Consider the following 72,089-nt stretch of genomic DNA (forward strand, 5'->3'; position numbering starts at 1 on the left):
GGATCTAAAACATGATGCTTTTAAGTAGAGCCAGATTAAAAATGAAGGTTCAGGTAAAATTTTTTAGAAGATATGGTAGAATATAACTTCTTTTTGAGTAAAAGTGAATAAAATAAATTTGATTAAAATGTTCCTATAGTGTGCACATTGTACTTAACTTCATAATCCATCTCACAGAAGACATTTTTATAAAGATTTTCAGTGTACCTCGTATGTGGATTTTCAGAGGGGTTTTTCCACAAATTCTGCATTCTGCCAATCAGTTCTCTGAACTGAGACCCAAGATTTACAGCATACATGGGTCCTTGGAAGGAATTTTTGCTTAACTAGTGGTTCTTACCACTGGCATAGCTCACAGATTTGGTGCAATGTTGTGTACCTTGAAGAAAGTACTTTGCTACTTTACAGTTTTTGCATGAGCTACCTTTAGGAAGATTTATTCCATCACAACCTGTGTCAGTTTTTTTCTGAAATCTCTTTCATAGTTTTTGTCTTTGACTAGCCCACAAAAGCATTATTTTTTATACTTAATTTCAAAATGTTAAGGTGCTTATTACTTATTAAACTTATTTTCACTTGTTTTCATTGAATTTTTGAAATATGGGCTCTGGCAGGTCTGGGCCAAATCTTTAGAGCTGGACGGTGATAATTTGATGTCTGAATTCAATGTGGTTACATAGCAATTGCCTACTACTTGCTGTGAGTTGTTGGTTTGGTTTTTTTTTGTGATAGTGCTATGCAATATTTGCCATGGAAGGCAAACCCCAAGGAAATTTACTGTAGACAGTTCAGTGGTACCTGGAATTGATTCTAGGATGAACAGTGTTATTTGTATCCCTCTGAAGTAAGTGCTGTGCAGACTATCCGCAGAGCTATCAGATGATGGGTCCTTAGTGCTGTGATGGCAGGGGGCACTGATATGAAGCCCCTCAAGATCTGAGCACCTCAAGACTTAAACCAAACTAGTAAATTTATTTTTTTTAGTTGTTAATAGCTAGAGCTGGACAGTTATGATTAGGCAATGTCATTGTTAATCTTGCATGCTTGAGTAATCTTTTATTTTAAGGAAAAGGGCAGATAATCCTAGAATGAATGGCGCATCAGGACAAGAGACGCCAGGAGTGAAGTCAGCAGAACTGAGCAGTAACTGGAGGAAAGGTAATTCTGGCAGTGGGAGTTCATGACAACCAACTCATTGACTGCCTACCCAGCACAGACCCCAGACTCAAATGGAGGTAAGAACAGTATTCATGGACTAAGAACCATGAGAGGCAAAAGGGACAGCTAGCAAGTAGGGGTTGACTACTAATTAACAAAAAAGTTATGCCATTTATAACCAGTGTATGCAATATCTTTCTTTCTTGAAATGTATTAACTCCGTAAAGTTCTGATGATTAGGCAGCTGGTCCTTTGTGGGTTACCATATAGCTCATTACCTTGTGCAAGCTAGAATTAAAAAATATAAATACTTCATACGTGTGAATTGGTGTTTGCACACCAGGTAGTGAACCTGAATTTGGGACAGCAGCACTTCCTGTCCTGTGGCAACAAGTTGCTACACAGCAGGTGAGAAGGAAAACCTTGCTTGTCAAGTAATGCAAAAATTCAAGAGGTTTATTTTTATGAGCAAATGACCACTCTAATGCTCTTTGGTGTAGTGTTCTGGGGAGAAGGAAAGGTGGTATAGTTTTAAGTTGTTGAGCAAGACTTATAATAATCTCCTGTACTGAGATATAAACTTGAACGTTGGGGCAGGCATTTTGTTTTGCAAAGATTTGTTACAATCTTGTCATACTTTAGAAGCATCTGTGCTTACAATATTTTTTGCTCAAAATACCTCAAGAAATTGAGGAAATACATCAAAACAACGTTATAGTAGGAAAGCTAGGGTTCTGCTTCAAGAACCTAGGGCCCAAGGTGTAAAATCATGTTTCCTCCAAAATTACATAGGCTTGCCCTGCCTAAGCATGCCTAGGAAATGTCTAGCTAGCAACAATGTTCATCACTACACAAACTGAGGGAGCAGAGCAGTAGAGGCATTTGGTAACTGAATGAAATTACAACAGGCTGAATTTTGATCAGGGGACAGGCAACTATATATGAATAGATTGTTTCTTTCTGTTATTTTTGGCTAAAGAATTTCTACTGCCCTGTTTTGAAGCGGGGCATTTTTTAAGATTGATTAAACACCTGAGTGTAGTTACATGCACTGCTATCTCACTTCAGTCTTTTCCACTAAGTCAGCTGTGACTGACCCCTGTAACAGAATACTCGGTGGAGCTGAGCAGGTACAGTGTGCCCATGGAGTTCAGGGAAAAATGCAGAATGTTGCTGACTAGAGCTGTTGCAAAGAAAGCTTATTTTAGCTCAGCTCAAAGTAGACTGAGTGTAGCTATCAACATTTGAGAGGATGAACTTATGGTATAAATGTTTACACCTGACATACACCAGTGTGAATGTCCTCCTGACTTGGCCTGATCAGCTTGAGGGGCGTGAATACCTGTCTAAGCCCTACATAGATTATAAATACTAAAAAGGTAGCAAAGTAATTGGAAAAAAGCAAATGGCTTGAGCTGACTTAAACCCCTAAATTCCTTCCCTATGATGCCCAGCCCTGCAGCAGAGAGCATGTAATGAAAGGCAGTAGTGCAGATCTCATCCATATTACATCTGTGTTGTTTTCAGTACATTTTGTATTAGTCCTTTAGAAAAGTCTGTGTAAAATTATTTAACTTGATATTATACTTTACAGCTTCTATGAATGAAATCTCTGAAAGAACCTAGTGAGAGAGTACTAGACTCTGACATCAGAATGACCAGTTTTGAGTCTATGGCCATTTCTGTTTTACTTTTCAACATCTTTTGCTTCCCTAAACTCTGGAATGCGTAGGAAAATTACCAGTATGATCTCATGATCTTCTGCACGTCTTAAGATGGTTCACTACAGGGATGAACAGAAATTGCTCTTTGTGGCAAAGTTAAATCTACAGAAGTGAAAATTGCATTGTGGTTGTCTTGGTGATGTCAGAAGAAGAGTTTATGCACACTGAATATCGTTTCTTTAAATACAATGCTTTCCAACCCACACAAGTAAAACAAATTATGACAAAATAAAAGAAATCCTTCTGTAAGTTGAGAAAAGGAGGGACATTTTTGGACTGCTTAACATTCTTACTATGAGAACCTTATCCTAATTTCATATATAACATCAATGGAAGTATTTTTATTGATTTCAGGGAGCTTTGGTTCCTTCCCTTAGTGAGCAAAGGCTGGGGTGAATTGCCTACCAACTCTCTATTCAATCTAATAATACTATAATTATTTTCAAATAAAGAAATTAACAGGAATTTCCCCAATAAAAATTGAAAATAAGTAAACATTATCAAGCAACCATTAGTCTTAGTAATGTGGGATTGAGTGATAAAGAAACTTGCTCTGGGTGTCAACTTGTTCTGTGAACACTGCAGATAAAAACAAGTGGTTCCCTCCCCCACCCCTGATTCTTTTGTCTGTTTTTCTACTTATTTACAGTTAATTTCCTCTCCTTGTTTCGTCTACATTCACAAGCCATGGGGTCCTTTCTGAGACAACCACTGGCTGAGTAAAATATGGTTTGTCCATGACTGAGTCCAAAGTTTGGATGTATAATTTGGTTAATGCTAGGCTAATGGAATAAATGACTGTTGAGTTTCAACTGCTGTATTTTTTTGACTGGTAGTAGAATTTGGTTCCCTCACCCCCACTGAACAGTTTCGTGTTTTCACGAAACTTCAATAGAGATTGCATTCCTTGACTAATATGATTGAAATTCACAATAAAGTTCAAAGTTACTGCTAGGAATAGGTGGATTGACAAATACGCACAAATAGAGCCAAATTTTCTGAAGAAAATGGGGGAGATGTCTGGTTTAGTCACTGAAAGTATATGAAGAATCCCACAATTTAATTTTGGTATCTGGATTCTAGCATCCCTCATGACATATTCATCACTTTAGTGGAGCTCTCATTGAGAGCTTAGGATTCAGCATGGCAGACTTTTCTGCATTACAAAGAAAATGCCTTCAAAAAGCATCAGAGGAAAGTAATTTCTAAGAGCAATTTGGCCTTTTTGTGCGTTGGTTTAGACAAACTGCTCTATGTGAATATGGAAAAATGGTTTTCATACTGTCTTTCCTCTGCAGCATCCTAGTGAAGGGGATATCTGTTTTTCAGAAGGAAAAAATAAAAAATATTTTGCTTTTTCTCTCACAAACTCAAAGCACTTAAAGATAAGGCCAGTAAATCTCCAGAGGTGATTCAGTGATTTTTGACATTAAGCTATTTGTTCTTTCTGCTCTCAAGATACCCTCATGTTCAAAATCACAGATCTGTCTCCACAGAGGTGGCCCAGGTGAGCACTTATATATATTTTTCTGTGTTTCCACATGTTCTTCTAACTCTTCTGTAAGGAACTGATTCCAAAATAAGTTAGCAGACAGAAGAGGTTTATGTGGTGTTGGTGGAATGAATTAAAACAATGAAAAAAATTGGAAAGGGATTGAAATATTTATAATGGTTCTGGGAAGTGATACTTGGAATTTACCTTCCTTCTGTGCAAGAGCAAGAAAGTAACAGCTTTTTCTGACCGAAGTCACAAGCAGTTCAACAAAGGTATCAGTAAAAGGTGAGGCTGCTTTTATCAAATTATGATGTGTAAACTTCAGGCAATTCAGTCTTGTGATGGAAAAAGCATTCTGAAGTATGAACAACCTTCTAATAGTATTTGTTCAGTAAGTAATTCTGCTGATAACAAACAATTGAAGTCAAACTCCTTAGTCTGAATATTTCCCATAGGGAATATTTACTAAAATAAAATGCTTTCTTTATTAGCTAACCACATGCTATGAGCTAGCTATACTTTTGCAAAGATATCCTTTGTGTGCAACTTTATTAAATAAAAATTTCATGAGTATTATGGTTTGCTGTGAGTTTACTGTATGTGTTACATTTAATTTCAATAATATATGATATGGTAGTGGAAGAGATACTTCTAAATATAGAAAATTCTTTCTCCAAAGCCTTCAGTCTCTCCCTGTGTATGTATTTCAGAGAGGTCATAGATGTAATTTTGCCTAATTTCTGGTAGTTTTACCTGTGCTTTATGTGTGGTTCTTGTTAGGGAACCATTTTCGTATGTAATGTCTGATATGCCTGGCATTGCTGAATCTGGCAGGGCCGCTGCTGTTAACAGTTTGTACATCTCGATTTTGAGGGACTCCATCCTATCTGATTGTTCGCAGATAATGTATGTAATTACTAATATGGGTAGCATAGAATATAAAGAAGATCATCTTAAAGAACAAGCACATTTTGAAAGTAATACTGATTTTTTTTTTCATTTTTCACTTTTCTTATGCTTCTGAATTAATGGTATATTCAATGTTCTGGGATTCCTTGAAAAATATTTCTTAAGTCCAAAAAGTACTGCTAAGATTTTTTCTCAATCTAGAATTGTGTTTAAGAAGAGTAGAGAAGAAATTAATGTGCCAGTGTCACCATTCTGTCCTGTACAAACCCTGTTTTCTTGACTGAGATTTGCTAGAATGATTTTTCTGCTATTTTGTTGCTGAGTCTCTTCAGAGAAAACTGCCACTGCTCCATGACTAACTTTATGTAGAAATACCAGCAGCATCCAGGGGAGAATGTTTACATGCTGCTCTGCCTTACATGTCCCTATTCTGTCTGGATGCCTCGGCAGGTAATTCTGTTCCTAGGATCCAGTGATCTAGTTCATAAAAATACCTATATTCTCACCCCTTCTATTCCTTAACACATGAAAATTGGAATAAATATTTAAAATTTACCTAACCTGTGAATCCATCCCAATACTTGAGAAAGACTGTAATCAAGTTTTCCTGTCTTTCCTGGGACTAATGTGCTTCCCATTGTCTAAGGTTGCTTCTATGCGCGCTTGTTTCTGTGATGATGAAAAACTAAAGGGTTTATCAGTATGCCTTTTTATATTTAGAAGAAGAGGGAATAAAGAGATCGTTTTTAAACCATTTATTTTGGGTTATTTTGATGTAATTCAGTGTATCAGAATTAGAAACTTGTGTTCTCTTTGCTCAAGTAGTTCATCAGGCTGACTAATATGCAATAGTTAAGTATTATTTAAGCCTACATACAGTTCTAAACATCTTCTACAGTTAAAAATTGTCTTATCTATTAGATTTTCTTTATAATTCTCTCAAAATACTACATTATTATTGCAAATATCATAATTGCCAATTGTAATGACTTTAAAGAATTTCTTCTGTAATTTATTTTTTAAGGTACTACCATTAATATCAGACAACATACTATATGCAGATGCAGTGTCAATTATTTAAATATAATTGGCTGCAATAAATCAATAGAAGAAAAGAAACTGTATTTCTTGACTTCTCCAAATGAAACAGATTTACTGCTTTCTTAAGTTATTCTTTCTGTCTCCCCTAAATTATCAGGAATACATTACAGAATGACTGTAACTAAAAGAGAAAAAAAGAAACTAAGAAGAATATCTCTTTTAAGTTCTTAACTGTCTAGTAAAGGATGCAAGATCTCAAATTGCAGAAAACCAAATATACTAATCCTATACTAATAGCAATCACTTTAGAAAAGCAAATATATGCAATATAATTTTATCAGAAGAAATACTTTACTGGCAAGATTGGAATAATTAGCCAATTATACTTCCTATTAAAATAAGAAAGAGAAAAATATTTATCCTTTAGAAAATTCCATATTGGTTTGTAAGTTTGTTGGGAATGTGCCTTGTAAAAAGCCTTTGAAAGGAACAAATCATCATTCATACCAATAATAATTGAAAGAAATCCTTAGAGAACATAATGATCAGTATGCCAGGTACAGAGAGAAATTTCATATTTTTTGGTCATGAAATAGTAACTCCAATAGTTTCCAGAATAGAGATCTAAAATTTCACTTTAAACGTTTTTTCTCAAAGAGCACTAGTGAAGCCATTTAATCTATTGTATAGCTTTTTGATGGGGAACAATAATGAATAATTTTTTGTGGGTTGTGGCTCTTGTAGAGGTAGCATTTTTTTTCTTTAAAATATTTTTCACACTATGAACAAAACCAAACATTTATAAATGATAAAGCTATTCAGTTACTTTTTGTAGCTACAGATGGTCTTGTCAAATTATAGTGCCAAAAATAGTGCCAGAAAACAGGTATCTTCTGAAAAATGCACATTTTTTTTCTTTAATACGGTTAGGTGATAGTACGTAATTTAGTTTCTTGTTTAGCAGCAAAGTGCAACTATAGAAAACCCACCTAAAGGATCTCACAAGGAAGTTTGAGGTTTTTTTCTTGAAAGATCTAAAATTATGAGACAGGAACTGGTAATTCTTTATATCCCAGTCTTCGTTTCAGACATGGAAATATATATACACATATGTATATTGATATATGTAATAAGTAACACCAGGATTGTGATATATATATAATAATTAACACCAGGATTAGACGCAAATCACAAATAAATTATCTTCATCTAAGATTAATTTCTACCAGTGGAGCAAAATGGATCTCAACACATGTGATGAGAACTCAAGAGAATGAAAAGTTTTGGAAGATTTCAGAGAACAAATAATTATACTCACATAATCTCCACAATACATTTTGATATGAGTCTTCAAGTTGTGTTGAGATGGAATAGTAGCTTTCCTAGACTAAAAGAAAAGTAAATACAATTTTTATAGTTAAACCTTGCTCTATTTTGGAGATTTGTGAGAAGCCATCCAGTCAAACTGATACCAACCAAAGTAACAATGAAGCAGAACACCTCTTGGTACCTTTTGTCCTTGGGCTTTATAGATTTACTGTGGGCTTAGTCATTAACCATGTATTGAATAAGTGTGATTATAATGTAAGTAAACAGAGTCATTAGCACGACACCCTCTATGTTGATTTTAAGAATCAGAATTCAGTTAGTCACAGAATGAAACACCTACCAAAAATGCCTCTGTTAATGATTTACTTTTCACACTGGATCTGGTCTAGTACCTTTATTTCTTTCTTGTGCTGAAATCACTCAGCTCATCACTTGCTCTGATAACTATTTGTAGCTGGCATGCACAGGAAGATGCTTTATAGCCCTTATATGTCACCCAGAGTAATCAGGTAGCCTTAGTGAAACTCTGTAATGGAGGATCTTTTCATGCAAGTTACAACTTGAAAAATCCTGCAAAGAGCTTGATCAAAAATCCTGTGCTATTGCTCTATTCAAGGAATTATACAGAGTCCTAACTATCTGACTGACAGTAAACTCAAACTTTTCATAGCTAATGCCATATCTTTCTGCTCGTTATAACTATTAATGTAATAAACCATTGATAAAACACAAATTTTCTCACACACACACATAAAAAGGAATATAAAATAGAGGAACATAAAAATAGATGTGTAGAATCACCTGTATATCCTCTATTACACTTGCATGGAAGGCATAGGCTACTGTTATCCTGATTGAGTCCATTTTCGAGGGGTAATATTTCCCAATAATTGTACAGTGATAGTAGCTCAAAATATTAATTAAATTACTCAAAATTTTATTGGTTTTCTTAATGTATCCATCACAGACTTTGGAGAACTTATTAAAACGTGTGTGAGGTTTTTTTTCCTTACAATTTAGGAAGATTTTGGAAAGAATAAAAAAAGCCACCTTTTTCGGTAGTTGTGATTTAAAACTATCTCTGGACTTGTATAAACACAGCAGTATTGATTTGAGTGTACGCTTTTTCATGTCAGCCTATGTTATGTGTAAAGGCTACAGGTGCATGCTTAGAAACAGCTGGAAGAGTTTCACAAAGAAACACAGGAAACATAGGCTTCACAATGGCATGCCTTTACTTTCTCGTTTTTCAATTAGGGCTGTGGTAGGTATTTTACTTTATTGTCATTGTAGCAAGTACATACTTTATCTCTGTATCTCAGGTGCTCTTTGAGGGTGGCTGGGGAATACAGTTCCACTGCACAGGTAAGAAAAATGATCCATAAAGAATCTGGTCTGGCTGGTTAGAGGTGCTGAAGGTGGTACCTAGAGTAGGATTCAGCCTCCTGATGATACATATTTTAAAGCAGTAATAAGAATAAAAGAATAATTTAAGCCTATGTTTTTTTTACAGACTTTTCATTTTATGTCTATTTTCTTGCTGTAATTAAAATGTAATATAGTTAATCTTCAGTACAGCAGAAAACAGATTAAGTTTACAGGATTATGTTTTAGTCCGCATGTGTCTAAATCATCAAGAACAATAGGGTGCAAATAAATAGTCAAAAACTGTTGTTCTATGAAATATTTATACCTAGCATATAATGTGATGAAAGCACTTAATTGATTACAAAACTAGATTCTGTTTTTAATGAAACTTTCAGAGAAAATTTGTGAGAGAGTCTAAAGAAAACAGGAGAAAGGTTTCAACCACCCTATCCCCTTTGAATGTCCTTTGGCTGTGCTTTCCTGCCATCTCTCCCCCAAGGTGAGGCAGGGCTTACCAACAAGGAAATGAATAACATATTTGTCCATGTAATGCTCGGCAAAATGGATCCACTGTTTGTGTACCAGAGTGAGGCACACCTTGACATTTTCTTCAAGACTCAGTAGGTCAGAGGTGTGAGTCATTTCTAGGAGAAAGCAAAAGAAGCCGTGTTCCCAGGGGTTTTGGCAAACTCAATTTTCGAAAAAAAAAAAAAAAAAAAAGACTACTTTGAAATACTGCAGAGGAGAGCAGCAATAATTACTTACGTGGAAAAACAGGAAAACTTGGTTTTTTAGACTAAAGAACAGTGAAGGAGATGTTAAAAGTTGAAGAAAATAAAAGAGGTTGAAAGGGCAAGGGAAAAAAAAAAGTCTCCCAATTCACAATGAACTGGATGGATTAAAGCCTATTTTTCTATTTCACCTCTATTTAATCTTTGCAATTCTCTCACAGTTACTGTGTGAGATTTTCATTACTGTTCTGGGTACTTGCTTGCTTTCCTTCCTTTTTTTCCTGCTAAAAATTCTTCTGTATCTATTCTTAGTTAATTTTCCCTTCCCTCACTTTGTTACCTGTTCTTTGTTTTAAACAGTCTTAATTATTTTCTGTTGAAGAAAGAAAGGGGCTGGTTCCTCTTATTCAAGTCCCTACAACCAATGGAATTTCTCACCTGTGCTAAACATTCTTCCTCAAACTTCCCCTATCCTGCTCATTAATATGCTTAGGCTTAGACATTGCAATGGCTTAGACCATTTCCATGTTATTTTAATGGAATCCTTGAGTAAAAATAATGAAATATAATAAATTTTTATTAGGAATCCACCTAAAAATGATTATTTATTTAAAGTGAGAAGTAAATATTATTAAATATAGAATTATTCTATTTGTTTTCCCTGAAAATTAGCTTCCAGTGCATCAGTTGCATATAAATTAAAAACAAAATTCACATTATTGGTATAATAATCTTCAGGTATTGCTCTGGAGTAGTCAAATAATTGAAATGTCTGTCCAGTATTACTGCAGCTGCAAGCAGTAAAATATGGTACTTTGTGCTGCTGAGTATGTGGTTTCTCTGGTGGAAAGAAAATCTGAATATAACTGGAGCTGGTATAATTTCTAGCTCTCACCAGAATACAGAGTGCATGAGCATGGTACTGAGGTCAAGAAGAAGGAGTGGAAAGGTAATCTCTAGCTCTAGTGTAGTAGTAACAGCCTTTGAAAAATATGTCTTTGGGAGCTTGTGTAGAATGTTACTCACCATGATTACTTGAAGTATTTGATGTCAAATACTTTAACGCAGTGAATCACTGTAGGACCTATGACTCAAATTTTAACTTTTGCAACTCCCTAGTCTTCATTTATATTACTAAAAGAACTTGGATGTTTATCTACCTGTCAATTCCCCTTAGGGTTGCAAGGGCCAAGTTCTTTCTGAGAAGAGCTCTGAGCACGGTATGTGTACACAGGAGGCAACTTGAGATACTCTGTGGCCGTGGTGCTGGTACTCTGTGCCTTGGGAAGGCGACTGCCAGTTCCCATTTGGGATATAGCCTTTGACAGCAGGCTGACCACATGAGGTGATAAGGACTATTGAAGAAAAGGGTTTGAACGAGACAGTGGGTAATGAGAAGTAGTAGGGTGCAGTGATGCGGGCCCTGGCAAACTGCAGCCATCACTGTTCCCAAAGTCGTCTCTGACTTAGGGGTAATCAGGTGAGCAGACAGACAGCAGGCAGGCACTCACACATGTTTGAGATGGAGATATTGAGCCGTCAGGAGAAATAATGGGAAGGGCCTTTGTGTGGTATTCCAATGAGGGTCTTTATTGTTGAAGGGTCCAGGGACAAAGACACTGGATAAAGGTGTGTGGTCACTGCACTAAAAAGAGAGAGAAAGGACAGCAACACACATGGACCTCTTTAGGGAAAAAAGGCCAACTTTATTGTACAGACAGCCCGTATTTAAAGTATGTTACATGGAGCTAGGGCAGGACAGTAGCTCATTGGACAATTGGGAAGAACATCCATGGGACAGTACCTCAGGATGTATTCCACGGGAAAGACACCAGGTGTTAATCTTTATTATGAATTCCACTCTGTTTTTCACCATATTATCACCTTGGGAGACTTCCTCCCTACCTGAAGCTGTAGTCAGCTTACCAGCCTGGGAATGGACCTGACAGTCAGGAGAAATCCAGGCCTGAAAAGAATGTCCAAGCTGTAATTCCCTAGCTCTCTAAATGTGTGTGTCCACAAAGGTGGGAGGGGGTTTAAATATGGGGTGTGAAGGGGCAGAGCATGGGACTAAAGGCTAATAGTGTAAGGGCTCGGGGGTGGTTCTAAGGCAGGGAAAGTGGCAACAACCAACAGGGACGTGGGGGTAGAAAAACGGAAACAGGGAAGCCAATGGGAGAACAGGAAACAACATTCTGGAACTGGGGAGGATTTAAGGGATGACATAACTTGGACTCATCTACATAACAAAGCAAAGGACTCTGGGGGAGAAGCCTTCTAAACATATTTCTTTGCCACAAGTAGCGAGGTGACCCAGGAGCCTAAGGTCCTGATTTCCAAGGTGATTGGTTGCTATACCCCTGCCAGGCTCCTGGGCTTCCATAGTAGTGGGGGTAGCTTTAAAGGAACAGCAGAAGTCATTAGTGAGTGTAAAATTCTGGTTTTACTGTTGTGTCAATATAATTTAAAGTTGCAGTTTCTGGTGGCTCATGAGTGGAAAAAACTGAAAAAATCTTGGGCTGACAGACTGCTTCTCAGTCCTCCTGAGTGTCACTGAATTGGATACTGGGGAATTATGCTAAGCTTGCACTGATGTTTTTGACTTTCTGGAAGTAAACATATTCACCAAATATAAGTATATTTACCATAAAAAGGGAATATTTGTATGAACTAAGACAGACTTCTGCTGACACAGAAAAACTGGCTGTAGTCAAGCACTATATGAGCTATTTCTTTAGTGACTTTTTTAAATGACGGTTAGCTTTTCATAGGTTGGTTGGGCAGGAGAGTTACAATTTTTTTGTGGAGAGAATTATTTTTACCAGAGACAAATGTAAAATTTTAGAATATACAGAATATATCTATGATGTATTCAGGAAGTTATATAGTGAGTGAAAATATAGGTGAGTGGAAATGAGTCTTCCTAAGAGTTTTTTCTTATGCTTAAGCAGAATTGTTCTTAATACTATTTAAAACAGTCTCCTGGATGTTTATCATAGTTTTCAAAAATGCTTTGTTTTATTGAATTTACAGAATTAACTTTTGCTAGAGAACCATAGAAGAAGGTGTTCCTTTGAGAAAAGATACACAAAAAGGAAAAAATAATTAGAAAATTCAATAAACTGAATAATTATCCCAGCAGCAAGGTTCCTAAAGCTGCTGCCTAAAATATAACTGCAAAATGAAAGGGAAACAGATTCCAAATGTCTTCAATGTTAATTTGTGTAGATGGCAGCAGTGTTTCATAGCATTCTTGATACAGTGGTGTTCCAGTTCAGATTTAATATGGTTTTATGAAAATACAAGGATGAACTTTTGGTTCTGATTAACAGAGTGTTTTATTATTAGCTTTATTAATTTTATGTCATATGAATCGTAGACATGTTACTTATCCAATAACAGTTTCAAAAATAAATCAGATAATTATACATATATAATTTACTGAAAGCACTTGGAGGATCTGATGTGTTTATGAAGAACATTTAAGAATTACTTTATATATACAATGAAATGCTCACTGTGCTCCCATAAATTGCATAATACTTTAAAAACGAAATGTATACAAATAAAATACAAGTATTGTGAATTTAGGCAATTTGTTAAGCCGAGATATCTTTGGAAGATATTGCTGTAACTTTCTACATTAATCTTGATTTAAATGTTGTCTTATCATGTGTTGGGAGTTATGCCAAAATCAGCATATACAACAAATTAGTGATTACAGACCACTGATTTACAGGGACACTTGTAGAAATCATAACGAATGTATGATTTCTTGTATGCTGTCAAATTAAAGTACTGTTTCCATTATGCAAGCACTTGATCTTGCAGATGATGGAGCATTTCTCTACTGCATGTTTGTACTGACAATGGATTTTGCTCCTCTCCTATGCAAGCTCTCAGGAAGAAGCAAAGTGGCTGTGTATGTGTATGTGGGATGACTATGATTTAGCTGGAGAGAGGAACTTGTTAGTGAGCTTTTGTTTCTTGTGAGGGACTCTTCTGACATGCTTAATTACATGCTTAAATCCATTAGTATGTCTCTCATCATAAAGATTGAGAAATACAATTAGCAAGTTGTTTACAGCAGAACTGCAACTGCTGTGACTAAAGTTATTGATAGAATGAATGAACGTCTGAGAATTGTTTTCCAAAGATTAGTTTAATAAAGGTTTGATATGATGCTATAGCCTGGGTTAGTTCAATGTAAGGCTTGATATTATTTTTTCACTATCTAATTGCTTCACATAAAAATGACATGATATTTTGCCTACATTATTCCCGATAGTTAAGCCTGTTCTTATCACTTTAATCCTAGCAGTTCTATTAGCCTTGGAGACTGGAAACTGCTTGATGCTAAGTACTGTTGAAGTTTCATTTATTTGGATGCCTGAATCCGAAGGAAGGAATGACAATAACTTCCATACTTAAGCTAGAACAATTTTCTGCTAGGAAGTCAAAAGAATGCAAGTGAAATACAAGTGCATACAGGAGAAGAAAGAGTAAAATTAATGCTGTCTGTTTAATAGCCTAGTGCCAGTCATCTGTTTTTAAATTCTTTGCCTATGCTGATCGTCACAACTCATGCATAAACAGGAGCTGATTTCATCTGGCTCATGCATTTTGTGAGTATGTTCTCCTTGTTGCCCTAGTAACTGGAGTAAGGTTGGCACTAGCATATGTACTTTCCTCTGAAAAAATAATTATTTATGTCTACTATGGCTAAGGAAGAAAACAGACGCATAACCAGTAACATAAGCCCAACTTTTCAAAGAAAAGAAAGAATGAAAAGAAAGAATTGTCTTAAACCACACTCCACTGTTGAGAACATGGCTCTTTTCTGTGATAATTTGAGGTCATGATTTCTATAGTTTAGCCATAATTTTCTGTTTTGTAAGAAAGACAAAAAAGGGGACTTTGGGATACTTGGTTTGTGTTCTTAGGTATGCAACCGATGGGCTGAGGCTCTATAGGAATGTTAACTGCCCTGTCTGTCTCTATCTCCCCTCCATAAGTAGGTAAAACATTAGTCTGAGGGAAAACAAGAGAGACGTTAGGGTCTTGGGACAACTAGATGAGGGATCAGGAGAGCAAATGGTGTCCTCTCCTTCCAGGTGCAGTGGAGGATGGAGAAAACAGGAAGAGCCAGCAGATCAATACCTGGCTCTGAGTCTGTTGTCACAGGCAGAATTTTGGGGCTTTTTATCATGGGTCAGTTTATGCAACACCAAGCCTGCCCACTCCCAAAGGGCACCCAGCTAGCTCCCAGGTGAGCCCGCGCCGAGAGTGGCTCCTTTCCGGAATCTCGCGGAATCCAGAACAGGAGTATAGCTCTGAGTGAGCTATGGCTTCAGCTCCATGTCGTGAGCTGAGTAAAGAGTAGCGGAGGAGACCTTTTGTAGTTCAGGGAACAGGTTTATTGGGAAGGGAACTAGGACCGGGGAGGGAGAACCACAGAGGCACAGAACACGGCTGTGCAGCAACTTAAATAGGGGACCTCCCCCATGGGAGATACAAACCCTACACCCATCAGAACAAACAAGGGGGGCGTAACAATGGGTTGGGCTTTCTATCAGGTAAACCAATAGGGGGAAACATAGGTGGGGATACATACAACTGAGCAGATCATATTACCAGGGTGGGATGATTAACACAGAACATACTAGAACAAGGGCAGGGCAAAGGGAAACTGGCAGCTCCATGGGACGGGTTTAGGGTTACAGACAGGGTAGGTTCTGGAACTTGGGAGGGGTTTAGGGTAACGGACAGGGGCTAGAGGCGGGAAGGGAACAAACCATTCTGTACATAACTTGGGGGTGCAACTTGGGAACAGACCATACAACATAGGAGAAAAACCAAACCAAATGGCGCACCGCAACACAAGCCTGCAGGTGACAGGTGGGGTACTACTGTCTCACTAGCTTAGGAGTTAGCAGAGTTCTTTGGAAGATCTTTAAAAGATATTTGAGGGAGAAAAAGGATAAAACAAGGCTCACTAGAGGAGTGCGTGTGGGCAGCAGGCCAAAGTTTGGGGGACAGTGTGCTAGCAAAGTCCTTGGGTTTGCTGTCTCAGTGGATGGAGATTCATGAGGCAGCAAAGGCACAAGGACCAGAGAACTGCAGGCCTGTACTTGGTGCTGAGGAAGGTCATGGACAAGATAATCTTGAGTGGCATCATGCAGTGCATACGTGGCAAACAGGTGATTTGGCCCAGCATGTGTTTATGGAAGGCAGGTCCTGCTTGATCACCTTCTGTGACAGGGTGACTCAGTGGATGAGGGAAAGCTTGTGGATGTTGTCTACCTGGACATTAGTAAAAGCCATTGACACATTTCCCACAGCATTCTCCCAGAGAAACTGGCTGCTCATGGCTTGGCCATAAATACACATAGGTTTGGTGCTTAGGAAAATGGTTTGGTGGAGATTCCAGTTTGATTTGATGACCTAAAAGGCCTTCTCAAAGGTAAATGATTCTAAGAGTCTATAATTCTCTGATTCAATGATAACAGAAGAGTTATTATGGTTTTCAAAAGCATTTAGGAAGAAGATGCTGAACAATAAATGTGGCATGGACAATTAAAATTTGCTTCATACTTACATGGTAACTGACAAAGGCCTAGCTTCTATCTACAGGGTAGCACATTAGACAGACAAAATGCTTTAAGTTTTGCATTGCTGAACAGCACTTCAGACATAATTTTGTATAATGATATTTCTGAATATTGTTAGATGCTGCCTGGTGAATCCTATAATTTATTAATTTTGGCAAAAAAGGCATTTGAGGACATTGTGGACATTGATAATCCCAAGAGTAAAACATTAGAAAAATTATGTTGATCTTAATTAACAATTTACTATTGGCCTTTACCAATCAACATAATGGATTTGGTATTCCTACAGCTTGTAATAGGCCAATGGCTTCTTACAGCTCCTCCTTCCTCAGAAAAAAAGAACTGAAGAAATTATGTGAAACAAGCCTCTGATTAAAACTCAGGTTTCCTTAAGTCTTTTTATCAGAGGATCCATTAATTTTCCTCTCAGGTGTAAAAATTGCTGACTCTTGTGCTGATTTTTTTTTTTAGGCCAAAATCTGTTCTCTTGATTTTTACTTCGCAGTGGGTATTTGTTCTCAGCACATTCACATTGCTAAATGGCTCATCAGAGAGTCGCTTTTGTTTTTTTTATAATGAAGGCTAAAGGCAGGAGGTAGAGATGGCAGTCCTGTTTCATAGTATTTCTGAAGCCAGGTCATGAAAGAAAAAGTATCTGAGAAATCTTTTTTGTTTCAACAGTGATTCACAGGTTTTTCAAGAAATTAAGTTGAATAGGTATCTTTGTTATATTGGAATTTTTTAATTAAAAAAAAAAAGTTTAAAAAAACACCACTGAAGGTGATCTATAGCCAGAGGTATAATTTGCACCAGCTTGCCTGGGACCACTGAAGTGACTTTTGTCTGCCTGGCACAGTTCTTATCTTGCCTTGGTAGGAGGAATAATTATGTTTGATAATGATTCTGATTGTTAGTAAAGTAAGTGTCCAGAACAATAATGTCGCATTTGCTGGTGTAGTAAGCTTCTCTTGCTCTCCTCTTTTTTCTTGTTAGGAGAACTTTTTTTTCACTTTTGGGTTGGTATATTTGGGCATCTTTAGCTGGTGCACATACAACTCAAAAGTGAAAAGCAGTCTGAGCTAAGATGAGGCAGCTGTGTTTAGTCAAAGGCAGGCCCTGACTTTGTTAGGCAGCTGAGCACCAAGGTTATAGGTGGTGAGGAGCTGATGGCAAGGACTGTAGAAGGATTACAGCACAGACCCTTGCATCCCCTGGGCCTGATCTGGATGTAGGGTGCTGCAATACAACTTCTCTAATGTTGTTTGAGAAGTGCTGTATCGTCTACTAATTAGATCAGTGCAAAGAAATTATGTTATTAGACATGGTTTAACCATGAAAGAATGGTTTTATTTCATGCTATTGATGTGAAGATGAAAACATTTCTGTGATGAAAATGGTTATGAAGCACACAATCACATTTCAGAAAATATTTTGCAAACTTACTTGTTTTCTTTATTTATTTTTAATTGTTCTTTATTTGCTGCAGTGTTTTCCCCTTCAGGAGGATGATGGTTTAAATGCACTTTTGTATCCCAAGGCTGGCATTACTGGTGAAATTCTCCCCACCCTCCCTGCTTCTGTTGCCAAAGTACTTTGTGCTGATCCTCTACTCACTTGGAAGTGTGTGCAAAGAAACAACAGCTTAGTGAATCTTGTTGTTTCTTGGCCAATCTGTGAAACATGAGCTTCGTTTCCAGTCTTCTAAAGGATTTTAATTTTTCTTCCCCCAGCAATGATTAGGCAATAGGAAATTATAGGACAATAGAAGTCTTCTGTCCAGCTGCTAGTTCTGCCCTTCATCAAGAAATCTTTTTAATTAACTCCTCTGTTGTGTCTCAAGTAGTACACATTATTCTGCTTGCCTGGCTGCTTCTGTTACAACTCTCTGAAGATACTATATAGTAAAAGTTCATAATCCCCTTAATTGATTCACTCACAAATACACCACCATGGATAGTTAAAGAAGGAAAGGTGATGTTGACATTCATGTCCAATTATTTTCACTGGAATCTTTTCTGAGGGCTCTGTAGTGGTAACTTAGCCCCATTATTGGAAATTTAGCAATGGACTATGTGCCTTGTGCAGATCACTTGTAGCCAGGATCTTCCTGCTCTCAGGGGACAGATCAAGACTGTGAACCTGGCGACTATTTTTAAGGAGATGAAGCCAGTTCCAGTTGAAAGAAGTTGCTCAGCCTTGTCCAACTGAGGACAGGCACCATTCTCAGCACCTCAATTAGCAGTTGACAGTGTAGAAGATTTGTGCTTTCTGGCACAGGAGGGATCTCCCCTATATTCCAAAATTTTTCAGCTGCTGTGAATTGTCCCAGAAATGCAGTTCAAATTCAGCCCCCAGCAGCATTATTTCATGAGTGTAGAAAGAGCATGGCACTTTAGCATGGCCCAATAGTAAAATTAAATTTCTTTCACGAAGATCTGTTCTTCAGTACTTACTGATGATGTAGTTATCATCAGGGAATGTGCTGCTACCACACTCACTATGAGAGCTCCTTATCTGACCTAATACACAACAACTGACTTAGAAATACAGTTCTGAAATCATATCTACATATTTGTGATGAATAATATTACCACTTAGTCTAGGTCCTTTTGTCAGTTATTCTATGTAGAAACATCTTGAAATAGCTAGTAGGATTTAGAATAGTGAAAGAATTGAGAGACGCAGAATTTTCTTTTAAATTTCATAATTATTGATATTTGGCTTCTACAATGGAATGGGTCTTATAATTTGAGAGGGAAAAGGCCCAGAGACATTATTACTTGATCTTAATTAAGAAGCTCTTGGTCATGCAGGTACTGACACACTGACCATTTAAAAGCAACACTTAAGTATGCTACAGTTCAGGGGAATTTGTATGTTGTCAGATTGTAGGAAAATAAAGTACATTAATATGCTTAAATATTTTTCATGAAACAGAGCTTTCTTGGTAAAAGAATTTCCTTTTAGTTTTAACCAGGTACACTAGTTAGGAAAGTCGCATGTTTAACATAGCCATCCTACAGTTTTACTTTTTTTAAATTTTTTTTTCCTTAAGAATTGTTTTTAGCTCATGCTAATCTAATTCTAAAGAATATGAGTTAAATTTGGTTAGCTGCAGGAAGGATACAACTTTACTGGCTTTGGAACAGAACTGTGGAAAAATAAACACCTGAATAGCAGGTACTTGCAGAGCAGCAGCTTCCAAACCAGTTTACTTGTGAAGCTGTGTAGAAACACATGCTGTATTGTATACAGTTCAGCAGATTGCTAAAAGTACAGTGTTTGGACCTGCTGTTAACGCTGTTAATCTCTGTTAATATTGCTGTAAAAATCTGCCAAAATATTTAGAGTGATACGTACTATATATGAAGTTGAACCAGTTTTATAATAATATGCACTTTGTGATGATCTGGGCAATGTTTTAGAAGAAAATTATCTGAAATGATCCATCAGACTGTTTATTAGATAATTACACACATTTTGCTAGTTAATGTAGAGTAGTTCATTGGAGGTTTTCTGGCAATGCTTGTGTGCTCAGAAAGGGTAAATGGAAGCTGCTGAATCCTTAAACGTTGAAATACGTGACAAATGTCTCTGTCCTCCCACAACTATTTAATTATGAACACTAAGTATCGGAAGGAGGATAAAGCTACTTCACTATTCTGTTAACATCCCACTTCTTAGTATAGGAATAGGGAAAAGTGTAGGCAACTGAAACAAACGTTTCATTATGTATCTTAACGGGAAATGACACTGGGAGCTTGTAATTATGCTCCCATGATTGAGTCCTTGGCTACAGCTATAGGCTGTACTTCCACTATTTCCAGTACTGGAAAGAAGAGAAGGTAAAGAAAAGAAGAAAATTACTCTTAGGGAGCTGGCAGATAGGTTTCTGGGGTTTTTTTCCCTTTCCAGATTTGGGGCATTTCTTTAGTTGTGCAAGTATAGTTGGAAGGTAAGGAAATGAAAAATCCAGCAGAGCAAATGACATTTTCCTTGGGGGTAAGGTAGTGCTTCTATGAGATTTTGGGAGAAAAAATCAAGAATTAGGTCATCAACCAACATGCAAGCAGACCCAAACCTACAGCGCCAACTGTCTCTATTTTTCTTACAATTCCACAGTGTCTGAGTAGGATGAGGAGAAATATTCAAGGATCCAAAATTCTTTCTTGTATTCATAAGCATTTCAAATAGTGTGTGTAGATGAAGAAATAGCAATAAATTTCAACATCCACTGCATATGTATCCTTTCAATGTAGAGAGATGTCACTTGAAACCTTACCTAATAGGCTAAGGCAGAATTCTGAGTATTCGTATCCTAAAACTTTGAAGTGAGAGCAGCTCACATGGGTCTAATCAAAAATTTAAAACTCTGTGGGCTTTTTTTCCCCCACTGCTCTCATTTATGCTTCTCAAAGAAATATTTCTAAAAATCTTAATCTTAACAATGAGCAGAACCTTGATATGAAATTGATTTGATGATATAGCAGTGAATTTTGTTTACAGGATTTCAGAACTGAAATGCATGACATATAGTTCCCAAATCTTATTTTTATGCCTAATTAGGTGTCCTGATTTTCAAAGTTTCTACACTTCTAGCATCTCATTTAGAATCTTGGCAGGAGCATCTATAAAAAATGTAGATGAACCACTTTTCTTTTTAAAAACTTGACTACAACCAATTAATTACTTGGTTAAAACAACCCAAATCAAAACACAACCTTAATCAAAAAACCTTAAAGCATCAAGTAAATGCAGTTTTGAGTCTGTAGCCAACAGGTTTTGAAGCTTAAAATACAGAGGCATGTAGCAGACAGTAATTTTGAAAGAAAAAGCTTTTGTTTCCTATATAAGTAAAAGGTTTGAGCAGAAGTTTTGTAAGATAGAAATATCTTAGAAGTATGATGAGATGCTGTTGAGCTGAGAACCTAATCCTAAGTAGCTAAAATGTTAAGTGGAATTGCTATAAATATAGTAAGGTGGGATTCTAATTGGTCTCTCTCCTATGCAGCAGTGAAGAGGTGATGTAATCTTCTAGCTAATCAGGAGTTTGAACAAAGAGAAGTTAGTAAATACAAAAACAAGTGGATGTTCGGGTTTACTTTAGCTATTCGTAATCTGCATGCTATCTATATTGAGTAATGAGATATATAAATCCCAATGGGCAAATAGATACAATGCCCTGTTTTAATTTGTTTTAATTTGGAGATTGTCAGTCTGAGGAATTTTCTGCATCTGGAATAGAAGAACTGTAAAATGGTGGAGACTCAAACTGGTAGAAAGTTTTGCAAGATAATATAATCAAGAGGCCTGAGATCCTCTATCACAATTTTAATAAATCAACAGCTACTCTTTTTATCTGTGCTCAAACAAAAGAGAAAGATCAAAGCCATTTGTTTTGAGTAAGCACTTACAAAATTGTACATATTGCTTCTTCAGGGATTAATTTAGATACTCAGTTTCATAGAATTCCTTCAGTTTTGGTTTACGTATGTGACATATACGTATATAATACCTGAATAAAAAATTTGCAAGGTCTCCTTGATTTCCATGACAACAATACCTGCACTTGCATAGCCACAGGGGAATGCTTGTGTCTCCCAGCAGCAGCTCTTGTGTCTCCTGGGTGACTGCTGAGTGAGGGAGCAGCCTTCCAGATGGAAGCTTTCCATAAGGCTTCTATAAGGAACCCAGGCAGATGTTTTCCTTATGCTGCCAGGAGGGGCTGGGATAGTGGCTCTTGCTGATGTGGGAGACTGCTTCCCGAAATAGTAGCTAGCTCTGACTACAGCTTGCTAACACTGATCCAGACACTGCTGAAGGACAGAGGCTGTACATGGCACTTAACAGCTAATCCCTATTTCCTTGGTGCACATGAAGAGCTGATCATATGTGTTTGGCTTACATTTACTCAGTATGCCATTCATTTTCTCCAGGAACATAGATGTTTTTAGATTGATCTAAAATCTGAATTAGCAAGCAGTAGTAGCAGAGTAAAAGTGATTACCTTGATAAATCTTTATTTGCAACTGGATAAATTAAAAAAGCTAATTTTAACTGCTGCAAATTTTGGTCATAAGCATGTTGCCCAGAATAAGGTGGGAGTCAAAGGAGTTTAAAATATTTTGCTATATATATATATGTAGTTTTTAATATATTTTTATGAGTCTGTGCATTAGTCAGTATATAATACCAGCTTAATAAGAGACCTAATAGACAATGATAGATTTTAAACAAAGTATATGACCTTTATGAGATCTAAATTGCTGAGTAAGAAGTAAACATTTTGGGATATATTGGCAGAATGGGTTAAGTACATAAGGGTCTCCATTTGCTGCAATTATTTATCTGAGACAAAAGTGGAAATGAGGATAAAAGTATCCTATCTGCCAAGTTCCATGGCAAGCACAGTCTGTGATGCTCACAAAAGATAACAAGAACTGGTTTTTGCAATACGGATCGTGTGTAACCAATGCCCACACAGTTCCCGTGCTGTTATGCTGCATTAAAACACTGTGAAAGTAGGTATCACTAACAAAAATCATATATTGATTAAAATAAAATGACAAACCTTTCAGCCTAATCTTTGCTTACCTTGTAGTAGAAGCCAGTGGATCTACTTGTGTAATATACCAATTTATTGGTACAGTAGCAACATGTAGGAGTTCTAGGAGAGACCATGCAAAATCAAGGAAGTTCACTCACACAGCATTTCCAAAGCAATGGGAAATACTGAATTTGGGTGAAAATCTGTTCTCTTTGTCCTTTTAGTTTCTTTGTATGGACTGAAGTGACCAACCTGAGGCCTCATTAAGTCCTGCTCACCCAATTATTTGGCATTATCTAACCTGCATGTTTCACTGGTTACTTAATGGTCTATAAAATGATGACATTGACATTTCCTGAAGATGATACATGTTGTATTTTTTACTTCTGTAACCCCAGTTTATTATCAATATTCACAGCTTCTGAGTTGCTGAAGTTCTACTCTGTTACTCTCTGTAAGAGCTGCACAGGCATATAATATAATCTGTAACCAGGGAAGTCTTGTTTAGTTTAGGCTTATGAATGTTGTGCTACACTTTTGCTTTCTTGTTGTTAAATATTTGTACTGTGTTTCAGCTGATTCTGGTTCATTAAGTCTCGCTAGCCCATATGCTGCTGCAGTGTCCACTCATGTATGAATTACCCAGGAGCTGGGAGGGAAGATGGTGTTAGTGGTGCAGCCTCAACTGGTTTTGCAGAAGTGGGAGGTCACCTTTGCAGGAGTCCTCTACAGGCCAGGTCTGGTCAGCTGCCTATGCCATCTGGAAAAATGAACTAAACTAAAGACAGCTGGCAAGTAATGCTCTTGTTTCTTGGTTGGAAATGTTGATTATAATTGCTTAGTGGCAGTAGAAATGACTAATTAATGGCGCTGAAGAATGAATAGGGAAAAGGAAACAAATTTTACAAGGATTCATATATATAGTTTGTAACATTGAAGAGCAGTATGCTTTCCTTTGTGTATGTGTGGGGTGGGGGGGGACAAACAAAGTTTGTCATAAAGGTAGCTCCCAAGTACTTTTTCTCTTTGGAAAGACTAGAAAGAGGTATTCCTGATATCTGTAGAATTCTGTGACAGAGTGTGTTTGAAATGCATCATCTGCCCCAAGATAACTAAAAATATTATGCAACTATATTTTGTTTTCTGTGTTTTGACTTTTCAGGCATCTTTTATGGCCAGACCCTGTGCCAGAAGTGAGAGCTTATAGCATTAAGCATCTGACCTAAATACCACTGAAGTTAAACTCCCTGTTCTTCTGGTCTTCTCCTCCGTATCCAGAGAAGACTTTGTGATCAAGTCCTTGTAGCCCTTGAACGGATCCAAACCTATTACATGCTTCCCAAAATTTTCTTTAATTTTTACTGAATTTTGTTTCCTGACATTGACCTTCATTTGCTCTGTTTGTTCAAGACCTAATTTAGTCTGTTTAAGCAATAACAATTGAGGCTCTGGGCAATTTCTGGGGATTAATGACTGATTGAGAGGGTTGATGGCCTGAGGCAATGACTCAGGGCTATTAACTTCATCTACAGAAAATGTACCAGGAAATATTTTAGACTGAAGTTGTTGCTTGGCAGTCTGCAGCTGTTCTTGAATTGAGGGAGGGTCACTCTATGGCAAAAACAATTGCCTATAAAGTCTGAATGGGTTTATTAAAAGATACTATTACAATTTTGTTTTATAGCAGCTCTAAAAGGCCTGAACTAAAATGGAAATAAGACAGGAAAGTGGAAAACCTTGTTCTTCAGTGTGCTATGTAAAAACAAGGTAATGGACAGTTCCTCTCAAGAAACTTTTATAACCTTTTAAAAAAAATGAGAATGTATTGTAGAGCTTCATAAAGCAGGTGATTCCAGTTTCTCATATAATTTTAAATATTGTTCTATTCAAAGGTATTCCAAAATGGATCTCTAAATCAAAATTGTCTTACAGAAGTATTTGATATCTGTGACCTTTTCAAATTATGTTTTCAAGTTCTGAAATATTAGTAGAGAGATATTCAAATGCATGAGAATTAGACACATTGATTATGTGTGTATGTAGATCTAATCTATGTATATGTCATAGGTACTGAATTTTTCCTGTAAAATTGTTTGAAGTAAGATTGTGTCCTTACTCCAGTTTACAGATGGTCGTCAGATTGTTTGAATTACCTGCCAGAGGTGAAAGAAGTTACCTGCAGAGCATGCAGAATACTCACTCTTGGAGCTTCCAAAATCTTGGCTGGATAAGATCCTGAGTAACCTGCTCTAACTTCAGAAGTGACTCTGCTTTGAACAAGGGCTTGGGTGGGATGATTCCAAAAGTATCTTCCAACCTGCATTGTTACATGATTCTTTGCTTCTATATATTTGTGATGAAGCCAAGACTGGAAATATAATCCTGTAGGTCCAACAGGACTTTTAACAAAACACTATATAAATATCATAATAATCTTCCTTAAATCTCTGATTTCAATTGGTATATGGGGTTCTACAATTTTTAGCACATTTTGAAATCCTTCCCTTAGGTACTTTGCTTCTTTCAAAAGCTAAGCAGATGCATGCAAAACTAAAGTTAGTGGTTGTGTTGATGTTTTTGCTTCTGCTGGTTTTCATAGTTAATGTTGGCATCTTAGTTTATTTTCAAAGTTTGTCTTCACTGCAGATTCTCTTTTGGGACAAAGTCCTGTATTTGATAGTTAATCATGAGAAAAAGTGTTAAATGGCTTTTTCCCAAGTAAATGTTCAAAAGTGCATTTGAAAATATTTCTGTGTGCAAGCAGTGAGTTTGCAGTGTAGCACAGCTCCTCACAAGAGTGTCATTTCAGGGGTGCTACCATGAGCTGGTGTCTTTGTGTAGAGCATGAACCATTTGCACTCCAGCTCCAGAGAGCTCCTTTTCTATTCTTATGCTTCATATGGTCACTTCCCTCATGTAATATCTTTGTTATGCTGGATTTTCTGTCTGTGAAGCCTGTTACTTTTGATCTGGGATAGGTGTTACAGCTAAGAAATATTTTCAAAAAGTGGGCACAAAAATTTGATTAAAACTTGAATTGAGCCAGTACATTTTGCTTTGATTTTCATTTTTTGTTCTTCACTTCTCTTTTTGAGTATATTTGAAAAGAGACAAAAATACTAAGGATTAGGTTTCTCATATGAAAGAGCCATAAGTATCTATACCAAGGAATTCTATGTCTACATTTTTAACTAGTATTGCATCCAGAAAATTTGGGTGGATGCAGGTCACTAACCTGTTTTCTGCTTGTCCAAATCAAAATCTCAGCTGACAGCTTTTGCCAGGTGTTCAAGAAATATAAAAGTGACAGTTATTAGGCATCATTCCTCCCTTTCTAAAACATGCTTAAACAAATGGAGAAATAGATTACGTCATTATTTTGAGTTTTCTGGTCTTTGAATTAGCAGCTTTTCTGAATTTTGATTCTTTCAGACTTTGAAATGCATTTTCAACATTTTTTGTGTCATTTTTCCTTAACTTATTGAATAAGAAAAGACTGTATATTGAACATCAAGCTATGGAAATAATTCTCTTCTGACAGCACAAACTTAATATGGATGTTTTTCCCCGTGTTATTTTGAAAGTCTTAAAACTCCTTAATGATATATATGAACAACAATCAATAGAAAGCTGGTCCACATACCATCTGGGTATTTTTTAGAACTAAATCATTACATTGAGCTAAAGAAGTGGATGCAGCCATCACTGAGAAGTGATACAAAGTTGGTAGATTAATCTTTATTTATGACCCAGAAATGCATTGAGGGGCCTGTTAAAGTAGGGAAGATCTTACTAGTTTTTTAGGGTATCTTCAGTATTTAGCAGCTCAGCCTAATCCTAAGTGATTATGGAGTGGAGGATGAGAGGCATTTGGTGATTGTGGTCTCTTACATTCCTTTGTTGGTTTCAGCTGTAGCAATGTGTGTCACATCAAGCTTGTAAGATATATTTCTAGAAGGGATTTACTGAAGAATTGACAAATTGCATATATTTTTAGATTAGAACACTATTTTGTGTCATCTCTCCAAACACCATCTGAATGTATTTTACTGTATTTTAGTGTCAGTGTGGAACACAAAGAAAGCCAATAATACTTAACTAAATTCTACCATAATCAGCAAATGGAGATTTTACGGTACCACTGCCTTTGTGTCTGATACACCTGATCATTTCCGTTACGACATTCTTCATCCTAAATCTTCTGGAGTTGTACTTTGTTTTCTTATCAACTTGGTAACTTCAGGTTTAATTCTACAGGTCCTTTGAGCACACCAGGACTGGAAGCCCTGGCCCTGTGGGGGTGTGGAATGGTATCTGTGTTTTGCAGAGATCATGCTTGGTTTCATTGTGCAAATATTGAATGAAGGTGTATGTATTTCTCTTGAGAGACAGTTTTCTGGTTTCACTACTTCTCTGAATACTCTCTGAGAATCTCAGGCTATGTTGTCATTGTATCTGCATAACAGCACATAATAATGAGTTTTGACTATATTGCTTGAAAAGGTTTTTTTTCTGGTTTCATTTATGCCAGGTGATGGCAGTAAAGGACCTTTGCTCCCTCAGCATTTGCTATAAAGTACAGAAAACATTCAGACTCCTAGCCCGCCTCTATGGGAGAGGACTCACTTCTTTCATTCCTGTTGCTTCCTTGCAGCTTGTTATGACATCCATTGCAAGATGGAAAAAACAGGATGGCTTCGATTGTAGGCACTTTGGGTTTTTTTGTCCTTAAAAAATACTAAATGCCGTATCTGCTTTTCACTTTCTTTTCTCCGTATTGGCCTTCTCATAATATATATTCTAGTATAAACTTTCAGTGTATTCCAGACAGTGCAAGCTGTAGTGTTTGGTTGTGGTCTGAAGATATTTAAAACTGCCTCTAGAAGTTTAGGATAAATTGCATATTAAAGGACAGAGAATGTCCCAATGAAGATGTTTATCTGGGATTTGTCAGGCAAATGGTAACATAGCAGTGTTGTGTCAAAATAATTTTCAAAATGAAAAGCCTTGCAGTAAGTCTGGAGTGTACCTGCTGAAAGTGGAAAAGTCAGCCATTCAGAACTAATGTTTTATTGATGGTCTAAATGAAGGGAGGGGGAAAAAAGAGCCAGACCAGAAAAGACAAATTAATTCAGGTTGGCCTTGAATCTTCTTTTCTTAAGCTTGTATTTAGTAAGCATAGGACAGGATAGAAAAGTGACTAGCTTATCACTTCTCAAACAGCAGCACACAGCAATGACTGTTAATAAGGAATGTGCTTTGTCAGTGGTTTTGATTAGTACTCTCATGCCATCAGTGGGAAGAGTGAGCTAAATGTTTTTCTTGTGGCAAAAAACCCATCTCAAACTGGGTGTAGCATAAGATCACCAGTGCTGTAATGAGAACAGTCCCATGTTTTAATTCAGATGGGGAATGAATTGTAGGAATTCATCTAATGCACTCTGGTCACAACACAAGAGTCAGGCTACTTTTCATGTTTTTCTTCTGAAAAGACATTTCATAAAGTTGCTGTGCAACCACCAGACACTGGACTAGTCCATTAAAGTCTCTCCTTTTTCATATTCAACTGATGTTATTATCTATGCTTATAGTAGAAGGTCATATGGGAAGCTGCTACCTTCCTATGCTTGTGTTTGGTTGCGTTAGATCTCATTCACCTTGTACTACTCTAGTTTTTCAGGTTGTCTTTTTTTAAATTTTTGCCCAGCATATTCCTGCTCTCCTTTGTATCCTTGTCAACTCTGTGCCACTAGTCAAACTCTTTAGTACATATCTACTCCTCCAGCCAAGGCCATGAGAGGAAATATTAAATAAGACTGTTTCCTAAATCAGCCTAGTAAGAACTCCAGTAGCAACATTTTTCTAGGCTGAAAGTTTGCATTTTGACCTGGCTGACTGATGTGATTGATGTAGCCACCTTGGCCTTGTGCAGTGAAAAGGCTTAATATGTACGTTACACAGCTTCAAAGGAATTATTGAAAAAAATCAAAATCTATTCTTTAACAAGAGATTAATTACTGATGCTCACTGTCAGGGAGCAGCAGGGGCTGTCTGCTCCCTAGAGGGGTGGGAAGGTAAGTGTGATAGTGTGGCCAACTGAGGACCTGGATCAAGAAAGCAGGGCAGACCAGAGCTCACAGACAAGCTTAAGCAGCAGCTGAGACTTCCTGCTGGGTTTGTGGTGATAAGGCAGACATGAGGTCAGGCTGGGAAGTCAGTCCACAGGTCAGGGTTGGAACTCATGGGTTGTATGGTAGAGCTGGGAGCTGGTACTCCTCGGTGACTGCCACCCAGGGCTGAGATGAAGTGGACTCTGGGACCTGTAATGTGGGAGTTGACCCCAGGAAAAAAATTGGCCAGGGCCACTAAGACATCTAAGTGTCAGATCTCTGGTGTACATTTAGTTGCTGAGGTTAGACTTGATGATCCTGAAAATGTTTTCCAACCCTACTGATTCTATTATTTCATTATTCTAATTGAAGGTGTGAAAAGAAACATATTTGTATAATGTGAGTTTGTCTGTGGAAAAGTTTCTTAGATAAAAAATACCTATAGATGAGGAGAGTGTTTGAGGCTTTAACTTTATATGGCACAAAGTGATTCTTCCTGGTGCAGTCTTTTAATCCTTGTGTGTTTTCAGAGTGAGAAAAAGGAGAAATAAGGAATTACAAACTGATTTCTTGTTCTGTGTACATTAAAGGTTGAAGGGATCTGTCTATGTCTGGTTTTTAATTTGCAGTTTAAGATTTCGTCAGTAGCTCAATGCCCAGGCTGTGTGTATGTACGCTGACACGAGTAAGTTAGGCGTGCCCGGGAATGTTTCCGAGCACTGATAACAAGTAATTGACATGGAGCAGCCTGCATTGCTACTTTTAAACTTTCTTAGAAACATGAGGCTACCAGCCACTAGAAAACTGCAGATTTTATAATGGTCCCAATCCTGTGCTAGTGTCTGAACTGTGTCCAGGCCAGGAATAATTTTGAAGATAAGATTTCTGGTTAATGCTAGGACTGCTTTTAACAGTTTAGAAGATGAGTGGTTTGGGCTGCTTTATTTTATAGGCATATACAGGCATTTGGTACCTTTCAGCTTTTGAAGGTCACAAACAGGACAGTTACACTTAAACAGAGGAAGCAAATCAACTAGGCAGGAAACTCATGAGTGCTTGGAATGTCAGCTAAGTGCTTGGGAAAATACTCAGTTTCTTCACCTGAAATTTTCAAAGCATATGGTTCTGATATGGGTACAGTGATAAAAAGTGATTTGAAAAGGATGCTGTACTGCTGAAATGGCAATTTCATCTGCAGACAGACTCTTCTCCAGTTTGTTGTTGCAAAAATGCTCCTGAAATAACTGCTTAATTAATATGTTTTTGCTTTTTCAGTGTTGGTTAAAGCCTCCTGATATTGAAGAACTGTGTATAGAATTGTAGAGATTATGGATTTGGCAGAGTGGTGTAGATCTTCAATTACAGATATCAACATAAAGCTGATGATAATTTTCTATTCAAGCCCGTAATACTATAGGAAAGCAAGTCAAATACTGTACTTTGGAATTGTTTGCTTTGAGATCAGTTAGATGCAAGATCTTTAGCTGCAGGAAGTTAATTGTTTTGGATCAATAGAAGATGCTGGAAGGCAGGCTATCACAAAAGTTCAACCTTGAATATTTTTATAGTGCCAGCTGACCTGACACTTTTCTTTGACTGGAAGGGTGATTGGCCAGTCAAAAGGAACTGATTCATATGTATAGATTTCAACAAAGCATTTGGCATTGTAACACATGGGAAAGCAGTAGCTAGATTAAGGTTGGAAACTGTTAAGATGGGAGATAAAACATGGAAGATATGTATGGAACAGATAAGCAGTACATGTTATACTTACTGGGAAATTATTAAAATAAAAGGAGCTTTCAAGTCAGGTTCCTCTGAACTTGGGGTTGGGACAGGTAATATTTAATAATTTCATAAGTGATTTAATGATTTCATAAGGCACAAAAAGTACACTTTTTAAAATGTACTACTCAATGTATACTTACAATATGCTGACTAATCCTCAAGGAAGTGTGGAGAGCAGGAGGAAAAGGAGCTGGACTGTGAACAAAAGGATCTAAAGGATGATGTAATTAAACAGTAAATCCAATGGCACAAGGGACAAGACAAACACTTAAGGATTAACAGTTAGGATTTGTAGTAAAAATATCAGTTCTTATTCATGTCTAGGATAGATGGAGTTTAACTGAAATGAGTAAAAATTTCAGTTAGACTGTCAACTGAGGATTTTATAATATGTTTTTCTTAACTTGTTTGAAAATAAACCACTATAGCATAAAGGAGAACAGAATACAGTGTTCTCAAAATTAGAGACACAGTCTCATTTATACACAACAATGTTACAGAAGTATTTGGGAGAGAGTAAGCAAAACGTGAATAATTGCTTTCACTTTTTTATTGAATATTACTGAATAATTAAATTAGATACAACTACTTGGCTGAAGATGATCTTTCCTTTGCATTTGTTTAATTTATTTTTTCAGAACTACTATGTAGGTAGAAATGCTGACCACGGTTGTACTCCAGACTTTGTCTGTGGGCAGAAATGAGACACACCTCACATAAGTCCAGAAATTTATTGCTAACATAATTGAAATCTTAGCAGTCTAATGCTAGAATTGGTCCAAATGCAATTATTACATGTATGCAGAAAAGTTTAACAATAATAATAATAATAATAATAATAATGATAATAAGAATAGTAATGCAAAAAAAGAGTTAAAATTCTGAAGCTGATAAGCTCTCTGACACTTCTGGGACATAACTCCAGGGCTTTCATTCTGGTGTTGGTGAAGGTGCTACTGGGGTTAGTCAGCCTTTGGTGGGAATAATATATTCATTGTGTTGCATATGACTTCTTTTTTATTTCCTATAACTCCTTTTGTTCAGCTGCAGGCCCACTTCTCTTTTAGTGACCATTGTTGAGTTCATAGCTGCAGGATGTCAGTTCCAGACCTGTGCCCCATCTTTTATTTTCCCATGCCTGCACTCCTCTCTGCTCCACCATGTTTCTTCACTTCTCAAGACTCTGCTGTTGCACCAGGTCTGTGTTTTTCTTGATTATTATGTTATCCATAAATGTCTCTTTCTAGATGTAATTCCTTGTTATTTCTCTCTATATAAATCTATGATTATACTGTAGAAGATAACACAGATAAAAAATTAGCCCTAGAACCTGATTATTTAGGAAATAATGTTGTTAGTGCTTATAAAGTAAAAAGAGGTTGCAGGCAGGTCAAGAAAAGGTTAAATAAATAAAGTTGGACAAGGCTCAGTCCTGATGCCTTGCAAATTCAGTTTGCAACATACCGTCCATTTTTACAGGGCAACACAGTTACCCACCCCATCTTTATCCTCAGCATGGGAGTTGGTGTTATAAGAAGGTCTTTACACAGCAGTTGTTATCTTAGGAACCAGGGCGTGGGGGAGGCAGGTGTTGAACTTCTTTGCTGTAGGGAAGCAGTATGTTAATTTTCCATCACTTTTGTCACTTGAACAATATAATCCCTAGGCCCTGTGGACGTCTGTGACAACTATTTTGTTTCAGTCTGTCCTTGCTATCCTACTGAGATTGTTTTAACCTGTCAAACTTGGTAGCACACTTAGGCAACATTCTTTTATTGCATGTATTCTGAATTTGACTTTTGTTCTGTGGGGAATGGAGTGCAACTGCCAACAGTCATTTTATTTGTCACCTTTAACAATCATCAGAAAAATGGAACTGTGTCTGTATGGTGAGCTAGAAGGTACTTGGTCACCCTTAAGCTATTCATTGCTAAGTCCACCTAGACCAAAATTGTACTGTTCTTGTAAATGACAGTGACATCTAATGCAGAAACTCAAAATGCATTAACTGACTAAATGCATGCCATTATTTCTCTGTTTTAATTTGGCTTTAGATAAGGAGTAATCAAAGCCAAAGTGAAACATTATATTATAAATGCAGTAGAACATGTTTGGAAACCCTTCAGAGCTTCATGATCCATTTTATCTCCTAGTATCTTGCTAGTTCTGAGTATTGGCAAAAATGTGTAATAGAGAAACAGTAGCCTGAACAACAGATACTTATGATGGTACACTGAAACCACTGTGTCTGACAAGTTCATCTCTGCAGTATGGCAAATTCCCTCAGAAATTTAAGATAACCCTCACAGAATGCTAGTGGTCAGATTACTATAAAGTGAACAATTACAGACTATCATACCACTTTATCTTCCTGCTCACCAAGATATTTTAATTGGCTGTGTCGGCTATTAAATTCAAAGAATGAAATTTCTGTATTCTGTGAACAGTTTACAGAGGCTTTTAATTAAATGCTTAGTTAAAAATTTCTTCTGTTCTGTGTCAAACCCCAAAGAAGGGAAATGCTAACAATATGGTAGGGAACTTTTTTGGACTGTAATATTTGCTTTAAGACACTTTAAGACATCAGGAGTCACTGTATTTTGATCAAGACATTGCTATGCAACCCTTCTTTCAGCTGTGTATGTATTAAATAAAAATTAAAATGGCTTGAGCCACTTCTCCTGAATGGCAAGGCTGTCTTGGAGATCTGATTCCCAATAACTCTTAAAAACTTTCTATTAAAAGCAGCAGCATCTGATTTAGTTGCTAATTGCTGTACCCACAGTCAGTTGGGTAGCAGCACATAAATCTTACTGCTTTGTGGGTCTTTACTGATCTTATTGTACTGTAATAACAGCAGGTCTGATAAGTACTTACAGTCAAACTAGACAAAGCAGAGACAACAATGAGCAAAAGAAGCATCATACCAGAAAACATCTGGGGAGTAGCTGATACCTTCCTAGTGTTAACAAGTTTAGAGGACATGTTGAACGGGAGAAATTAAGTAAGAGGAACAAGTAATAGAAGGGTTAACAGAAGCAATGAAGCTTTGGGAAAAGAAAACTGAAGTGAGAAATTTTAGGCTGCAGATGTAACCATCTCCACTGATAAATGTCTCTTACTATACAAATGTCCAGGATTTAAATGTTTCTCTTTCTCTGTTTGGTTTCTTTGTACAGCCTTCTTCCAAAATTACCTGTTTGGGTGAGAGAAAAACATTTAAGCACCACAACAGTGATAGGACGTAATGGAAAATTAAGCACCTGAGATCTACAGTTTTGCAGGGACTGGTTGAGTGAAGACTCTTAAAAAGCTTTTGCCTCAATGCACCTCAACATAAGGCCTGTTTTTCATAGGATTGCAAAACTTGAACAGTTCTTCCTCGTCTTAGAATTTCAGCTGTGATCTAAACTCTGGATTTAACTACACAAATACATCAGCTGCAACTTTCCATTCTTCTTATCTACCCAGGAACAGCTCTGCTAAATTGCTTCCATGTCCTTTGTGATGGTCTTTTATCATCACATTGTTTCGTGATCAATTTCTTTGGGGTTCTTTTGTCTCCCAACAGTCTTTGGAAAGAAGAAATTCACCTTTTGTTAAACTCTCTCAAAGCAGTAGTAGAGGGAGACATATGCATAGTGGATAGTGACATCTCTATATCCTAGCAAGATACAGAATGACAGTTCCTTCCTTTCTGTTTCTCAGACAGTTTTCAGAAGTCCAGTTCTGTATTTCCACCAGCATGTCAAAGAGTGGGCAGCAGGTGGTGTCTCACAGGAATTCACATAAATATATGATGTCACAGGTTTTGTCTAGAATGGAACATTTTCTCCAGAAGAAAAGACTGACCAATCAGGCTGGCCAATCTCCAGAAGAAGAGACTGAACTGATCACTGAACAATCATTGTTGGCACGAAAACCTGATGAGTCAGTACTTCTGGATCAACTCAACTCTTCAGTGGGACATCTCGTGTAACCTTCACTCCAAAGTCCTTGTAACTGAACAGTGAGACCTGAGAATAGAAAGAGGCAAGCCTGGGAATTGAGAAACAAGAGAGAAATCCTGCTTGTGCTGTGATGATATGTATGCAGCATAAGTGACAGTTATAGAGAAAGATTTTTTGAAAGATGATCTTTTGCTAGTAGAGTGTCTGAGAGGTAGGGTAGCTTGACATCTGAGGTGGTGATGAGGAACAAGAGTACACTTAATATTTTTAAGAGCAGGTCTAACTATAACTGTAAACAGAGATTTGCCTGGGGGGCTGAAATGCTTAGGCCTGTAAACATGAAATCAGTGTTGTGTTATTTTTAGACAGTATGAAAGACTGCATATCAAAAGTCCACACTGGTCATTTCATATTACCTTAGAATAATAGTTATTTGTATCTTATGAGAATATCAATGTCTTGAGTGAAATATTTTATTCATTGGCTGAATTAATGACTTCTGGGACCTATCTGTACATAGCCATGTTCACAGTCTTATTTTGGGATATGAAAATTAAAACCTAGCTGAGTGTGTCAGCATCTGACTGTCACCTAGTATTTGCTCACAAACTGTTTAGCTGCTTCTTCTTAGCTCTCTTTGCACAGAATGATGATGCTTCAGATGTTCTAGAGAGGAATGAACCCCTTGTGTTTGAGCTCCTACTAGAAGGCTTTAGTCTTGGCAGGAAAACAAGAAGTCTGCACCTTAACTTGATTCAAAGTGGGAACTGAAACTGCTTTTTACTCCTTGACTCTTTTTCCCTCCATGATAAGACCTGTTCAACATATCATCAAAAGATGGCAGGAAGACTTAAATAAGCAAGCCAAGCAAAAACCAGCAGGAAGAAAACTTTAAACTGCAAAATAAAATAATGCAGAAGACTATTCCATATCAAGGAAGGGTAATTGAATTTGTGAATAGAAGGTAAACAATGCTTAGTTTTGAAAAAATGCTGAAATCAGGTATTCTTAAAGACAGGATACAGAATAAATCATCTGTCTTAAATTTCTGGCAGGATAAATATTGTATGGCATCTTTGGGAGGAGGCTTTTGCTATACAAAAAAGGCAACTTCAGATGAAATATTAATGAAATTACTTAACAGAAAAGGAATAGGGAAAAATAGTCACTCTTCTCTAGAAGTTTATTCCTTGGAAGGATCTTGGCATTAAGAAAAAGCAACCAAAAAGGAGTGTAAAATATTCTTTTCTTCCAATCTGACAGGTAAAACTTGAACAGAAATATTACCTAGCCAAAAGTTCTTAAAAATTGGAAAATTACCTCATATTATGCACTGACTAAGATTTTCTTCCATATAGCTATGTACAATACATGAATGTGTAATTTATCCTAGAACAACACAGTAGTATGAGAAAATATAATAGTGGTACTATATGCAACATTTTAACCAACTTAGAATACAAATTCTTGGCCTAAATAAGTAGAAAGACTGCAATATGAGGTTTTATGTGCAACATACATGTGCTAGAAAATCATTACTATTATTCTGGCTATCCATGGTACTTTTTATTGGCATTTTCCTCCTTTTTTTTTTTGTGATACTTTCAACAGTTATTTGAAATAAAATATTCTTGCAAGAAAAAGGTTTCATAAGCAAATATCACATGATCAATATTTACTCAAGAATGGATTCACAAATTATTTTTCTGTTATATTTACCTTTGTGCACCTATGTTGCATGTGGTCATTCTTAAAAGAAGTTATTAAAAGAGCTCAGTATTTGAAAAGAATTTCCTGGCAGTAGGATTTGTGATTCTATATAGTTCCATTATACTGCTTGCTATTGCCTAAGTGATAGGGAGCATTAACTGAACAGTTTGTACCAAAAAATCCAACTCTGTAGAAGCAGCATTAAGATCTTCCCTAGGGAGGTCAAGTACTTTCAGGAGCACTGAAACCCTAAGGAAAGGAGGGCTAATAAAACTAAGGGGAATAAGGAATACAATCTATAGTCACATCTTGCACGGTCATCCCAGTTGCAATTACATGCAGTGAAATAGATAAGAGAATAATAAAGTAATATATTGGCTTTTTTCTTCTCTTCATATTTTTAGTACTTGGACTTCTGAGCATAATCTTTCCATTAAAATTTCCAGATTTTTAACTGTCTGAGAAGACCCTTTATGAATACTTTAAACTGAACTAGCTTACATTAACTACATAAACCACATCATATATTTTAGTTTCTGTGAGAAAGATGAATGTGGTCCTTCTATCTTTGATTCTTTTGCCAGTGTGCATAACTATTGTGCACATGCAGTCACGTTTCACTTTTGAAAACAGTCTGCAATACATCATGTTTTCAGATCACTTTGTATGTGTGAATGTATAGTAGGAAAGGAAAAATAGTGGAGGGCTGAACAGTTACGCAAGTAAATTAACTATACTATTTACCCTCAGGCTTATTGCTTCTACCGTGTTGATTTCTCAGCTCACAAGGCTGAATCACTTCCATGCTAACCACAGGTATGGTTTGGGTCTGAACTCCTTGGAGCAGCTGTTCTTTCCTCCAGGAAAGAATGAGGGAGCAGTTCAATGGTCTTGTGTTTAATAACTGGTAAATCAATGGAGGCTTCAGTCAGTAACAACATGAACTTGTGGAGCTCAAATGAACAGTGTGACTAAATTTTTGGTCTGGAGCACTGGTTTTGGCTGGGATGGAGTTAATTTTCTTCACAGTGGCTGGTATGGAGCTGTGTTTTGGATTTGTGCTGAACATAGTGGTGATAACATAGAGATGTTCTTGTTGTTGCTGAGCAGGGCTTACACAGAGCCAAGGCCATTTCTGCTTTTCATATGGCCAGGCTGGTGAGGAGCCTGGGGGTACACAGGAGATTGGGAGGAGACACAGCCAGGACAGGTGACCCTGGCTGACCAAAGGGACAAATGCTCAGTGTATAAAGTGGGGGGAAGAAGGAAGGGGGGAATATTTGGAGTGATGGAGTTTGTCTTTCCAAATCACCTTCACACATGATGGGACCCTGCTCTCCTGGAGATGGCTGAACACCTGCCTGCACATGGGAAGCAGTGAATTAATTCCTTGTTTTGCTTTGCTTGTGTGTGCAGCTTTTACTTTCCCTATTAAACTGGCTTAATCTCAGCCCACAAGTTTTCTACCTGTTACATTTGTTTGCTGGCTGTGGTTAGACCACTACAGATGGTGGAGAAATGGAAAAGAGATCCAAAGAGTTAGCAGTGGGCAGAGCTGTGTATATTTAAGTGCCTTGGAGAAGCTGGAGCTGGAAGCTGGGTTCTGGCTAGTGGCACCATGCAACAATGTGGTTCCCAGGAGCTCCAAGAGGGTACGAGCTTTGGGTATGGCCCAGACAACCAGTGTTTGACAAATTAAATGGCTGAAGTGAGGTCAGTGCGATTGTGATTTTTGAGAAACTACCAGTATTTAAAGGAGTAAAATATATTTTTTCTCTATTCTCCCTGCATTTTTAGAGATAGAATGTTCACCAAGGTAAAGCAAAGGCCATGATTAAATTTACATAATGGATTTGGTTTTGTTATCTTTGTGTTACTTGAATTCCTTGGAAAAACAAACTGATGGTCTTATCGCATATGACCTTTCTGATTGCTATCATAGGCTTAATAGCTGGTGATACACTAAACTACCAAAAAATTAATGTTTTTTCCTTTGCTCTACTTAATAGACTCCTGATCTTGAGCTGCAAGATACAGAAAGCTAAGTAAAATAGACACACTATGCACATGAATCTGATTATGATACTAATTAAACATACAGCTAATTGCTTTTTACATGCTGTAAAAAGTTTTCTTAAAGTAATTGTAACTATATTTCTTTTAGCAAATACAATTTGTTTATTTTTAATAATATCTAGACTGGCAGTGAGAGATTCCTATTGACTTCTGCTAAAAATAACTAGATGGATGTACAAGTTATTATATGATTAAAAGATAAATTTGGTTTCCTGAGCATATTTTTTTGTGAAGAGGACTTCTGTTGCTCTATAATATTTTTATGGAATACTTGAGGAAAACAATCTGAAGAGAAGGCCTGGAATAGGAATACCAGCTGTGAAAGGGACTAAGTGATGGAAGTAATTAAGTGCTGAAAGTGAAAGGGACTAAATGCTTCCTTCTACAAACACATACACTTTTGGAATAAGCAGAATTAAAACTGGAGTGCCTTTAGCAGCTTAATTTCTGTTACTCTATTATATCATGCTCCAAGGAAAAATCCAGATCTCTTGGTTCTGGATCTCCTGGTTAATGTCAGTGTTCACTGGCTTACAGATTCCAGTATTTAATTTTTTAAAAAAGTTTTTTCTTTTACAGCTTTATAGTCTTTACTTCTTTCAGGGCCACATAAGAAATAATGGTAAAAAAGAATTCCACTGATAATTAGTGAATTAAAGTAACTGTGGAGATATCAATCTGAGGTCTGAAAATAGCATTTGGAATGGTTTAAGACAGTAGTATAGAATACCCATCACAAACAATCTGTCTTGCTAAACAGAAATGTCTTTGCTGTGAAGCAACATACTGTGTATGGAAGTGTATAAAAACAAAAAAATGTAACCGAAATTAACCAAAAAACCTAGGAAAAAAACTCAGCCCAAAGGGAAAAATCTCTTAAGGATGACTCAGCCTCCTAAAAGTAGAGGAGATGAAAATAAATAAGAATGCTCATCCTTCAGACTGAATTTCTTGAGGCTTTATTTTATTGGAAAATTTAAAAATACTTGTCTAAATGCAGATTCTTAATCCCAGGTTCTTTTTATTTTGTACTGTTTGGTTTTTGAAAATGCTGTCTGTATTCCTTCTGTATTTCATACAGCTCTGAGAATATATTTAAAATGTGCTGCTTTTTAAAATCATATTGAAAGGTGACAAAATATTTAAACGTTTTTTTAAATTGAAAAAATACAGTTTTTGCAGAATTTCTGATTTCTGAAAATCTGACAGATTGAATTTACTTGTTCAATAGTTACCATTTTACTTTGCTTGTTTCAAAATGTGATCTACAGGTAGTTTAAAAAATAGGTTGGAAAGTCATCTAGTTTTATTACAAAGTAGTTTATTCAGAGGCATCTATATTTCTAAAACCTTGTAGAGCCATACAAGACAACAAAGACACATCTACTTGTGCTTTTTATTCTGGCTCTTTCCAGGGCAGAGTGGCTATTAGAAGCAAAAAATCCTTTTAGACTAGGGTCTTATGGACCTATTTTAGCTATCTACTATCAGAATAGACTTAAAAACTTACAGAGGTGTGATAAATATGAGGCTGTGATGAACTCTCAGCCAATGCAGATACTTTTCAAGCTGGACCTGAACTTATTTAATACTCTGGGTATGTGCATTTGAAATCTGTTCTTAAGTTATTTTATGTTTCTGTTTTGCAAAATTATAACCAAAGTCTTTTTGTTTCTTTAGGATAAAGTTCTTATATATGCTGAAAATGTTGAAATTTTTTTTAGTAATTTCTAAAACAAATGTTGTTACTGATGAATACTTCTTTAAATAGATCATCTATCCTGGGTCAAATTCCTCCTTGTTTGTGGCAGTGAAATGGTACAGTACTTAGGGATGATAAAAGAAAAAAAGAAAACCACACAAGCCAAACCACAAAAAAGCTCCAAATAGGGGTTGGTGTGTGCATGAGTGTGAATTCCCTCATCAAGGATGTTTTGAGTTTTGAAAACACTTCTGTATTCCAAAATCAGAAAAGTGAATCAGACCCATCAAGTTACTTGCTGCCCATGGCAATAATCTCTAGTTTCAGTCAGTTTTGCTACTGATATTAGCAAGCCTGTGTGGAAGAGCTGAATGTCCTCAGCAGTGTGCAGTAGCCCTAACTGTGCAGTCGAGCCTTCCTTAAAAGCCCGTTGAGTTCCTTTAAAGTGGGCCCTTTTCTTCTGTGAACCACCTGTGTTCACACATACAGCCTGGTTTGAACAGCTGGTCCTAAATCTCCTGAGATTGAAATCTCTTTTGCTCCCCCCTCATGGCTTTAACTGCAATTGTAGTTCCTTTTTGTGTTTCTGATCAAAGATTTCTGCTAGGAGTTGCCACGAAGGGAGCACCGTTTTTGACCTGCAGATGGGTGCGATGCATTGATCTGCCATGAGCGTTGCTCCGTGTGCTGGTTCCTACTTCACAGCGATGCGCCACTTCCCCAGCGCTCAGCCGCCAGCCCAGCTTACACTTCACAGCTGCCATACTTGCAGTTCTAAAGTCACTGCTTGACAAGATGGACTTTAGGTGAGGCTGAGTTCGGGAAACATCCTGTCTACATCAGTATAGAAATAGGAAAGCTGCTTATTATTCATATTTTTTGTTTAAGCATATATGCAATTTCCTGTAAGTTTTCTCCGTGAAAGGGTGCACAAATTTAGGTCTGTGTAAGCTAGGAAAGACTCAGCACTGCTAAAGTGAGGGTTTGGTTTTAACACCTTATATGTTAGGTGAGAAAAGAAATATTCCACTACTCAGTCAGCTGGGGAAAGAATAGAATCAGAGCTTGATTAACTTGAGTGCTGTTGTGTTTATGTAGATGTCTCTTATTCACTATATTCTGCTATAATTTTTTTTAGAAAATTTATCTTTTCTAATTGATAAAAACAGTAATGTTTTATAAATTATATTTAAATGACACTGTTTCTTTGCACCTAGCAGAAACATTATTACTGTATGGAGACCAGTACAAAAAATTAATTTTCCTCTGTAACCAGACACCATTTTTGTTTGTAGTCAGAAGATGCAAGCACTGGTTTTAAAGAAGTAGCAGTGATGTGCATGCAGCAGTCAACACAAAAATCTCTTCTAACTGCACAAGACAGACACTGTTATTTATATGATTCAGAAAGGTTTTACTTATTTTTTTTTTAAATAAATATAGTTGCTATAGAGATATTTGAAACTCATCACTGTCTCTAGCTACCTTCTGTGACCTATTATTCCTGAGGAATAGTCCCCAAAGCATCGTAGCAATTGGTTACAATTTTCCTTTTCCTAAAAATTGCCCATTCCCTCTGCATGAATTGCTCAAATAAAGGGGTTGTCTGTAGATGATCTAGGCATAGTTGTAGGAAGTTATTTTGCTGCTAGCAAAACTGTTGCTGTATGAAGAGAAACCATATATCTGAGATGCTATTTTTCTGCTTTTGTTCTGACTCTCTGGCAGCCAGGACACTCTATCCACTGATGCAACTTCTGATCTCTAAATGCTCAACTTGTCAGTGCCCTGCTCTGCAGTGGCATGGGGAAAGGCACAGTGCTTATTCCAAAGTGTTGAGAAGGATCCATTTCCCAGGTATGGTATTCTCATTTATTGTTGTAAGAGCATATTAGTATACACATAGAAACCCTTAATTAAGACAATGGTGGCAAATGTGTTGCTGGTCATAAAATGAAAAAAAAAAAACAGTACATCAGCTGGTCACTGCTAAAAGAGCTTATAGAAGTTGAACTCATGCACTACATAAACACATGTTTATAAAAGTGATTGGTTAAAAGTACTGTACAACAGAAAATACTGCGTATTGAGGAGAAGAATGGGAAGTATCTGGGAGGAAAATTGTCTGATATACAATTGCTGGAATTAATTTGCTTTTCAAGTTCTTGTAGCTTGAGAAAATTTTATGGTGCTGACTCTGAAACAAGCTTTCATCACACCTCTGTGATTCTTACAGGAGAATTTACAGAAGGACATAGGGCAGCTGAGCATGGATCTATTTCCACCTCACACAGAGAAATGAAGCCCCATTAATCTGGTTCTTCTTAAGAACTGGGTCTTTTTTTATGCCAGTTCATAATGAGGACTCTTTCCTGTAAAGGCTTCCAATACAGTACGATGGCACATTTCATGTCACTAACCCACCTGAATGGACACTGTGTGATATCTCTTTCATTTGTGGCTTGTTTGCACAAAAGAACGCCATCTTTAAGAATAAAGCAACCAGCACAAGTAAACTATGTTATGCAGTTATAAAAGAAATGTAAAAGGTAAAGAATGTAGGCAATGTAGTCAAAACTAAAGTAGGCAAATGTAAGGAAGAAAACAACAAATACATAAGGCAAACTTCTGACAGGCTGCTGTAGTTTATGATATATAAATACATATATATAGAAATTAATTTCTAATTCACTTGCTTATCAGTTCTGTTACCTGCCATTTCATTGTTTACATTATGGCTCTGCTACAATGTATGGGGTCTTCAAGGAGAGTATAATATATTATTGTATTGTTTTCAGTGTTTCATAACACTAATATACTGAGTGAACTTAGAGAAATCTGTTTTAGTTATCCAGTCTGCATTTTTCAGTTCTGAGTCTTTAGAATTCCATAGCTAATTGTATATGCTGCCAACTAATCCTACTAATGTTCCTCACACCCTTGTTTTAAAAATAGGCATCTGTTTTTAAAAAAGTTACAAGATTATTTTGAATCTATGTTGGCAGATATATATGGATATTTCTGTGAGTTCAAAGTTAATTGGTGGGGGAGGAACCTTCAGTTTCATATCAGATATTAACCTGACTTCATGGAGTTGCTCTTTCTAACTCAGCAACCTGCCAGGTAGAGGTACTCTAGACTGAGAACATGGCCAGAACAAATGGGGGCTCAGTTACCAGCACCATTCCTTTACTTCAAAATACTGGTTTGTGACATTATCCTGCATACTGTCTAAATTTCATGTTTGATTCTGAGTGCAATGAAACTACCACCAATAAAAAAAACCCCACAAAACAAAGGTTTGTGAATTTTTTAGCTCTGCTTAATCATATGGTTATATTTTAATTTGTCAAAAGTCCTTACCCAAGAAGTGTATGGTGTTCATATACAAGTCTGAGTAAATGTGTTTTCTTTTACAGACTCAGAAGGTAATTGTGCTCATTTAGGAGCACGTGCAACACAAATCAAGAATCTGGAAAGTGTTAATTTCCAGGCCAGGTCCAGGACATCTCAAGTGTTACAGTCAAGGTTAAAAGGAGCAGGTGAAGCTATGGCAATGCATAAGGAGGTGGCAGCAGGAATCATTATCTTAGCTGATTCCCAGGGGGTTATGTTTGCTGAGACACATTCAAGGGGTGGGGAGGAGAGTAGGGTATTGGATGTATTATTTTTAAGTTATGTTTACCAGAGTGAAAAAAACAAAGTCCATCATAGTTTTGTGCCTACTTTAGGAGAAAACAGGGGTAGTAGTTTATATTTGTTGATTGTTGTTTTAGGTGTATGATGGTGCCTGTGATTTAAAGGACTGGTGTTGATGTGCTGGTTTTGCATTAATTGATTTTTAGTGAGGGGGGAAGGAGCCAACCACAGAAGTGATTTTTCTGAGAAGAGCTATTGAGAGCTTCCTCCGTGCCTACCAAAACAATCAGTGACTAGTTTTGAAGATTAACACCCAGTTAAACCACTTAAAAAGGTAAATACGCCTCCGTAAAAACACATTTAAAGGACAAGCAAGCCCGAGAAAATCTCTCTTGTTTCCGGCCTTTAAGGAGAGAAGTTCTTCCCCTTCCTGCGGTGGCCAAGCAGCAGAGGGCAGAGCGCGGGCCCCGGGCCGCTAAGGCCTTGCCCTAAAGGCCTTGCATTAAACCGAGCCCAAATCCCCCAAGCTCCGAGAGCAGCTACGGGCCAGGCCGGGCCCCAGCGGCTGTCAAGCAAGAAAGAAAAAGCCATCAGCCCCGCAACTAGAGTGAAACCAACAAGAGCCAAAAACCAGCCATGCAGCCACAACAGCTGCCGTCGCTCTGGCCCAAGGCCCTGAGATCCTGGCACAGCCTCCTCCGCACACCTGGAATGCATCAGCACCAGTGCTCCAGCCCTCACCCGACAGAAACCGCACAACCATCCGCAGGCACAGGCAGAAATATTAACTCTTTTACTACAAAAAAACCCTGCTCATCTTCAATCCTTTCTCGAGCGAGAAAAACAAAGACAAAATATAAACACATAAAAAACCAGCATGAAGACACCAAAGTCAGTAATGAAAAAGTAAAATCTCAAATAAGAAAAGAATGAGAAAATAGCTTTGTCTTCAGGTAAAATTCTTTTGTGAACCATAGTAATAGACTATAATACACTAGAATATCTCTGTAATTCATAAAAATAACCACAGAGAGATACAGCATTCAAACTATAAACATAAGCAAAAGTACCCATACTAAAATAAGCAAATGTTGAAGTAACTATAATCCAAATAAGAGGCTTAAACAGAGAGAGACAAAAACTATAAAAACCCTTTACTAAATTAGACCCGCTACATAATTAGTGCATTAGCCAAAAAACTCAACAAATCAAAATCACTACAGTAGGGAAGGATTTAATTTTATTTCACTGTCTGCATTCTGCTGCAGATATTTCTCTCCACTGCATATTCCTCTCTTGTTTTAGGCTTCACTTTGAGCTTTATAACACCTTCCCATGTCTGTAAACTAATAACTGAGATTAAGTCACTGAGAGTTGTTCTTATAAGACCTATAAATTTTATAGGTGGTTCAAATTCATCAGCCAAATACTGATTTAGGAAACCTTCTCCTGTGTCTGCTTTTTGGGTTTAGTTGCCTGTCTGTTTCTAAATGTTTGCCATCAAAAATCACATAAAGCATAGGAAGGCAGATTACAGTTGGTGGGTTTTGTTGTGAAATTCTAAGAAAATGAGTCCTGAATAAGATGAAGTAGAAGGCATAGTTTCTTCCTATAGAGTGAAGGGATCATTCGAGAAAGAGTAACCTCTAAACTGAGGGGGAGCAATGTTATTTAGAACTGGGGCATGGCTTGGCACTCTGCTGAGGGTAAGTTGCAGCGTATTGATGCAGCGCGGCAGGAGCAGATTGGAGAATCTGACTGCGATCTGCTTTCATTTACTGTCATGCTGGGTGAGTAGGGTAAAACACCAATTGCTGATAGGACTAAGGAATATTGAGAAAGTACTGAATGAATTTTACCTGTCTTACTTAGCAATTTAGCTGCTGGAAATTATTGCAAGCTAGTATCATAAGATCAGTCAGAATGAAGAACTGTCGTTGGAGAACATCTGTGTTTAAATGATCAAGCAGTGCTGTCATAAAGATTTTTAATTCCTGTGCCACATATATTTATATGTGAGTAACCGTGAGTAGTAATAACGTAACAGATGTTTTTTATTTTTTAAAAAGTTTAGGAAGTGCCCTAGATGTGGGACTTTTCAGTGAAGAGGTGATATGCTCATAAAAAAACAGAGGGTGGTGAGCTGCTGGCATATCTGAAAGGCTAGACAAGTCAGCATACTGCTTTAATGTCTGGAAGAGTTCCAGGTTTAATGAGCATTTAAGCTCCTTTCTGCTGTGGGAACAGCATAATGAATACCGACAAGCCTGTGTTGCAGGTTGGCTGACCCAGCTGTCCTCAGAATTCAAGGGCTTTCATAGCTGCCCATCTCTGAGTTCTTCACTGTTTTTGAGTAACTCCCTGGCCCCAGACTCAGTATCCTTCCTGACAATGAAAGCAAGTCAAAGACTTGGAAAATTGCTTTCTTGCAACTTCTGGAGGTGATCAAGCGTAGTGTCATCTTAAAAACAAAAACCCCTCCTGCGTTTCAGTGTGCTGTGCATAAATGTCGATCCTTGTTATGTACTGTTTTTGTACATGCATATTTGGGGAGGAGAGTGCTGGAAGTTCAGAATGCTGCCATTGCTGAATAATTGTGGAGTAAACTTCTTTTCCTGAGCATAACTTTGAACACAAGTGAAAGGAGCCAAGTCTGTTTCACGACACTGCTCTTTGTCCTTATACTGACAGCAAGTAGGGCTGTTTTAAAGGAGTATAAAAGAGAAATAGCCAGGGTAGCTATCAGATGAACTATGATGCTCTTTTGTTACGCCTGTATATTCAGTTAGGTAGTAAAGGCTTAATCTTCTCAAATGCACATGAGCCATCAGAGAAGAATTTGTTATTCCACGAAGATGAAAGTAGGGAGAAAAGTATCAACTACAGTGAAATATAGATGAAAAATGCCAATTTTTATTTTAGTTGGGGAGGGTACACCATGTAAGTCTGTGGATGCCTAGGTGTGGGGTTTTTATGTATTTAAGACAAGTTGCTCAAAATCTCTTCTTCAGCAACAGATATCTCATGGTGTCTCAAACCTGACAATCACTGTGAAGAAAGAACACTTAGAGGCACCCGAGATAATGAATTACTTACAGGAGCCAGTCCTAAGGCCTGGCAGTATGATTTTCCCTCATTCAAGCCTTCCATAATGTCCTGTGCACATATTATTTTCAGAGCACAAGCTGAAAGTCTCTTGAAGATGACATAATTTGGTTCATACCAAGTTTTAGAAATAATTTGAAGCAAAAGCTATGATGTAACATTATGCTGGTTTATTTTACTAACTCTGCCGGAGCAAGTAAATAGTGAAATGTGGCTCCTTAAAGGTGAATCTGATTATTAAATAGCAGCTTTGGCAGGTGAGACATCTAAGGGGCTTACAAGGATAGCATCTGTAACATTCAAAGTATAATTCCAGAACACTGGGTCACCTTAAAAACAGTAGGTGGTAGCAAGGGTTGATTCTGTGACACTCAGAGTGCAAAACCTTCCAATTTAACTTGGAATGACATTTGCTTTGGACAGAAATGATTCTTGAGTGTTATCGTGTTTTGAGTATTAGGTAGTTGGTGTTTTTTCTTTTTTTTTTTTTTTTCTTCAAGCAGTTGATGCGAAAGGCTGCAGCTGAAATCAGGAATCAGGGCTCTAAATGTTGAATCCACCTTTTGTGTGTAAGGTGCTAGATTTTTATTCAACCATTCATGATAAATTATGCTTGGTGTAGGCTGGAAAGGGCCTTTGGAACTCTCTAGTTTGATCTCTGATCAACTTGCTTATTTTTACTTTGCAGTGAGAAAGAGTATGTAGTTTTTTGATCTGTTTCAAAATATTTCAAATAAAATGTACTTTGCTCAAGACAGATTCAGTAAGTAGTGTGACTAATTCATTAACAATACCTCCATTTCATGTTTGCTTTTAATTTTCACTCCCACCAGATGACAAAATAAATTAGAGGTGTGAGAGATTAATTTCTGGGCTTTGTGCTGGGAACTTTCTTGTCCCCAGTGTTCCAGGCTATGTGTATTTGTAGTTTGGTCTGGACCAGCTTCATGTTCCCTTCACTCCTGTTAATGCCATTTCTCTCATGGGAGCAATAACCCTGACAGGAAAAATTCAGTTTGTGAATTGCTCTTGATTCTGAAACCTACAGAGTTAAACTCATGTTGAGTAGCCCCATGCTTCTCCTTCAAGCATTTTGAGGCTTGCTGATCAAAAACACTTATCAAATTGAGCTAAATTAGTGTCCTACAAATTTGGGATGCTCAATTTAGCATTACTGTGGAAAATCCATTTGGGATAATAGACTTTGCCCCAGGGATTTAGAAGAGCCACAAGGAAGAAAAAAAGTTCAGTCTTGAATTGCTAATTAAAAATCAGTAGCATTGGGAAATGTTTCATGCTTCTAATATTTGACAAATATGCATCACAGAATATCCTGAGCTGGAAGTGACGCACAAGACACACCATGCACCTGAGAGCTTTGTCCAAATGCTCCTTGAATTCTGTCAGGCTTGGTGCTGTAATCACTTCCCTGGGGAGTCTGTTCCAGTGCCCAGCCACCCTCTGGGTGAAGAACCTTTTCTCAATATCCTACCTAAACCTGCCCTGATGCAGCTTCAGGCCATTCCCTTTGGTCCTGTCACAGGTCACCAGAGAGAAAAGATCACTGCCTGTCCCTGTGCCTTCTGTTTGTGACAATGTTGTAACTGCAGGGAGATCTCCCCTCAGTCTCCTCCAGGCTGAATGGACCAAGTGATCTCAGATGCTTCTCAAACAGCTTCCCACATTCCCCTCCCTTGCCCGGCTGGTGATGCTGTGCCTGATGCACTCCAGGACTAGGTTGGCTCTCCTGGCTGCTAGGGCAGTGCTAAATCCTATTCAACTTGTCATTGACTGGGACCCTCTGGTCTCTTTCTGCAGTGCCACTCGATAACCTCTTGCATCCTAGGCTGTATGTCTGTGATAGATTCTCTAGATAAGTTAATGCAAAGAGATACTCACGAAGACTAAGGAGGTCTTTTATGGTGTCTGTTCTGCTACACTAGTCTTGCCTTTCTTTATAGATTATGTGAGCTGAAAAATGGGATAGATTGCAGGGCATTTACTCCTGGCTGTTGGTCTCCAGAAGGGCTGTTAAGTTTGCAGATCACTGGTGTTTAGAAAAAGGACTGTATTAGCAATTTAACAATATAAAGTGCAGCTAGAAGACATTGAAATACTAAAGCCAGAAGAAAAAGGTGAGTCTTTGCAGTAATGTGTACGGTCTTGAAATTGCAGTCAAAGCTGTTTTTCATCCACCATTTCTGAAGGCATATTAGGACCCAGATTTTTTTTATTTTGTTTCTTTAAGCAAAATTGAGCCTATCTAGGCATGCTATTGTTCTTTGTTAATATGCAGAAGGATTACATAAAAGGAAAAGAGAGAAAGAAATAGACAATGAAGACAACTTTGTATAAGGAAACAATGGAATCGGGCTACAATTTAGGATACCATCTAGTTGTAAGAGAAAATTCTTTTTGTGCATATCCTGATGGGAGTGAGAGAAATGGTGTCTCAGCTTCTTTTTCCACAAGAGCCTTGATAAATCTAGAGAATTTATTGTAATTGACCTTTGTAGCACAGAAATTATGTTCATGATCTAGGAGGCCTTTCCTAGCCTTCATTAGCAGAAACTCTCTTATAGTTGTATGATCTACTTGGCTTTACCTTTACATGAAAATAACATAATACTGTTTAAGGGAATATTTATAAATTTTTGTGTAAGAAATGATATATATATCCATTTGTGTAAATAAGCCTGCTTCCATCCAGTGTGGGGAACATGAAAATAATTTTATTACTTTCTGTTCCAGAAAGAGTATTCCGAATTATAAATATGTATAGTAATTATACTGTTGATAACTATAGCATAATTTTTCTTCTATATTAGTGATTTTAATCAGAAAATGTAACTTTTAGACAAAAAAGCCAAGTAAAATACTGGAGGAAGAAAAGTATGATAATAAAAATTGGAAAGCCTTCCATCTCCCCCCACCCCCAAGGCTGCGTGCATCTTCCTAGTCTTCTTCATAGGCAACAATATATTGTGTAATGCAGATATTGTAAATCCTGTTAATTTTTCACTGAAGTTGCACCCTCCCTCCCCTGCAGGGAATATTGTTAATTCTGAGTATACTGGAGATTGGCACCAGTGTAATTATGCAGAAAATCTTCTTGTCATCAGTTTGAATGCTGGTTAAGCTGCTGCTTCTATTTTCCCCACTACTGGAGACAGCAGTCTACTGAGTTCCTACTGAGCACACAGGAATGCAGTCTGGAGTTTGTGTATATTTCAGTATAGAAAACTGAAGATTGTTGTTGGAGGAGGGTGTAAAAAGAGCAATCGTTGTACCTCTAGGCATTGTTTTCTGGACTGGATCTTTGAGGTTGGATTCTGTATCTGAACTGCTGTAAAATGATTTATTGAAGATTTCAGATGCCTTAATGAAGAAAATTTTTGGAGTAAGCTGAAGCAGGAAAGTGCTTCTATGCCCTTACTAATGAGTAAAAAAAGTTTAAAGATGTATATGTTAATTTTATTGTAATACAGAGCATGCAGAAAAATCTTAAAAACATCACCTTCTAAACAAAGAATGCTTTCTAATACATCCAAATCACTTTAATCAAAGCAGTATTACTTTTATTAAATATGCTGAAGTTTATGAAGTCTGTTCTGAGCTAATACCTGACCTACACTTATATTCCTGCAAACTTGCAAGTTGTGCACTTTTGCCCAACACATACTGCATTCAGTCCAATGTAAAGTTAAGCATCCTGGTGACTGAATATTGATTTTTCTGGGAGAGCTGCATTCCCTACACTTCAATTTGGATTCTATGAAAATTGAGCTCCTATTTGGATGCAAGTGCTTCTCAGAAGAAAATCCATTTTTTGTAAAGAAGAGAAAGTCGTATAGAGAGCTATTAAAACACAAATAAAATAGATATTTTTGGAGAGAATGTAATTTATTGGGGTGCTTCGGGGTTTTCAGTATAACTAGGTCCCAAACACTGGTTGCCACTGTCTATGTTCTGTCCAACTCCTGCCCCTCTGGTGTGCATGACACGATGGCAGCAGTGGTTCTTCAAGTGATGCTGTCTTGCTGCCCAGAATGATCAGCACTGACTGAAAGTAACATTGGTTAGAAATTTTGAGTGTCGAATTGAAGATAAAGGCTTGGCTCTTTCTCAGAGTGTTCATCTTCACTGACGCCAAAGGCCTCTATCGATTTTAAAATCAACTCAAGGCTCCACATATAATTTTCTATGTTTTTTCAATGTGCTAAATAGCCAGCATATACAAGCTAACTTGGAAACTAGTGCAAAAAAAGCAAAATTATCTTTTAGAAATGCAGTGCTTGTAAAGAATACAATTTAAATTATTTTCTAGTGAAGAAAAGTCAAAAAGCCTTATTTATACAGATGCCTATTTTTTTTTTTTTTGGCACATTGCTTTTAAACAAAGATTTCAGTATGTTTTCTGTAAATTACTCTTTGAAAGGCAAGCTCTGTAATACTTTAAATACACGAGCATATACTTTATTCAAAGTAACACACTTCTGTTTCTTTTATGTTTTATAAAGATCATTTTAGGGTATTGCATGCTTTTGGATGTCGTTTTATATCAATCGTTGTATCAGTTGTGTTCCTTATGATAAAATCCAAAGCACTGGGCTAGTGGAAGTTTTAGTCATGTTACTCAACTCTGTTGTAAATAATTTTGAGGGAAAGAAAGCAGAAGTATGTTGATCATAAAACTGGGATTGTAGAGATCTCTGATGGTCCTCTCCCCAGAATGAATTTAATTCAGAAATTTGATTTAGGTCTTGAACATGGTTGCAGAGCTCAAAGCTATCTGCTGTGTGGGGAGACAGGCATGAGAGCCTCAGGGTCTGGGGTGTCTGCATGGCCTCGCTCTGAGGAAAGGTTGGTGCAGCAAGAGGAGTGCATGCAGCAGCCTTTGCCAAGGCTGGAATTCCTAGGCTAGTCAGCCTGCAGCCTGAGGGTTGGGGGTGTGTGTTGACTGGGATGTCTGGAGAAGCCCAAGGTGGTCAGTAAACTCCTGGGTATGTCCAAGAGTTTTAGAAGGCTTGGAAGCCCCCAGAGACTTCTCCAAAGAGCTCCTCCCCAGGCAGTTGGTGCCTGACTAGTCTTGCTCTTCCTTCCCAGATACAGGGCCTTGCATTTGCCCTGGTTGAACTTCATCCTCCCTTAGTACCCTTCCCCAAGCTTGCCTGGGGCCTTCCAGGTGGCAGCTCTGCCCAAGACCTTGTTTCCTGCCTTTTGGAGGAGAAGTGCAGTATGACCACTGGGTAGGGTAGAGTTGAATTAGTATAAATATAATTGTGCATTAAATTTATTCCAGTGTGCATCCATTTTTTGTTTTCGCAAGCTTTTACTTGAAATACATTTTTGTGTTTTGTCATAGCCCTTGTGAAAAGAGTTTGGGATTTTGTCTGTGTGTTGTTTTGATGTTATTTTGGAGAAGGGGAGCATTGTTACCTAAGTGACAACAGTGAGAAACTGCCTAAGTAGTACAGGCTGTTACGGCTGTAGGGAGCAGTTCTCATGGGCAATATGCCAGTAGGTGGAAAAGGAATAGCTGTCCTTCAGCATGGGCAGGCTAGAGTGCTGTGCAAGTGTTACTTGGATGTTCAGTGGTATTTGATATGCATCTCTTGGGGTGAATGTTTTTAAGATGAAATAAACAAGAAAAGGTCTGCTGGACTCCAGCCTTAGTGGTATATTAGCAGGAAATACTAATGAGCCTTGCAATTCTGTTTTCAATGTAATGTTTGCTTTTTCTAATGGATACTATCCTACCTACCTCTGCCCATAGGATGATGTAGCTCTTTGCAGTGATAACAATAACATTATATTATGAGAAATAGATCTGTGGAGCTGACATATTTTATAGAACTATTTTTATTGATAATATTAGTATTCAAAATCCTCATGTGAGTCGATCATTAAAGCTCATTTAAAAACCATCAGAGGGTTGCTTATAGCTCAAATACAGTGCAAGGAATTTAAATCTTAATTATGTGCAGAGAGATATATGAAATAGAATTTGTAGTCACAATGCAGTTCTTGATTGCGAATCCATAATATATTATTGTTTCTTCAGGGAGCTGAAGAGATGCCATTAATGTAAAAGGTGAAAATGTTCATTAAATCAGTGGTGCAGCACTAGGCTCTTAATTTGATAAAATGAGACTTAGAACTGGATAGCTGCTGCCCTTTTGGCTTTTTTAAACACTCTGCTGGTTTTGGTGGTGATATTTTGATAGTGAGTTCAGTATTTTGACAAAGTGCAAAACTTAATCCTTTAGGGCATATTCCTTGCTTTGAGTGCTATATGAAAGTGATAAATAGCACTCCATAATTAATCCATAGCGAAAGTGTAGATTTTACCATAGTTGATGGTTAAGATTTTTTTTGAGTCTTCTTGGTCTTCAAGATTAGATATTAAAAAGGCAGTCACTAAAGTTTGAAAATATTCCCATTGCTTTACAATATATGATTGGATTTCTAAAATTATTGGTTTGATTCCATCTATTCTATATAGTTCATATACATAAGCCATACACTTTTTGACATTTTTCTTTTTTAGGTTTAGCTGAAATTTTTAACAGCCCTTTTAGAAGGTGGAAGAGCACATTTAAGTAATCGGAAGCTGTGTGCAAATTTGTTTCTGCTTAGCTGGTTCGTTTTAAGTCCTGAATAATTGAAATATTTGAAATATTTAGTTGTTGTTTTTCAAGACATACAAAACACATGTAGTTGAATTTTTTTGTTATTTGAAGTATTTATTTGAAAGAGCTCAAAGCCTACCAAAATTCTTAATTTTGGTTGAGCAAGGGACTTTGGCTGTATAAATGGTATTGTATAAAATGAAAAAAAGTTCCTCCCTGTGCTACACTGATCTGCACATATTCTTCCTGTTGCTCTGCACTAAAACACTGCTAAAGTTTGAGTATGTGGAAGGTTATTTATATCTGCATACCAGTATAGGATTCTTGCTATACACATGGAAAATGAAAGCATCAGCATGGAGATGAGGAGTTAAAGTTCTGCTTGTGTCGCTGATCTCACTCTGGAATTATATTAAACATTGTCTTGCTAGCAAGCAGAGTGAGTGCATGGGTTCAGAGCTTTGGAAAGGATCTTTCAAGGAACAAATTGGCCTAGTCTTTGAACCTGGATTCATGCAGTGTGCACTCCAACGTATCAGTGGGGTGCTGCATTTGAAACCACATCAAAAATGGGGCACTGGGATCCCACTCAGTGCATTCTGTGTTGGCTGCCAGGTTCTCCAGGGGCCACTGTCTCCAGGCACTTGTGTCTGTGACCTCAGGTCAGAAGGTGGTGCAGACCTGGCTGCTGGTTAACAGCAATGTGGTGGAGTCTCAGGCTGTAGCATATAAGAACAAAATTAACTGTGGCCATTGTAGGCCAGTTGTTAATGTAGAAGCACCTGATAAGATGAACTGTGCCTCTCTGGTGCTGATGACACACTGTAAAGTAAGTAAGCAGAATAACTGAATTCTTTGGCCTCAAATATTTTAATGCCATGCTTTATTATAGGGAGCTGTTCTCAAACTCAGAATAACTAGTTTAGTTTATTTAGCTAGATTTCTAGGAAAGCTATAGGAGTACTAGGCTATATGAAAATAATCTATTTACTTTGACCCAGGGAATATTTTTCTCTGTGTGGTTTGGGGGGTTATTTTAACAGAGATGAGTTGGAATTTAAATGCTTACTAAAGAAAGGCAGCTAACCTAAACCTCTAATTACCTGGAAAACTTCAGGCTGAACATTCAGCACTGTAATTACCTCAAAATTACTAGCTGAGTCTGGACAAAATATTTTTCTTTGGCATTTTGCTTCATGCCTCGAGCTCAAAAGAGAAATTAAACCTGCAAATGCTGAAGGTTCTGTCAAAACAAGACAACTGAAGCAAGAAACAAGCTGCTTTTTAATTTCTATAGATTTCTCTCAAACTTTTCCAACCCGTCTCTGTAAAGTAAATGCAAGATGCTATATCATTTACTACTGTTCTTAATTAAACTTCAAGGTATTGAGCAAGGAGGTGAAGTCAACAGATGAAGCCAAACATAAGTAAAAAGACCAGAATCTGGGAGCAGATTGTAAATGTAAACTGACCCAGTACCAGACAACAGTTAATGGTTGACTGTGAATGGAGACATCAGTGGGCTTGAGTGTTTTCTGGTCAACTGGATTTCAGAGTTATTCAGATATTTCTTCTAATTTTGATTTATAATGGGCACTAGTGGACTCCCAACAGCTCTTCAGATGTGATTGATGAATATGAGTCTGTGCTCAGACAACATGAGCGGGTTTTCAAAGTGGAAACATGTACTTATTGACAGGTGTAGAACTTTTCTCTGTGAGACTGGTCTGCATGGCATCTAGGAAGAGCACAGAAGAAAGGAACTGTGAATCTGGTTTCCCAGAAGGCACACCAATCATCTGATTTAAAACTTGTTCACCATTAGAGGAATAAGTGTAATGTTGGTGTTTCTTGCAGAGACCTTACATTAATCTTTCAATGAACCTGTCTAAGTACAAAAACTGTTGTCTGGTCTTTTTTCAAAGCTGAAAGGATAGTGCCTGAATGTTACTCTGTGGTTCTATGGTATGATTCTATATAGCTGAGGATAAAGATAAAAGCAGTGCAGGATTTTCCGGAGTATAACTTATTTAATGGGATTTAATGTCTTGACTCTTTTATGTACTGTTCTTCAGATGTTAGCTTTTAGAGTTTTAGAAAATACCTATGGAATCACATCAGACTGCTCTCAGTGCTGCTCCATCAATTTCCATTCATATATTTTAGGCTGTCAGTTGTTCCTGAAGGATCTGTTCTTGAGAAGTGTGGTTCATAGTGAACCCTCCTCTGCTTAGAGACAGTTTTAGATGGACAACTGAGTGCTTTGGTTAAAATGCAGGAAATAGAAACTCTTCCTCCTTAGCATAATGCTTAGCAACTAATGCTTTGTGACCCAACACTTGGTTTTTTGGAGGCTTGAATAACACTCAATTAGCAGGTGAGGAAAAGGGACATAAATGCTAGTTTTGATGGTTTTATAGTAATTTTACTGTTTCTTAAAACCGTTTAGTACAAATGATACTGTGACGAAATGTCAGTAATGTCAGGGAGTTGAACAGAAAGGCAATGTGTCTGCTGCCTTTGTAAATAACATTTTCTTTCAGTCATGGGGCCAGGATTTGAACTGAACAAAGTGAAGATTTTTTATCAATCATTTTAGAAGGCATTGTAAAGACAGAGTATAAAGTCGTCAAGGACTGTTGTGTGTGTAGCAACCTAAAAAATCTGCATGATGATGTAACATTGTCAGGACTTCCCAGGTAGTTTTTTGGTTTATTTTTTTATTAATCTCTGCAACAAAAGCGAGATAAGTATTTATTGGGAAAAAAAAATTATGTTGCTTGCTTTAGCTGTTATGCGGTCCCTAAGAAAACCCAGAAGCATGAAGGATGTTCATCCTTCCTGAACTTTCTGAAGTATTCAAGAGCAAATGAGTATGACTTTCAAGCCTGAGCAGCCTTTGTCTGAGAGACCCAGCTATAGTGTTTTCTGGCCAAGAAGGGTAGAGCATATGCAATCCAAAGTCGAAATGAAAAATAAATCAGAGTTTCTGCTTGAGTGATTAAGTCCTCTGAGTTGTTCTAGGAAAGAGAAATTATGCTTTTGTAAAATATGATTTAAACATACCTTGTGTCTTCCATTAGAGTGAAGACTAGGAAACACTTATATCATAAATCAGTTGATTCAAGTAATGAAGAATGGAAATTCTGCTTCCTAAATGCTTATTCTGCTTAAGTTTATGAACACGTTGAAACATACAGTAATTGCAGGCTTCAAAACTATTCTGTTACTTATAAATGCTTACAGAAATCTTGATAAGGCTCCTTTTCCCATAAATTGCCTGTTGATGAACTCTGATGTCACTTCAAAAGATAATTTTAAGGGGAGATTTGTAGTTGATAGTTTCCATGATTGTAACAGTGTTTTAGGGTTGTTTTCATTCTAGAGTATTTACAGCTTTTCAAAATATTAACAAATCCAATTAACAAAAGGAAATATGTACATGTTGGAGTTGGATAGATTGATTTAAGGGAAAAATTAGTAACTGCTTGGGGTTTTTTACTTTTAAGAAAAAAATGTTGCAATTATTGAACTAATTTTTTTTCATTAGTATGGAAATGCAAAATTTTAAAGATGGTAATTAAGATTTTTATATTCCTTCTACAAATTGTAAGTGTATGAAAAAAATTTCTCAATCAAGTTAAAATAATCTGGCTTACAGAAAAGTGTAATAGTTTTTTCAAAGTATTTGGAAAACACTTGTTGCCAAAGCATTAAGAAAAATTTAGTTTAGAGGTTTGAATAAGAAAAGTCATGAAGCGAGAATGTAATTTTGAAGTGGAAAAATCCTTGTCATTGTGGGTGAAACAGATTTGCTAGACCTGGCATCCTGTCTCCAGCATGCTGGGCATTGTTGGACGATTTCTGTAATTTACCAAATGTACACATTAGTATATGAGTTTCTGAAAGGATATTGTGTGTAAATTCTATAGGGACACATACAGGATATTGCTTTGAGAAAAGAACTTTTGTTATCTTTATAAACACTTGATTTTTTTTTCCTCAGATGTAGTTGTAAATAATGTTATTCTCTTCTCTGCATAAACCAGATGTAAAAAGCAAACTTCAGATTTAATGTAATGAATTCAATTACATGTTTTAGTCTTCCTGATATGTACCACTAGAGTGCTTCAAAGAACATGCAAAGTTCTTTAATTTAGGATGATCTTATTTATCTAGCATATGGGAAGTGTTAGCTCTAGGATGCAAGCTTGGATTTCAAAAATATTCAAAGAAGTTATTGAAAGGCGATTTTCTCTCTCTGTAAAAAAATCGTAACTTTTCTTTAACTTCTGAACGTGATTTCAAAGCTCAGTAACAGAAACATATTCAAACTGAAATATCAAGTCGTGATTTCATCTCACTCTTTGAAGACAGTGGTAGGAGGAAATAACCATAATTTCATTGGTAGACAATGATAAACTACTTTTTAACCTGTTTAATTTTTTGCATGTGAGATTAGTTTTCTACTGAAATGTTTCATGTTCTTTTATCTGTTCTTTTATTCTTAAATCTTCCAGCTTGTATTTTCAAACAAGCTCTCTTGTCAAATTTAGTTTTCGAGGAATCCCAAATACAACACATCTCTTTGCCTTATGCTACTTCTTGCTTTAGTGAGGGAGGAGAAAAAAAGAAAGAAAAACAAGAAAACAAGATATTGGGAGATATGTCTTCAAGCTCCTTTTTCCATTAGATAGGAAAGTAAAACCCAGAGATTCAGCTACGCTCATACTTTTCCTCTGACAAAGGCCAATATTATATGCAAAGCCAGAACAGCATCTGATTTTTCCTGCTTTATTCTCCCTGCTTTCAATGTAATCTGAAGATGGAGGCATCATATCCAGCTACAGCTATTATTTATTACTATGCTTTCAGCTGAGCAGTGGGAAATTGCCTATGACAAAAAAAGATTCTCACAAAACTGGTTTTTCCCACTCTGATCTCCTCCTGCTCATGAGCCATGACAAAATAGCTTGAGCTTTCTTTCTACTGTTTCCATTGTTATCAATCTGCTGATCCACACTCTTTGTACCCAATGAACTACTGATCATCTTGTTTGCTATTCTTTGCCTTGCCATCTTTCAGGTAACTACTACCCAGTCTAAAAACGTCCCTGGATTAAACATCTGTATCAATTGCTGGATACAACCAATAATAGTCTGTACTGTTCTGTGCACTCTTGTCTTTTTAGAGAATAAGTTTACAGGGAAGACAGGAATGTCTCCTATTTTTTCTCTAAGGGGTTGGCATAATGAAAATGTGCCTTTTGGTGCTGCCACAGTTATAGGAAAAGCTTTGCAGAAGATACAGAAAAATACCTTCAGGATATAATTCAATCTCAACTGTCCCAAAATAAAAAAGAGCTAGCAAAGTACAGCTAGTGTGGAAGTAGGTTTGAGCAAATTTTACAAATTAAACCTAAATTATAAATTTATCCTGTAATAGGGGAGGGGGAGAAAAAGGAAAAAAACAAAAACCCCAACGCCTTTTTATTTGCACCTCCTGCCCTCCTTTAGCCCCCCTACCCCTGTGAATTTCTTAACTCATCTATGACAATACAATACCTTGTTAAATAAATGACACAATGGGTATTGGAGATTCTATTCCCAGCATTTTAGACTGGGCACTAGTCACTGGAGAAGCAATGAAGTAGACAATGTGTATTCATAGACTCATAGAATGGCTCAGGTTGGAAGGACCTTGAAGGTCATCCAGTTCACGCCCCCCTGGCATGGACAGGGACACCTTTCACTAGACCAGGTTGCTCAGAGCTCCATCCAACTTGATTTTCAACACTTCAGGGATTGGACATGTGCTCTGAGCAACCTATTGCATTGCCTCATCATCCTCACAATAAAGAACTTCTTCCTAATAGCTAATCTAAACCTGCCCTTTTTCAGTTTGAAGCCATTCCCCCTTGTTCTGTTACTATATTCCCTTGTGAAAAGTCTCTCTCCAGCCTTCTTGTAGGTGCCCTTTAGGTACTGGATTGCTGCAGTTAGGTCACCATGAAGCCTTCTGTCCTCCAGGCTGAAACAATCCCAGTTCTCTCAGCCTTTCCTCATCGGGGAGGTGCTCCATCTCTCTAATCAACTTGGTGGCCTCCTCTGGACTCAGGTCGGTGTCCTTCTTGTGCTGGGGAGCCCAGAACTGGCTGCAGCACTCCAGGTGGAGTCACATGAGAGCAGTGTAGAGGGGCTTCCATCTAGCTGAAGCAAAGGATGGGCATTGGCATTTCTATAATCGCTTCAGTTCGGGGCAGGGAAGTTTGTGCTTTCTTGTTTCTATTTGGCTTTTCTCTTTGATCAGCTCTGACACTAAAAGCAATAGTGTGAGTATCTTTGTTTGGAAAAATGACCTCTAGGCTTTGTGCTTTACTGGATTAGTCTTTCCACTTTTCTGCGTTTGGCATGTGCATAGATGATGTTTGATGTTTAGGAAGAGGTATGTGTTTCCAACAGATGCTTGGTGACCTTGAGCAGACATTTTTATTCTTCTCCTCCCCACCTTGAAGTTATGTGCAAACACATCTAAACTTCAGCTAGTACTTATTATTTTTTAAAGATGCTGTTAAAATGGAAATATCTCTAGCAAGAAGAGGGAAAGGCACTTGGGATAGTAATGGCTTCCAGTGGTTGTTGCCTGTCTTGTAAAAAGCAGCTAATGAGAAGCTAAAGAACAAGCTGTAGTAAGACATCAAAAGAACACCAAGTAAACCTGATAGTGAATAACCTGATAAGTAAATTATGGAAAGCAAAAAGATGTGTGGAAATGGAACAGGAGACTTGGTCATTTTTTGATGTAAAAGGTACTGACATTGCAGACCTTTGAATGTTTATCTTCCTTCTAAGGGTGTGTGCAGTATGATTCACTGAGTTACTTCCTATCTAGTGTGATAAGGTTAAAACACTGGGGAAATTTAGAAAGGAAATTATAGACAATATACAGAGAATGACCTTTAGGAAAGGATGCTTCTTTTTTCATTGCATGGGGTGCAGCTCCTTACCAGTACGGAAAAATTAGCATCCTACCCAGAGAAATAGGAACTAAATGTCGAAAAGATTTTGATGAGTTTTGGAACTGACTCTTCTTGTTTCATATGTTAAGGAACCTATGTATACTTCCTTTCTTATTGTATCAAAGAAAGATCACATGGGTTGGAGATCATTGTTGACTTAAAAGATATGGGAAGATAAACTCTCAAATCTAGGCTTCATTCAGCTGCTGTAAAAAGAAGCTTCCAAAATAAAAGAAGTAAAATTTGATTGATTTTTAATTTTTTTAACAGATTGGTTTTATTTCTGTATTAAATTAATGCCTTAAATGGTTTCATTTGCAATCCTGTAATCCTGGATTACATGGAGGTAGATCACCATAATAATGATATGTTTAGATGTACTTTTTTTCCTTCTGGTTTGAGAAGCTATTATTATTGTGACTAGCCAGAAGAAGCCTAAAGCAGGAAAAATATTTGACACTCATGGTTATTTATATGAATACAGCACTGATGGGCAACAGTATGAGTGAACTGTGTAACTTTATTTTATTTTTGCTCCCATCAGGAGAAATACAACTATTCTGCTTTGATCAAATGCTGTTGGTTCAGATAATGATTTAACATAAAAAGGTTGGAAACCCTTGATGTTTATTTATTTCATAAAAATAGAATTTGTTTCCAGTCTGCCCTCCTTCACAACTGGCATTTTATCACCTATTACCTGTGCAAATTACATGGTATAAAAGTTGAAAAATACTGTGAAAGAAAACTGTGGTAGATGCCTGGAACTTTACAGGCCACACTTCTGGGAGAAGTGGGACATACTGTCCTTGGGCACAGTATTATGGTATAGCTGACTTCTGACTGGTTGGTTTTAATTAGCTGGGTTATCTGAGCACTCTCTGGTTACTAAACCCCCAATTTGCAGTGTCCTTAATAGCATTGCCCATCTATTTTACCCTTTCATAAATGGAGAAGTAGGAAGGAATTCACTCCAGGGAAGAGAAGATACTGGTGGAAAGGAAGGGCATCCATATTCAAAGTGTCTGAGACACATCCTCTCACCACCAAAAAGCTCTTCTTCTTGTTGTTAACTCCTAATGTTGGAATGGACAAGAAGAGAATGGGAGAAAATCAGAAATTTGGAGCTTGTATGGAGGAGAAACAAGGAGAGACTTTTGTAGGTAGCTTTTTCAGTAGACTAGGTAAAACATAAGGATTGCACTAAAAAAAGCAATCACTTAGAAGTGTGTGGTTAGCATGGCCAATATAAAAAGAGCTGAAAAGAAATTTCTAGAGATATCAGACTGGAATTTTTAAAGTGCACATAAAAGAAAACTGGTATTCCAGTAGAAACTAAAATAATTGCCTCTGTATTTCATTTCTGTCATCCTTCAAAGCTGCAAAGTGGTAAGAAATTACAGTAATAATGTTCCCACTAAAGCTGAATGAAAGCTGACTCTGTTTCTAAGGAGAGGTATCCACTACAGTAATATTGCTGTAAAGTAAGCAGTTGGAATTACATTTATAGAATTTATAATCCAAATTCAAACAACCCGAATCCTTTCAGTGTTCCATTTCTATGTTCATATTTTAGTATCTATGATGCTGATATTAATTTTGTTTTATGGGCTTAAGGGAATGCTTGCTCTAGTTGGAACACTTTCAGGAAAGAAAGTCTTATTTTTAGATCAAGTGAATCTGACCCAGATAAAATTTGGACATTAAGTTGTCAATTACATAGTTTCAAGCAATGAATAGCACATCTAAGGAGAGAGATGAATTGAGTTTTTTATTTCACTAGTTATGTGATATGCAGGGGTGTGTCAGTATGCACAGTGCATCTTGCTTGTATTGGCATATTAGTTTGTGGAAAATTACAATATATAGAAAAATATTAGTATTTTGTGCTTAACAAGAGCATAACTTAATTGCATGTTGGTTTAAGTAACTCAGCAAGATTTTGTTATTGGAGGAAAAGGAAATGAAGACTTGTGCACTTTATGGGAAGGAGTGTGGTGTTTTAGCCATTCTGGACAGCATTTAGTACTAACCCTGATTACACCTGGGAGGCACATCTGTTATGTGGTTCCATTGCACTTCTGCCCGTAATTCTGCTTTTCCACAAACTATCTGAAAGTAGTAAGGTGATAAAAAAGTCTATCTATTTCTCAACCTTGTAGTTGAATTATTTTAAAACTTGACTTATTAATGGAAGTTTTGGGATGTGACAAGTGATGTTTACTGGGACAAAGCAGTGACGTTCTCATCCACATAATTTGTTCTCTCATGTTTGACTGTCAGTGTAGGGGTGAGTGGTCATGAGTTACAATGAGCAAAGTGCACAAATGGTTCAGTGAAATGTTGCTAGCTGATGTCTTTTACAGCGCTGAGGTCTTCTATTAGAGAAAGCTCTAGACTTAAATATTACTGGATTATTTTAAATTTCTGTTTCTAAACTAAAGGGATGTTTATAGAATTAATAATGTTTCTTCCTGCTGAAATATTATTTTGACGAAACAGTGGCTTGTTCCACTAGTTTTCTTGGTTCAAAATTTGGGTTCTCAGGAATTAATGAACCATTTTTGTTCTTACAATTTTATATTTTTTTAAGGGTACAACATGTGGTATCAATATTCCAATTTCTTAATAGAGTAAATAAGGAGAGGATGGCATCGCTAATATCTATGCTTAAAAAAGATAAGCTTTATTTTTGTGAAGGAAAATGTATTATTATCAAGATTGACTCTTCCTTTTATATATATACATGTATATGTATATAATGTAAAGTCCCCTTGGCTATTAGGTCTTCTATGTGGTGAGATACATTTCTGTTAGTTAATTAATATGCTTGAAGTAATGCTTTATGCTGTTTACTTGTAGAAGAAATATATATTTTTTTAATACTAAGAAATTGAGCAATAAAAATTTTTTTCCCATTTCTGTACAGAACTTGTTTAAACCTCACAAGATGGTAAAATAACTGCATGCAATGGACATGAATTTATTTTTAAAAAAATGGCAGCCAAAGAAAACCTGGGTAGAGTCTGTAAGACAAGAGGTCATTATCTCATTTTGAAGAGGAGACAATTAAATTTAGAAATTAATCTAGCAAGGTTAAAAAAACTTTCATGAGACCTGATGAGGCTGGTCAGCACCTGTCTCAGTGTTAGCATTGTAATAGAGTGATAGGACCTTGTCTTCCAGACAAGTTACCTTCCCAGGGTAGTATCCTGCTATGCTGAAAAATCTGTATTATCTCCAGTGGAGACACTCAGATTTAGAGCAGCATGAATACCTTTGTTTTTAGCCCCCATAAATCAGAACAAATTCTCCCAGTTGTTGGAAGGGATCTTGAAGCAATTTTGTAGCTGCAGTCCAATCAGATAATGCTACTCTCTAAGGGGTACAATGAATACAGAGAAGAAAATATTAATATCACAGCTCACCCCAGAGGTGACTGAATTTCAATTTGATAAATGGTTTATTATCGTCATCATCTTATCTGTCAAGCTTTGAGTGTATTTTGGAGACTTTGGGAAGAATAAATCTCTATAGACATTGCTCATTGCTATTTACAGCAGTAGGCCAAATGGCATATGCTCTGTTGGAGAGAGCCAAAAATGACTAATTATTGTATTTTGTTATGGGAGGAAATAAAAACTTTTTTCTTAATTGTTTTGTCTTCATGTGCTTGTTGTAATGTGGTGATTCCACAACAGCAATATGGTATTCCTGCAACAATGCCTCATCTTTTCCAGCCCAAGGTGCTTGTATCAGCCTCCATTGTCATCAGAGCAGATTAGTGAACTTGCATCACCTTAAAATGACTATAACAGCTCAATCAGCCTCAGAGTTTTGTTGTTGAGAAAATTTGATAAATGTTCAGATTGAACATTAAATGAACTTACATAATTTAGAGTTAAGTGCAGTTTTAATACATAGAGCGCTTTGAACACAATCAGGGCTGTGCAAAATTTCAAGTCCGTAGAGATTATTTGAAAATTACGTCCAAGAAATCATTAGCCTTGAAAAGTGGTAAATTGACATCTGAATGTAGCATAACACTTTCCTCTAAACTGATTCAGTGGGGTTTTTTTGTCTCCATGCCTGTACACGCACAAATATGTAAATCTAAACTTCTTTTTCTTCTTTTTTTTTGGTTTTTTTTAATCTGTTGCTATGATTTGGCAGTTGTACTGACCAAAAGGTATTTGTTTCAGGAGGTATAATGCTTAGCAATATACTTTCATCCTTCCAGTGAAGTATGCTGCGTAAGTATCTATAAGAAGGAAGATGCTGTGGCACTTGCTTTACTGAAAATGTTGGTTGAACTAAGTTAATTTAAAAATGAGGCTTTAAACTATATAAGCAAAACATATTCAGCATTTCAAGACCAGATGTCTTCTTCAGTTTTTCCTCTAATATAACTTATTTTGAAAATTTTGCCTAAAATTGAAGCAGAAGCTTAAATCTATGCTACATAGTGCCATTCATCAAGTTATGTTTCATCAGTTTGTGATTCCGTTTTTAGCTGTTCTAGATGTAGTTTGTGCCAGTGTTGGTGCCTCTGACTTTGCTGTAGACAGTTTGAGTAAAATGGCTGTGTCTACACTTAAGGACGGGCACAGTTGGCACAGTAATGCCTAGTCCTCATTCCCTGGTAAACCTGGAAAGGGAGGACTGCAGGGAGGTGCACAGAAATTTGCTGCTCTTTCACATGTCTGGATTTTCTTCTGTAGGAAACTAAATTGCACATTCATCTCTTATGAGATGCACATGCTGCTGGGCCTGTGGTCAGGGTATGTGCTCAAGCACTGGGGCTGACACGGAGCTGGTAAAATTCTGAGGTCTAAAACAGTGATCTTTTACAAGATCAGCCAAATTGCTTGACAGGACTTAAAAATAAGACTTGAGGTTTATCTCTGAATATTTCTGTCATCCCAAAAAAAATTAAGTGAAACCTTTGAATACCTATCAGATACTTTGCCAAACACTAGAAAAGGTAATATTCGTTTTATTTGAACATAAGACCACAATGCCTGACAAGGGACTCTAATATTTGCCGTTTTCTTACAGTTCCAGGCCAAATGAAAAAAGTCCACATGTCATCTTCTTTCTCCTGAAACTACTTCTTCCACTGCTTGCTTTCTTGGTGCGCTTGTCTAAGCTGTTAAATTTTTGTTTTAATGAAATTATTCCAGCCTACTTAATATAAAAGCTTATATAGAAGTTGGCAGATATGGCAGGAACTTCCATACATCTCTTCCTCAAATTTCTCAGGAATTCAAGTCAGTTTCCCTGTCCTGAGTAGGGTTGAAAATAAACTATTGTAAATTATGACAATTCATTTATCACAAACTTTTCCCATTTTTTTCTGAGCTTTATAGGGGCTTTTGTTTGATATTTGGCAATGACACAATTTTGCCATGCAACACTACCTCCTCTTAAAAGGTAACAAATAAGTTCCTTACCTGTGCAGGATGGTAGTATTAGGACATAATGAAAGGTAGCTGGAATTAAGGCTTTTCTCATATATAATAACAAACTGCTTGGCAGGTAGAAGAGCTGTTGTGAATAACACAGATGTATAAATCCTCTTTCTGGAAGAATTGTTTTGGTTTTTATTTTAGAATCTGTCTGCCTATTGCATCATAGGCTGGTTAGACTTTGCCTCTTTGGTCTGATGTAAGAGACAGGGAAATGCACACCCACTTGGAATATGTCTCATTCTGACTACATTGGACTTTTACATTGGATCTTTTACTCTAAGTTATCAAAGCTGCTTGTTTGTGTTGATTTCTTATAAGCTGGAACCTTGAATTATGTGCATCCTGGTAGCTTCTTCATAGTAGATAAGTTTCTGGCAGATAAATATTTTGTCTGTCTTGGAAGAAAATCTTGAAAATTTTTAGTCCCTGCTCTTTTTATCCTATTATGTTAAATTTTTTTGGAAATGGCTTCCTGATAATTTCTTGTCACAGAAGCCATAGCAAGAGATTTGGATGAAAACGGCAGAACAAGCAAAGCTTCATTTCAATAGCTTTTTGTAGTACTCCAAAAACTGGCCTGCCACCTCTTCCTAATTTGTAGTAAGATTGGTTCAGTACAATTGATTTGAAGAAGTACAGCTTCTGAAGTACAACTGTTTTGAAAGTCTCTGAATTTTAAGTGTTTCTGATGAATGTATACGTGATGTGTTTCAAACTGTAATCCAACTCCCATTGAAGTCTGTGGCAATGCTGCCATCAATTCCTATGATGCAGAAGTGTACTTATAATGAGCTATTTAATGTTTCACTTATCTAAATTGTCACAGCTTGAAAGCCATAGTAAAGGACTGGTGGGGTTGTGGAATGACTGGAGGGGCTGTAAATGTAATCAAAGAGACCAGATTGTGTGTGAGAAGCTGTTTCATCTCAATCTCTTTCATCTACAGAAACCTGATAGAGTTTGTTTAGTACATTCTGGCATACAGAAATGCACAGTCAAATGCAGTATTTATAATGGCTCTTCAGAACAAAAGCAGGCAGATGAATCGCTTTATAGTCAAGCAGTTATAATTCAGCAGTTTTAAGTTCTTCACATTCTGTCACAAAACTCCTGATGAAAAGGACTTGTTTGTAAACCATATCTAACTGGTTTTCTTATCTGTACAATTATAGAAGCATATATTTGTTTCTTGGACAAGACTGAGAAGACATGCTCTAATATTTATGGAGTGTTACAAATGAATGAAGACTATCTTATGATATCTGCTTTAATATAAAAAATATTAAAAATATATATTTTTAATATAAAATATATATTTTTCATATATCTAATCTTCATTTGTTGTTCAGAATTTCCAGTATAACAACCGATCTCAAATGGTGACTGTTGTGCTGGTTTTTGTTTTGCCTTTTTTTTGGTTTTTCCATGAGTTTCTCTCAGCTTCTAAAATCCATTGTGTCTAAATGCACTGAAAGGTACACTAATCCAAATGAACAAATAAGTGGATATTCTTTAAAAAAAATTGGAACAAATTGTAGTAATGTTAGGTATATTTGCTAATTCAGTAAATTAAGTATGAAAGAAGTGTGATTTCATCATCTTCTTTTGAAAGACTTAGAGACTTTAATGATGGAAGAGCTAATATGTGTATTGTGCATGTTACCACAATCTGTCAGCAAACATCTGCAGCAAGGTGGGAAGAGTTGTGGTGTATATAACATAGAACTGATCTCATGATTGCCCAATGTTCTTAGCAAAAGGTAGCTTTGAGTTCACAGGTAAGCTCACATAATGTTTTCTTTGAATTTTGGCATTCTAAAAACCAGTTTGGAACCAGTGCAACAGTAATAATCAAAGCTTGGCCAGATCACAACTTTACTCTTCAACCCCAGTGAACTGAATTGTGACGAACTCAAAAGTTGGTGCTGGTAAATAATTTTTTTAAAATTAACAATAAATGAGATGTTAATGAATGAATTATCCAGATTATTGTTCAACATGTTCAGGCTGAATATATTCCTTTCTGTTACCGAGTCAAATGCATGATGTGTGATTGTGTTGACTTACAGCATTTGCATATGTTCATAATAACAGTTTTGTAAAATGACAAATAAATTATCTCGCTTTCCCTTTTTCCTCAGTGTTGCCCGTGAGTTTTCATCTTCTGATGTTGACAGATTCTTTTATACTTTCTCACACTCTCTTTCTGATAAACAGTGGATTGTCTGCATTCCTCTCTGGAGGAAGAGAGGATGGATGGACATTGTGGTGAGCCAATGGAGTCAGAGGGGTTCTTGCGTCACTGTCCAATCCATGGTCATTGTTAGATGTCTATAGATAGGCATGTCATGTAAATAAAATTCTCTTTTCCTGTTCATCTAACGTGGAATCAGGTGTGCATTTGCTCTCCCTCTTTGTGTGTGCGTCACAACAGCCACACCTTAGTTCTGAGATATCAGCCGAAATTTCCTTCACACTTTGTGTCCTTCACTCAGACAAGATTTTGCACAGTTATTCTAGCAGCAGTTCTCTTCTCAGACCACCCTTCCTCTCACTATCCTGCCCACTGTTGGTTTAAAATGTTGACTGACAAAAATAAGTTCTTAAATTAGGGTTGCCTTGTGTAGAAAATAATTCCTAGTAAAACCCTGCTATAGAAAAGTTAAAATTCTAGTAGTGCTTGTATTTCTTAGGGGAACTATATATTTTAGGCCTTTTGTTTGTTTTTTAGCATTGATGATTTGGTTGCAAAATAAAAGGAGTACATAGAATGATAATTTTTCATTGGGTTTTTTTTCTGTTTGTTTAGAACTGAGTCACGCAGCTGTTGTAAGCATGGTGGGTGATGTGGTCTGAATTTGGGTGACGGCAATGCTGTCACAAAGCTCAGGCAGTAGGATTAACTGAAAGTTTTGGAGAAATTAGATGTAAATGGATACATTATTTTGGATAATGGCAAAGCCACAAACAATGAAGTGGTTCTAGATAGCTTTTTGCTTTTCTTTTTCCAAAGATGTGTCCCTATTCTTAAAGTAATGTTTAACAGCCTTGGAAACTCAGTTGATATGTGTAACTGTAAAATCCAGGAAAGCAGAATTCTATGGCAGATGTAAAGAAGAAAATTAATTATGGAACATAGGGACCAACTCCTTACCATTAGTAATGCTGAACTGGGCAAATGCAATGGTAAAATGTTAATGAGGTAATTGATATTTTGTTACAATGTTCATGCACACATAGGTATGTAAATATATGTGTAAGTGTAGATATATATCTTTTCGCACCTGGACCCTTGCATGTCTGGATATAGTATATATAGCTTTTCTAGCTATTTTTTTGCATGATAATGCTACTCAAAATATCTTCTGCTATATCTGCTAAGTTATGAATGTAGTCTGTCAATGACTCACATGGGCTCTTTAATCTGTTTTAACAGACCAAAATAATTTAAATGTTTGTCTGAGAGAAAAATCAAGTGTATCTTAAAACATGCATTTCCAATTGCTAATCAAAACTGTAGTCTGTCTCAAAGGCTGTTGAAGTGAATATAAACTTTTTCCCCAAATTTACTTCTGAATCTGACCTTTATGGGCTCTACACTTTGGCATGAGATATCTATTTGTGCAAACAAGGAGAGGGAAGGTGAAAACAGCTTGCCTCTGAGTCATGTGATTTTGACTTTCAGAAGTAAAATGTAATGTTAATAACCTGGTGCAGGACAACAAGAGGTGAAAACTAAAAATTATTTATTGTGTAGAGTAAAAGTGTCTTCACTGTTAGTTCATTAGTTCACAAGTAAGTTGTATTTTGTGCTAACACAGTTTTAAAAAAGCCAAACAAACGTATCATCACTATGTCTCCATGAGTAAGTCAATTCCTTATAGCAGTTTCCAGTTAAAAGTACACATTACCTGGCTGAGGTTTGCAGTTTTTGCAGATAGTCTGACTCCAGCCACTCAACTATTAAGAATGACATGACTTTTAAATTATTTAACAACTATTTCTTAAATTTACTGTATCCTTTCAATTTTAATTACACTATTACTTCTGTTTAACTAAAAATAGTAATTTCAACACACCAAATTATATAAACAGCAGCAGAGAACCTAGTCTTTCAAAACCCTCTTCTGCGTATACACAAACATTTCTATGTTGTGTGTGTATGTATGTTTTATATATGATACATATACATATTTTCATGTGTTTTATATTTTAAATTAATGCAGGATTTTTATAGCATTTATTTTTGTATGCAGCAAAGTTTTTCCCTAGTGATCAGCTGCTATGCTAACTAAAACTAATTATCTAATTAAAGCAATCTCAAATTTGAAGTCAAGTTTTTCTTAAGAATATTTATGAATACCTTGGTCTTAAATATAGAGAAATATTTGCCCCGTAGCAAGTGTTCCACATTAATAATCAGTACAGTGGAAGGAAGAAGATAGTTCTCAGGGGGCTGCTTGGTTTTTGTGATATTTGTTTGCAGTTGTGTGTTTTGGGTTTGGCCAACAGCCAATCTCTGAGCAACAGCTTCTTTGGAATAAAACCCCCCCATTTTTACTGTTGAACATGATAATATATGGCATGAACCCTCTTTAGGCCAGTTTGAGCCAGCTGCACCAGCTGCATTCCCTCCCAAATGCTTGCCCACCCCCAGCCTACTTGCTGAGACCGACTAAGGAACTGAGAAACTTTTGAGTCATGCAAGAGGCTGTTTCTCAATAGCCAGAACTTCAGTGTAACTTCAGTGTTACCCACTCTGTTTTAGCCACAAATCCAAAGCATTGTACCACCAGGGCTCCTATGAAGAAAATTATCTCCATCACAGAGAGACCCAGTACAGCCCTCTTCTATTCTTACCCACCATTGGTCTGTGTAATGATAATTTCTTCTTAGCAGTATTTCCTTATTAATTATTTTTTCTCAAATAGTTTTTCATATCTAGAAATATATTTTAATGTTGTCTTTCTATCTGAATGGTTTTTTTGCTTGTAAAATTAATTCTCAAATAGACTGACCAGCTCCACCTGAATGCATGTAGAAAACATGTTCTTCTCCAGGTTGAACAGACCAAGTGAACCCCGCTGCTCCTCATTCAGCTTCCACTCCAGGCTCTTCACCACCTTCATTGCCCTCCTTTGGACACTCTCTCATAGCTTTATTTTCTTCTTGTGGTGCCTAAAACTGCACACAGTTCTCAAGGCCACCCCAGTGCAGAGCAGAGCAGGACAATCCCCTCCCTTGCCTGGCTGGCGATGCCCCCCAGGACATGTGTGGCCCTCCTGGCTGCCAGGGCACCATGACTCGTGTTCACTTTGCCATTTATTAGGAGCTCCAGCTCCCTTTCCATAGCGCTGCTTTCTAGCATCTCATTCCCCAGTCTGTACATGCATCCAGGGTTGCCCAGTCCCAGGTGCAGAATCCAGCACTTTTCCCCTATTAAATTTCACGTGGTTAGTGATTTCCCAGCCCTCTAATTTATCCAGGTCTCTCTGCAGGGCTTTCCTGCCTTTGAGGAACTCCTCAAACTCCTCCCAATTTTGTATCATATCCGAGCTTGCTTAGTATAATCTCTTTAGCTTTGAAAGCTCCTCCTTCTGAGGACCTTGCTTTATGCTCTAAGGTGTGTTATGCTTATGCAATAGCTTCAAGTTTCTGCTAATGGGTTTTCTCCTGCAATTCTTCATAGGGTAGATAAAAGTCCATAGGTATTATAGTGCAGGTGTAATACAGCTCTATTTATTTGAAAAACTGTACAACTGATTTTTCTATAAGTTCTTAATTTCTGTGGAGGGAAAAAAAATTTTTACCCTTAAGAATTATTTTTATCCTTTTTTCACCTACATCTGCTTACAATTGATATATCATACCAACTCCTGATTGAGAAAAAATCTGTATATACAAGCTTAAATTTAACCATGTACTGAAAGTCAAAAGATTTTAAAGCATGTATTTAGAGCTAACTTTGAACTGAA

General features: G+C 37.0%; 2 long non-coding RNA genes across 3 annotated transcripts; both read left to right on the top strand.

The window, feature by feature from the left end:
• The first annotated feature begins 357 nt into the window (after nucleotides 1–357).
• LOC148223950 (uncharacterized) lies at nucleotides 358–25,961 on the top strand. 2 transcript variants are annotated; one of them, XR_015803168.1, is made up of 4 exons: nucleotides 358–1,235; nucleotides 4,341–4,389; nucleotides 23,489–24,680; nucleotides 25,035–25,961. It is a non-coding gene; the product is annotated as an uncharacterized LOC148223950 (long non-coding RNA). The 2 variants fall into 2 exon arrangements; XR_015803169.1 differs by lacking the exons at nucleotides 358–1,235; nucleotides 4,341–4,389 and having other exon boundaries at nucleotides 22,715–24,680.
• A 14,545-nt stretch (nucleotides 25,962–40,506) lies between these two features.
• LOC148223951 (uncharacterized) lies at nucleotides 40,507–43,848 on the top strand. The gene is made up of 3 exons (XR_015803555.1): nucleotides 40,507–41,055; nucleotides 41,978–42,106; nucleotides 42,486–43,848. It is a non-coding gene; the product is annotated as an uncharacterized LOC148223951 (long non-coding RNA).
• The last annotated feature ends 28,241 nt before the right edge of the window (nucleotides 43,849–72,089 follow it).

This window comes from Sturnus vulgaris, chromosome 4, assembly GCF_052056855.1.
Source record: "Sturnus vulgaris isolate bStuVul1 chromosome 4, bStuVul1.hap1, whole genome shotgun sequence".
Taxonomy (NCBI): Eukaryota; Metazoa; Chordata; class Aves; order Passeriformes; family Sturnidae; genus Sturnus; species Sturnus vulgaris.